We start from the raw sequence: 72,089 nt of genomic DNA, 5'->3' as shown, positions 1-72,089 counted from the left end.
CCATTGCACTCCATCCTAGGTGACAGGGAAAGACTCCATCTCAAAAAAAAAAAAAAAAAAGAAAAGAAAAGAAGAAATACATAGGACTAAAGTAACTTTCTTTCAGAGATTGATTATAAAATGACCAACTGACAGACAAGCCTCAAAATTCAATGCCTAATGTATATTATTTATTATTTGTAGAAGTAATTCACCCAAGGATATTTTCTGCATATACGTGGCTGACAATATGCTGAAATCTAATCAAGACAACTGCTAAGTAATCTTTAAACTTGGCAAAAATTAAGGGAAGTTTAATGTATATAACGTTATGAATCGTAGAATTAGTTGAATGAAGTGAGTTTTTGTTTAGAGTAACTATTTATTGATGTGTCTTGAGCTCTCTCCAGATGACCTTGTGCCAACACAAAGGTGAGTGTTTTGACATGGCAAATATGTCTTTATAGCAGTGATGGTAGTTATAGGTTCCAGAGCTTGTTCCTATGAAGAGTCTTCAGGTAACTTTATTTATTCGGATTCTGTATAGAGGAAAAGAAATCCTAGTTTATACATCAGGTTTTGTTTGTTTGTTTGTTTATTGTGTTTTGTTTTGTTTTTTCTTGTTAGCGTCTGTATTAGCCAGGGTTCTCTAGAGGGACAGGAGGAATAGCAAAGATGTATGGATGAAAGGGAGTTTATTAAGGAATTTTAAGGAGTATTGACTCACACGATCAAATGTGAAGTCCCACAAGAGGCCATCTGCAAGCCAAGGAGCAAGGAAGCCAGTTCCCAAAACCTTGAAAGTGGGGAAGCCAATAGTGCAGCCTTCATTCTGTGACCAAAGGCTGGAGAACTCCTGGTAAACCACTGGTGTAGGTCCCCAAGAGTCCAAAAGCTGAAGAACTTAGAGTCCGATGTTCAAGGGCAGGAAGCATCCGGCACGGGAGAAAGATGGAAGTCAGAAAACTCAGGCTGTCTAGTTCTTCCACATTCTTCTGCCTGCTTTTATTCTAGCCGTGCTGGCAGCTGTTTGGATTGTACTTTTCCAGATTGAGGGTGGGTCTGCCTCTTCCAGTCCACTGACTCACATGTTAAACTCCTTTGGCAACGCCCTCACAGACACACCCAGGAACAATACTTTGCATCCTTCAGTACGATAAAGTTGACACTCAATATTAACCATCACAGGATCTCACTCTGTCATCCAGCCTGTATTGCAGTGGCACAGTCATAGCTCACTGCAGCCTCCAACTCCTGGGCTCTAGTGATCCTCCCTCCTCAGACTCCCAAATTGCTGAGATGTCCAATGCACATGGCTAATTTTTTTGTTCATTTGTTTTTTGTAGAGATGGGGTCCCTCCATCTTGCCTAGGCTAGTCTCAAACTCCTGGGCTCAAGCTATCCTCCGACTTCAACCTCCCAAAGTATTGGGATTATAAAATAAATGTGAGCCACTGTGCCTGGCATATCTAATTATTTTTGGAAAATTTAGGGAAAATAAACATGAAAAATATCGTATGTTTAAAACTACAGATTAGATTTTAATCTTCCATTTCTATTTGTGAAGCCCTGTCTTAGCAAGCAGCCTTTCTCTTTTTTTTATGATTTCTACCCAGTCACCTTCAACATTTATGCAAAAATGAGTTTCAAAGTATAATGTACAAAATTAAAGAAACATATGAAAGCACTAGGCTTATTATCTATAGCATTTGTAGGCGTAGATAAGGTCAAATCTGTAAATTGTTTAAAAAAAAAACACTTCGGATATTAATACTAAGCTGAGTGATAGATTGCAGGATGGTGATTTACATGTTGGCAGGATCAAAGTGTGCTGAGCGTGATGTGCGTGGAAGTGGCTTCGTTTCTCCTTTTCATACCACTGTGGTGCTGTAAACCACAGCCTCGTCCATGAGATGAGATCCAGGCATGCTTTGGAAGCCCTCCTTTCTGCCTTGCACATATGCCGTATAAGCATAATGGGCCCCAAGGTACGCTCCCTGTGTGCAGGCCCAGCTGTCTGCTATGTTTTCCCTGGTCCCATCTGACAGCCAGCAGGAGACTAACCAGCAGTAGTCTAGCAACCTGAGCCAGATTATCACCAGGCACATGAGACAAGTGATAAGTTCTGGGTTTTTTTGTTGTCTTTCTCTCATTGAAGATACTTTCCTGCAATTGTTAAGTGTATGGTTTGGTGTGAAGTTGTTTACTCCAAATTAGCTTATCAAAATCACATTGCTGCCTGTAATTCAGTTCAGCTTCTCCAAACTGTAGGTTTGGGCATCAATATAGATTTTTAAAAATATGTTCCTTTGTTTTCATTTCTTGTTGCCCTCTGTGGCTATATCATCTTCAGATACCTTGACTGAATGTCTCTGAGTTCAGATGAGTTTGTGGCAGAGGCAATGTTCAAAATCTTTAACAATTGGTGTAGCACCAATTCTTCAACATACATGCCAGTCTTACAGCTAGAGCAGGATCCTAGATAAACCAGTTAGGCCAGTAATTCTTATTTAATTGCTGGATCAAAGAGATTTCTTTGATATCCAGCTGGGTAGCTGAGTGGTAGCAGCTTTCAGGTAGGCTGACTGTGGCAGAATTCTACCTACAACCAGTATAGCATTTCAATACAGTGTTTTCCAGGTAACTAAAAACACCGATTTAGTGAAGATTATTCTTGTATTACATTCAATGGCATCAAGCTATTTTAATGGTATAAATAACCCATGATTATGTCTAACAACATTCAAAATATTGTGTTGACTATTTTAGGAAATAACAATGTGCCTCAAAATCTATTTGTTTGATTGGTTGGATTGGATTAAGGAAATTAGTAGCGAGTGCACTTAGGTTAACGACGACACAGTAGTCAGAGTTGGTAGTAACAATTTTTCTGCATTTGGTTTTGTTCTTTAATCAATTTAACTACATACACTTGACTGTCTGTTATTTCTGGATCAAAGAGCATCTTAGTAAATTTTTATTTAGGTGTGAATTCTGAACCAAGTCATTAAAAAATGTTCGTTGTGTTTCAGTCCACATTTTTGTGCATAGAAAAGGCCACTATAACACTTTACAGTATAATCTCACATCTCACTCCTCCATTTAAAAAGGGACATGTCAGGGATCTTTCATATATTGAAAATATCCAGAGATCTGAAGCAGCTTGAACAAATTTAATTCTCAGTGCCTTACCTTCTATGTTTTAGTAAGCCTACTACCAAAACACACAATAATACATGGAATTGTAGACTATGCTCATGTAATACTCTACATATACACACTTACATTCTTTCCCTCTTTGTCTCTCCCTCCCTCTCTTCCTCACTGACATACACACAGACACACACACACACACAGAAGCAAAAATATGAGGAGGCTTTTGATTGGGGTCTAGTGTAGTCTGAAATTCTGCAACACAGTTAATTCAAATCCCTCTTTGCAATTTTAACTCTATTTGAATGAGATCGATTAACTAATTGTTTCAGCCTATTCTTTGTTTTCTATCTGGAGAACTCCAATATTGAGGAATCAAAACATGAAGAATGAAAGAAAAGCTCTCAAAAGCTGGCATTTCTATTTAAAACACACCTTTCATTGCACACTATTCAATGACTTTGAGGTCCCTAGGTTTATGATTTATATTATTTCCTCTTTGGTTAAATGCTTTATAAATACATGTTCTCCTCTGTTGCACAAGTCAAACCATCTCGTGCTTCCTTTATGCAAAACTGCTTCCACATTGGATGCACTTCCTTCCACACAAGAGACAACTGAAAACGGAAGATCATGCTAATACCTATGGGTGCTTCATTTAAAAGTTAAATGGATCTGCCTCTGAATTCCTGAATTTCTGTAACTCTTCCAGATGAAGTCATGGCTGTCAAACTCTTGAAGTTCAGTTTTACATGTTCCTGATCTCATTCTGTATAAGAAAGGAATCATATAATGAACTCCCTCACAGAAGTAAATGAAGTAAGGAAATAACTCTAGCTTTTGTCTGGTGGTATTCAGAATGCCTTGATATTGGTCCTTCCTGGGCTCATGATGACAGCTCTTCCCAGGCTTTCCCTGTTTCTTGCCATGTTCCAGAAGTGAAAATGTCTCAATGTGCTTCTTCCTAAATATTTGCCTCACTTCCTTTAAATAAAAGCTAAATACTATGTCAGAATTTTTATTTTACCAATTGACTCCCTGATGGTAAGGATGGGTAGTGATGATAGCATGAAAAAGGTGAATTAAAGTATTTTAAATGTTCTGGCATATTCAACATTCCTATATATCAAAGATCGGTGACATTAATAATAAATCTGTCAAGGCTATTTGATTGAGGCATATGGAAAGAATCAGTGGCTGCGCTATAGAACTCAGCATTGCATTTGAGGTTTTACCATTGATCTGTGATTCATTGGTTCCTAACTTTCACTATGTATACATGGATTGTTTACTCCAGCTTTCACCTGATTCAGACTAGCAAATATCAGCAAGGAAGCTCATACTTGTTGCAATGTATACTTATTTGATGACTTAAGGAAATAATACTTCATTTTATTTTCTCTCTTCATTCCAATATTTTTCATCAATATCTAAGGTTTTAAAATTCTACTCTCACTATCTTTTAATTCCCAAACTCCAGTTAACTTCACTTCAGCTTCTGCCATATCCTTAGTGATCACAATTATTATTACAGATTTTTCAACTGTTGTTTAGAATCATCTGGGTCTATGTAAACAATAATGCCCCCCAGGCAGCACCCTCAGAGGTTTCTTAGTTCTGGAACAGGGCCCTAGAACCTCCATAGTCATAAAAACCCCAAGCAATTCTGATTCTGGTTGTACTCCTGCTTACACTTTGAGAAACACTGACCTAGATATTCTAACCCACAAAGTTACTTCACCAAGTAAATATTAAAATTCAATACTATCTTTGGACACAACCTCATAATTTGTTATCTCTTTCTCACTCCCATTCATAAATTCTAGACCTCATAGAGTTATGCTTTCATGATAGGCAGTGTTTCTTAGATTATGCATCAGCTAAGCTAACTTACCTTCTGCATCCTATTATTTACATTTAAATATTCTCTTGCCAGCATCTGAATTCCCTTTCATGTCTTACTCTAGTTACATAGCCCCTCCCCCTGAAAAGAGAAAAATAAACAGAAAAATGGGGAAAATTTTAAATAACTCTAATAGTCCTATATCTGCATTCCTGTGTGCAATTGGAGAAAATCATTGAACTAGTTGGTCACCAATAACAATTCTGAGTTTTAAACTAAAATGTCCTCAGTACCATTTATCAATCACTTAATTTTACCTCTATACCCTACTTCACCCATTTTAAAAAACAGTATTCCAAATACAAAGACCAATAATAGAAATCCCAGCTGTACTTTCAAAAAAATTGTGCTGCTTTCTTCCATAATTTCCCCTTAAATTATTGTCTCTTTCACAAACTTAGAAACATCAGCATACAGGTCTTGCTTATCTAGTCTCGTTTGTTGAAACGATTAGTCCTTCTTCTCCTAATCTGGGCCATTTTTGTTCTCCTTGACGACATAACTTAAGAACTTTCCTCATTGAACATATCCTTTCTCTTTTGTGTATTCACTCTGTTGGACAGTTAGTGCCTTGTCCTTAGCCAATAATATGTATTTATTGTTCCCATTTTATAAAAATATATTTTGAACTTTATTTTTCTCTAGCTACTGCAGTATTTTAAAACTTTTTAAAAATTGTAGAAAGAGTTCTTTTTTGCTAACTTATGTTGATTATGACCCAGATGCTATTCAACCGTTATTATCTACTTTCTATTCCCATGTCTTCTCTTATCTCCTTGACATAATGTTGGTTGGATAATTTTCTCTAACTGCTAAGTAGCTTCACCTTGTTCTCTTGAAATACATATTATCTTTCTTTGAATTTGCAATCATTTAGTCAAAAACCTAAGCTAAGTCTTTTGCTGCTATTTTCAATAAACTAATGCAATTCATTTCTTGCTATGCTTTCCATGATTTAGATTTTTATCTCATAGAACTCACAATACACAGTAGCTAGATATATTGAATTTATCCTTTATTGCCTTTTTATTTTTACTTTATAATTTTTATTTCTTTACATATTTGCATTTTGCTCTGGTACAGAGTCACAACATATTGCTTTAAATTTTAGGATATTCTTTTGTTTTGTCCCAAATACTTTTATAAATAAGCAATAATTTGATTAAAAGTTTTAAATAATTATTAAATTTCATCATAATAAGTTTTATCAATTTGCTTTGTTTTGTTTCTCTTTCTCTAATTTTCTATCTTTCTGATAATATTTAGCATCCTAAATAATTATAAATAAGTATTTACATGGCTCAAAATGTACTTGATGTTAGGAGTGGAGAATCACTTTCATTTCTTTTGAATTAAGCAACTTTATTTTTAAGATGGCTTTAAGTTTACAGAAAATTGAGTAAATAGTGCAGAGAGTCCCCAAAATATTCTCCTTCTTTCCTGTTCACAGTCTCCCCTATTATTAACATCTTGTATTAGTGTGTCACATATATTTTAGTTGATAAACTTATATTGATACATTATTATGAACTAAATTTTATAGTTTGTGTTAGGGTTCCTGGTTTGTGTTATATAATTCTACGAGTTTTGACAAATGCATAATATCATGTTTCTACAGTTACAATATCATAGAGAATAGTTTCACTTCCTAAAGAATATCCAGTGCTCCATGTATTCATCCCTCCTCCTTCTCCCAAAGCCCTGGTAACCATTGAACATTTTCACTGTCTCTACATCTTTGAGATGTGCCTTTGACAGATGTCATATGGTTAGATCATATAGCATGCACTTTTTTTAGACTGGATTCTTTCCCTAAGCAATATGCATTTAATAGTCCTCCACATCTATTTGTGATTCAATAGCTCGTTTCTTTTTATGAATGAACACTATTCCATTGTATGGATGTGCCACAGTTTGCTTATTCATTCACCCTTTGAAGAACATTGAGTTGCTTCATGTTTTTGGAGATTACGAATAAAGCTGCTATAACTATTTGCATGGAGATTTTTTGTGTAGACATGACTTTTTAACTCATATGGTTAGATAAGTACAGGCATAATTGCTAGATAATATATAAAGATTATGCTTAGCTTTGTAAGAAACTGATAGACTGTCTTTCAAAGCTGCTGTATCAGTTTATCCATCAAGTAGTCTTTAAATTTTTGATATGATAAACAATGATATGGCATATACCATTTTAATGACAAATTTGCTCACAAGCTTAAATATGTTCTTATGACATTGACATGTTTTCGGACATGAACTACTAGTCAAAGATTACACACATCTTAAGGCTATATATATGCATTTAAGAATCATCATATAATAAGCTTACACCAGCTTTTATTTGTGCTCATATTTATAGCTTAGAAAAAAATAGCTTTTGATTGAGGAATTTTGAAGGATTTCATGATAATAGCTTTGAAATAATGAAATTAGAATAAAAGTAATCAATCAGCTTCTATAGCATGAGAATGAATATTGCCCAAAAGCTCAAACATGTACTGATGGGATAAATGAAGTGGGTTATTATGGAACATTTCTTATTTAAGATGACTGCCAATTCATAAGGTAAAGTAGAATGCCTAATATCAACAATAAAAAAATCTGGAAGCTGAGGTAAACAGAACATTTCTCAGAGATATGATGTACTTCTATCCTATTTTGTCATGGTCATGAAATAAGAATGGCCTTGAGGTCATGGTTATAAGATAAATATGAACACATTGATATGTTCTGAACTGTGCCTAACAGACAAGCCATGTTTTACCATAATCTTCTGTGCTTTAGAGACACTTGTGGAATAGTATGGCATTAAGAGGTTGATTTGCTGTGAGATTGATTGTTTCCATGGAAAGCACACATTCACACACCTACACCAAGATGAAGTTAAGTTCATTTCCTGGTGCCGTGGAGAGCAGCTCTTATTAAAACAGCAAATCTAAGGGTTGAGAACTGGCACTGATAATGTCCAGGTCTCAGATAAACCTTCTCATGTGGCATAAGGCTGTGCCTCTTAGTGCATTCCATAAAATGATCAGACTTTCAAAGGAGCAATTCTGAGGTTCAGTAACATCAAACAGGACTTTCTTATGTTACAGATGAACACTAGAGCATAGTAAAGTTATGCTGGGTTTTGCCTCCAATTGTTTGGAGCTAGATAGTCCCAGAGTCTTAGTTCATTAAAAGAATGACTTAGAATTGGTTTTTTTTTTTTTTTTTTTTTTTTTTTTAATGTGTGTGTGTGTGTGTGACATATGTACGTTAATGAACATACATATTTAACACATTTAAAGTGTCTGAGACTCCCATAACATATAACTCATTACTCTATGAAACTCAATGATAAAAAAGAATATCTAACTTTCTGCATAAAATTTAAAGTTCAAAACCAAGACTAAAATAATGGCCATTATGTATTGAAATAAAATAAATGAGATAATATAAAAAGTAGTGTTAAATACTAACTGCTTTAATTTCAGCTATTCTTCTAGGAGAGTGATAAAGAAGGAGGAACATAGGCAATAATCATAAAGTCTTCACAAAGTAACCTTTGTTTTTTGTGCTATTTCACATATTTCACACACTTGAAAATGCCTCTGGGAATTAATTCTGATTCTTCAACATTTCATCTGAATATATAAAATTAGAAAAAGCCAGAGTTGGCAATTTGTGAATTAGGTAGCATCTCTCGTTGTCTATTGAATATCTAAACAGAAAGAGATAAGATACATGTTTTTAAAGCATATGTAATATTGAAAATACATACTCTAAGTGAAGTCCAGGTGAAGTATCTGCTAGATATTCTGGACAAGACATAGATGAATTGAATTCTATTAAAATGCAGGTTAAAAAATGTGGAAGGTTAACTTGAATTGGAAAATGATAAATAAAAGGTATAATGAGGGTTACATTAGTTGTTTTCATAAACAATTTTAAATAGAGCATTGGTACGGACTAAATTGTGCTCCCTTAAAATTCATGCTGAAGCCCTGTTCGCCAACGTGATCATATCTGGGGGGGTGCTTGGGAGTTAATTAGGTTTAGATGAGGTCATGAAGGTGTGGTTTTAATGATGATATTAGTACCCTTACAAAAAAAAGATACCAGAATGCTTGCTCTCTCTCACTCTCTCTCTCTCACTCTTTCCCTTTCTCTCTTTCTGCATATGAGGACACAGTGAGAGGGCATCTGTGTACAAGGCAGAAAGCAAGCCCTCACCAGAAACCACCCATGCTAGCACCTTGATCTTGAACTTCTAGCCCCCAGAGCTGTGAGAAAATAAATTCCTCTTGCTTAAGACACCTGATCTATGGTGATTTGTTATGGCAGCCTGAGCTGAGTAAGACTGTATGCTATACATAATTGCAATACACGAGAAAGTTGAGGTGTGTATGTATGTTTGTGTGAGCACATGTACAAATAGGTTGAGACAGAGATAGCAGGCAATGAGAGAGAGAGAGAGAGAGAGAGACAGAGAGAGAGAGAGAGTAGCAAGCAAGCCACGAAAATAATTTTTTCCCAGTATTTCCTGAAGTAGCGCCTCTGATATCTGTATGTTTTAAAGTGAAATGAAAATAGAATTTTAGTCAACAACCACAAATCTATTGTTCTGGTCTGCTCTGTGGAAGAGTTTGGTGCTTGGCCTAGTAAATTCACTACATTGTGTCAAGAAGGAAGCACAAAATGAAGATTCCCTGTCCTGTATAGCAAAAGAATCTTGTGTTATATCATTTATCACACTGTTATATGTGCAAAATGCTATTTAGAAGCCTACCTTTTTTTCAGCTTTTATTTTAGATTCAGGAGATACATGTGCATTTTCGTAATCTGTGTATATTGTGTGATGCTGAGGTTTGGAATATGAATAATCCCATAACCAAGGTACTGAGCATATACCCAATAGTTTTTCAACTGTTTCTCCCCTCACTTCCCCCCCGTAGTCTCCAGTTTGAATTGTTGCCATATTTATATCCATAAGTACTCAATGTTTAGCTTTCACTTATAAGTGGGAAGATGTGATATTTGGTTTTCTGTTCCTACATTAATTTGCTTAGGATCATGGCCTCCAGCTGCATCCATGCTGCTGCAAAGGACATTATTTCATCTTTTATGACTGCATAGTATTCCATGGTATATATGTACCACATTTTCTTTATCCAGTCCACCACTGATGAACATCAGGATGGTTCCCTGTTTTGCTATTTTGAATAGTGCTGCAATGAACATGTGAGTGCATACATCTTTTTGGTAGAATGATTTGGGTTTTTTTGATATATGTCCTGTAATGAGATTGCTGGGTCTAATGGTATTGCTGCTTTAAGTTCTTTCAGAAATCTCCACATTGCTTTCCAGAGTGAAGAAGCCAGTCTTTTAGATAATTTTGATTTTTCCCTACTTTAGTATCTTGATTGATATCTGTATTTGGTTTTAGATAGGTAATCTGATTTAAAACCAACAAACAAGAGTATGCCTTTTCCATGTGCATGTTCTATCATGCCAGAACGAGGTCTTTTAAAATACCACTTTTCAAAAGGCCATAGTTTTGAAGGATCATGGAAGAAATGTTCTGTGCTGTTGACCTCTAACATGTATCTATTTTAGATCTCAACCACTTACTATTTTTATGCTCAGCTTACATTATTACAAGGTGCCAAAACTAAAAACAAAATTCCTTCATATAAATTAGTGACTAAATACCATAGTTCCAAGTTTAGCATGTACTAAGGTGACAAATTGTTGAAGTATTGTAGAATAAATGATAAAGAATTATACCTTTGGAGGTGAATATATCCACATTTGAATGCTGTCTCTGTACCATCTGCTCATGTGATCTTCACAAGTTTAATGAAAAATGTACATAGGTACTTAGCCCAATGACTGGCATTTAGTCACTGACCACTTAATGTTAGCAGATGTAGAAGTCTTCTAGCTTTAGAGTTTGGAAGGATATTTATTGTTTCTATTTGCTGCAATGCACTTTTTTCCCTCAACATGTACAGAAATTTATTTCCAAAATGAAGGGAGATAAGGAGGGAAGGTGAAGGTAGTGGTACTAACCAAAGTCATCAAACCCAAGATGCAACAAGAACAAGTCACTTTGGTTCCTGGAGCCAAACCTGAAGAGGGAATAGGCAGGAAGGAAAACACAATTGTAAAAATATATAGTCAGTGAGATTCTTTTTCTATCTCAATGATTTAGTTATAATTATAGATGTCTTCCCTCTATGCATGTAACCAATACAAAATTCACTACCGTGAAATTTTAAAAATGAACTATTTCACGTTTGTTAAAAAAGTAAAAATCACATACTTTTCTTCCCTTCAGGTTCTGAACTATTCCATGGAATAATAGCTAGTCCTAACTTCTATATGCAGTTAAGCTATATTAAACTCCTTTGACAATATAAGGAGCTACATAATTTCTATCACACTTGCCTTGAATTTAGGCATGAGAAAAATTTACTGAAGCAACTAAAAAGGAGCAAGTCAAGAAAAAGGAAAGCTATAAAGGAGACAAAAAGAAGACTAACAAATGAAACAATTACCCTGAAAAACTCGTATGTTTTATTCAAGTAATGCAAATACCCTACAAATGGCAATAAATGCAATCTATTATAACAAAGTCAGCAAAATAAAGTGCACATCTCAAGCATGATAAATGGCCCTAATAGGCTATCTGCTGAAAGATGTAAGGCTTGTGATTAAGTCCACCCAAAGGTCCAAATTCCTTCTGGACCTTAAAGAAAAGGTTCTGCAATGCACTTTTATTTTTATTATTTTAGTCTTTAAATTGTTGCATTGCCCTTTTAATATACAAACGTATGTATATGATATTTCCCATGTCTGCATTTAAGAAATATTTATTGTGAACCTACTATTCCAGGTACTGTTACAGGCCTTAAATTCACACACACACACACACACACACACACACACACACACACACACACATCATCATCATCATCATCAAATTTTCAGAAACATTCTGGGCGGCACCCACTGGATTGATTACCAATGCTTCCTACATGCTATTTGAAGGGTCCTTGTTTTCCATAAAATAAAGAGAAATGTATAGCTCAAAACATATCTTTACAATAATAAACTTCAAGATTTTCCAGGATACTTGAAAATTTGAATATTATGTGTGATCAGACCATAATTGATATATTGCATTGTCAATTTATATCTTATGGTTACCATTATTTTATAGTACAAACACAATTTAAACTTGAAATAATTCCTTTGTTAAAAAATAAAAACTTCAAACAAAATTTAATTATGTAAAAGCAAAAACTGCAGTGATTCCGATAGCAATATTCTATTATAAATATTAGAAATCACATTCTTCTATTGGTTAGGGTGTCCCGAGTATTTTTTTCCTCCGCATTTAGTGTCAAATAATCTTATTGGTCTGGTATAGGGCATACATGTGTATTTATATCTGTGTGTATTTGGACACGTACATAAATATGTGTATATGTTAATCATTATTCACATACACACACACACGCACATATATATGCATTTAAGATGAGGACATTGAGGCTTGAGGTGATAGGTGTTATGGTAATAGCTGAATGGTATGCCCTTTGTTAAATAATCATCTTTCAGCTCCAATCCCTTTACTTTCCACTCTGTTTGGCAACGAGTGTTTGGAACTTTGCAAATCACACTTCAACATCACCAGCTGCTCAGATTCTTCTGAGACCAGAAGGGAAACTGGGAAGCTGGAGGAGAAGGGGAGAGGGCCAGGCTTTCCCTGTGTGTTTCCTGTTGCTGTTAGCAGCATCTCAGTTTGTGTGTGTGTGTGTGTGTGTGTGTTTTGTGGCAGTTTATTTCCATCGCATTCATTGCAGTGTATTTTCTAAAAGTCTCCTGCAGCTTTTTGTAGCTGGGGTCTGGAGAGGGTTAGATGGAAGAGCTAGGAATAAAAATGTATGGAGTACTAAGTCAGAGTGGAGAGAAGGGTCCTCAAAGTCCCCCTGTCTCTTCTTCTACCCCCATAAGGAAGTGTTTGCAGAGGTGCCTGAGGAAGACCTCAGATAAGGGGGCCTCCAAATGAAGGCACCTGGGATAAGAATGCAGATATTTGTCGAGGCACAGCTGACCATATGGGTCTGAGTTTTTTGGTGCAATGCATTGGCTATATGCTAAATTTGATGTCGGTTATGTAGCTTTGCCCCATGAGACCTGCCAGACCAAGCCTTTGTGATTGACTATGGTCAGGCCTGAAAGATCACCCACGGGATTTCAGCTGTACTACTAGTTCCCTTATGCCATTTTTGAATCTATTTATAGACCAAAACTCTCCCAAAATCCTGCAACCAGTGTGCATATTTTTCTTCACTGTAGATTAGCTTTGTCTTTCCTAGAACTTGATCTGAATATAATACTAATGTCGATAGATATGGATAAATTGTAATTACAGGATAGGAGAGTAGAAATAAAATGAGCAAAGTTCATGAGAAAGCAAAAAGAGAAGGCATCTAGAGCTCATATGGAAGGATTAGAATAGTTATTTTATTAACAGCAAAATTGGAAGAGAAGACGAATGAAGTTGAAGATAATTTCTAAAAAGAAACTTTATATCACCTGAGATTATCGTTTGTATAATCCCTTTGATGTTCAATATATTGTATTTTATTAATGATTTTCTGATTACAATCCATCCTGTTATACTCTACTTAGTAACTAGGTACTATTATTTTATCATTCATCTTTAAATGATAACTGTTGATGCAGAAATGCTTATCTGAAACATATGGTAGAGGAAAACATTAAATCTTCAATGAATTAAAAGCATGTAAAAATTATGAGGAAAGAAAAATACCCTAGGAAAAAACTAATCACATGAGAAAGGCTGGAAGCATTTACAAATAATTAGTTAATACATATAATTTAGACGCCTGAGTAGTTAATAATGGTAGAGATGTTGAAAATGTCACCCACTTTCATATGGGTGAAAATCACCATGTTTACTAGCAACCTATGGATGTGCAAATTGAATGAGTGAATGTATACAAATGAGTATTTTATATATATGTGTGTGTGTGTGTGTGTGTGTGTGTCCCTTTTGGTAAAGCCACTTCACATTTAGGAATTTATCATACAGGAGTTGCAAAGAGTCTGCTCAGGTTTTCACCTGCAAGAATGTTGATTCACATGCATATTTAAATTAGTAACACAACTAAAAAACTCTCCTGAGTTCAACAATGGAAACATAGTTAATAGTATAATAATACAGATAACTAAGTGATTGTGATGAATAGATCTTTGCAGCCTATTGTTAAGTGAAAGAACTCTAAAAATTATGTATAATATAAACCCATTTGTATCAACATAAATATAGAAAGATTTTGAAATGTTATAGCCAAATATTTACAATCGTCGTCTCTTAATTGGTGAGATTACATGTGAGTTTTAGATTTTTCTTCTTGTTTTATTTTGGATAAGGTTATTTAAATTTTCTTCAGTAAGCATATATTACCCTTGCAATAAAGATAATTTGCATTTCTAATAGATTACAGTTTGTTTCTACCCATGTTTCAGTTGTTATTTTGTGTTGTAACTATCACTCAGAGCCCTTTGAGACTCCGGTTCTAGCAGAACAATTTTGCAACCGCTTTTCACAGTGTTAAAGTCTCTCTGGATATTCTGCTTTATTGCTCTAATAGTTTAATGTCAACTCTTTTTCATAAGAAAGATCTATCTTGGGTATTTCAATCATCTTGCAAAAAAGGAAAAGCATATTTTTTTCATGAAGGATTGAAAATAAATAAATGCTTGGCTTTATATGAGATCATAAACTTATTATCTTTTACTTTTTTTCTTTTGTGTGTGGGAAAATGTCAGAAAATTGCAATAGTAGGACTAAAGTAATAAATTAAATTATAACTAGTAGAATAATATAAAATGTTAACTATATTACTTAAAGCAGAATAACATAGTGAGAGCTACTATATAAGAAAAACTTGGATTTAATTTCTTAATTTCTTACTTTTTCATCTGATAATCATCTGATCTTAAAGTGATTACTTAACATATGAGTACACCACAATAACCTCTTAAATATACAAATTTTCATGCCTTTTCTTGCAGGATGAGAATCAGGCTTAAATGAGTGATGTGTAAGGACTGATATATTGTGAGGATGCAATTACTATTATCTATACTTAATTTTTTTATTGTTCAACCAGCAAATACATATCAGATGGTAGTATGTTCTATGAAGAAAATAAACAGGACAACCTAATAGATAGTGAATGAAAATTAGCCTTGGAAGAGATTTGAAGAGGCTGACTTAGATTACTTGAGTTTATTAGAATTTAAATATGCTCATACCTACTATCAAGTGTGATCCCACCAAGTGTCAAATATTTCCACATTGTAACAAGCAGTATTAATAACAAAAGCCAATATATTACAAAGGTTTTCTATGTGGCAAACTGTTTGTAAGATTATTTGCTTTAATCCTATATTAGCACTAAAATTGAAGTATAATATTGACACCACAGACATCTGGACAAAACCAAATGGAAAAGTCGATTTCATGGAAACAAAGAGTAGAAAGGTGGCCACCAGAGGCTGAAAGGGAGGCAGAGAGATGAGAAAAGGGGGAATGTTGATCAAAGATGTTAAATTACATTGAGCCTAAAGCTGCTTCCATAGGTATTTTAAATTTGACCTGTAGTTTCTCTGTACATAGCGAACTGTAACCTAATTGAATATAGAAACAGATTGTTACTTACTCTTGTGCCTATTACCACATTTCAGCCAATCAAAGGCAGCCAGCTGTTCAAACCATATTTAAATAAAGCAAATGCTATGCTGTAACCATTCCAGCTGTTTCTCTACCTCACTTCTATTTACTGTACATCTCTTTCCTCTTTCTATGCCTAAATCCTCTTGGACCACAGGGCAATACAGAGTGGCTTTGAGCCTCCCCTGGTTCTGGTCTGCTCAATTCACAAATCAGACTTTCAGTTTCAGTTAAGCTGGAGGACAAAGTTTTAGTGATCCTTTGCACTGCATCATGACCAAATTTAACAATAAAGTATTGTATATTTCAAAATTGCAAAAGAATATATTTTTAATGCCTTCATCACACAAAAAATAACAGACTGATGAGGTGAGGAATATGTTAATTAGCTTTATTAACTCTTTGGACAATGAATACATAGGTCAAAATTGTATACCCCATAAATATACACAACCATTTTTTGTCAATTGAAAATAAGTTCATAAATATATTTCAGTTCCTACTGCTTCATTTTCATCACATTTGACATGAAATTACAAAGTGGCAAAATTTATTTTGTGGCAATGGACTATAAGTAAGCTCTCTACCTATACCCAATTAAGCCATGGTTAAGTAAAGAGAAAGTACACAAACAGTTGGCCTGAAGTTTAAGACATATGAAAGAAATCTAACAATGTTTAAACCAGCACTGACGGAATATGAGAACATAGATTTTTAAAATTTGAATTCCATTTAATTTTTTAATTTAAATTTTAATTTAATTAAAATTTTTTTATTACAAAAAAAATTATGTATACATAAATATCTTCCCGATCTATATTTTCTAAAATTTAAGGTTTATTTTCCACTAGATGATGACAGAATTCTTGTCTCAAATTTAAGATGTGGGTCAGGTTGGTGGGCATGGTTCTTGGTCTAATTTTTTAATTTCTCAGAAAGTTTTCCAGTGCAAGACTACTGCACTAAACTGTGACGTCTAACTTTAAAACTTGGTTTTATAATACACTATACTAATGTAAAAATAAAAGGTAAAGGTTCCACCATAAATGGCGCGCAGGAGAACTCTTGCTGTAGTTACTTCTGCTTAGAATAGTATATTTATGGTCAAACTCTCCCATAGAAAAATGTGACATATGAAACTTACTGATTCTTCCAGTCCCTTTCTTTCTTCACTTTTCTTCTCTGGAAGTTGCTATGTTTGAGTAGTTTATATAGTTTAAGGGTTGAGGGTAAAACAGGTGATTGGACTTCACCTCTAAAAGAAATATCCAGTGCAGTGCAGGATAGCTATCCCATTATCTCAGTGTAGTTTCTACACTGAGGGACCTATAGTGCAGGAGGGGCTTTATTTCCTCTATGGGATCTATTTTATGTATCAAGGTGTAACTTTGGCTTGAGGTGAAAACAAATTTCACGTAATATAACTCCATTAGCATTATTAGTAGCCTATTACCTCCACAGCCCCTCACACACTTTTAGTAGGTTGACTAGCAGTTTGAATTTCTTGGTAGGGTTGTGTTTTCATTGTGTTGTACTTATCACTATTTTAAAGGACACTTTGCAATAGCGGCATATGGGTGTGGTGGTCATTCTGCAAGTAAATCTGGAATCCTTTTGGAGATTATAATATAATATACTTAAAGTACTATTTTTTTTTTCAAATTACAAAGAGACAAAAGACAAAGCCTTTTGCTTCTACTATAAATAGGACACTTGAGTCAATTATGTCCCTGTTCCAGTGATGGAACTCAGCATATTTCTAAGGAGCAGAGAATTCAGAAACTCCCATGGGCCTCCCACAGCTGGAATCTAAGTAAGAAAATGAATTCCATCCCTCACATGTTTTAAAAATGCAAAAGGCTGCTGACATTCTAGTTATAAAAGTTATCCGGGCTGTCAATTTTGTGACTTTAATGTATTCAATATTCCAAGAAAACGCTTCTTGGAGTCTGGCACCTGCAAATACTGATTTCTTAAATTTATGTTTTGCTGCTGTGTTACAGAAATTGTAATTACAACAATTTCAAACAAGTAGTTGTACTGAGTGATATGTTCACTACCCTTTACGTTTAGAAAGAAAATATTTTTTAATAGGTAAATATTGCTGTTCAATCCTGTTGACAGTTTGCTTTATGAATTTGAGGTGGCTTATGAAAATTTCCCTGAATTTTGAAAGCTCTTTTATAGCCTCTGGATAACTTTTACTTTCACAGAGCTTTCTACCTAAACTGCTAAGTCCATGATACAACATGTTAAAAATAAACATTAGTGACATATTGCATTTCAAAATTATTATATATAGTCACTAAAATATTATCATTTTAAAATACAATTCTTATGCACAACTTTTGCATTAGTTACTATATTTTGCTTTTATTATTTATAGCTCCTAGCCATATAAAGCTTTCTTCACACTGGTTTTTCACACTTAAGAATTTTCTTCATTTATATTTGTTTGATGTTCATAAGTGACACCTTTTTGTTTTTTTGTTTTTTTTTTTTAATTTCAAATGTTATTACTTACTGTTATATACTTATTTGTCTTCAAACTTTCACTTCTGGGTCAAATAATGGACTGTAATTTGGTTTTTATATTCATCACTAATTTTTGGATTTTGTCTATCCATCTATTTATATATGTGGTTTAATCAATAAAATGCAAAAGACTGGTCATTATTCATCTTTCTAGTAGATAAGGTGAAGAAGTAAAAACTTAGAATCTCAGAAGTTTACTTGAGCAAATTTTTTTCAGGTTCAAGAGAACCTCTAATTAGAAGTTCATGACTCACCGTATCAATGTTTTTTCACTAGAACAACCACAGAAGTCTCAGAAAAGAGAATATAAAAGCATACAACAAAATAAAGGAGTCATAAGAGTACAGGAATCCCATACATGAAGTTGAACAATGTTCGGTTTTAATTATTCACAATTATCATTTGTATAATTGTAGGTAAGTTTATCTTTCTAATACTGGCTTTGTCTTTTTTAAAAAATGCAGATAAGTGGCCGGGTGTGGTAGCTCACGCCTGTAATCCCAGCACTTTGGGAGGCCGAGGCGGGCGAATCACAAGGTCAGGAGATAGAGACCATCCTGGCTAACACGGTGAAACCCCGTCTCTACTAAAAATAAAAAAAAAATACAAAAAACTAGCCGGGCGTGGTGGCGGGCGCCTGTAGTCCCAGCTACTTGAGAGGCTGAGGCAGGAGAATGGCGTGAACCCAGGGGGCGGAGCTTGCAGTGAGCCGAGATTACGCCACTGCACTCCAGCCTGGGCGACAGAGCAAGACTCCGTCTCAAAAAAAAAAACAAAAGAAAAGTAAATAAGTAAATATCAGCTACATTAGGCATTGTGAAGAACAAATCAAATATTATGTAAAACTTTTTTTGAAACAGTGCCTAACATGTATATAGCACATCAATAAATAGGGATTTTATTGATTATTTTAAATTAATCTTGCAACAATAAAAACGAAGAGATTAAAAGACAAACTTCTATTCGAATCTGGGGGTAAATTTCCTTACTTACTTAACCACTATAATTAAAATTGAATTTACAATTGAAAATTGATATTGCTAAATTCTGTCTTACATGTGAAAAAGCAAGTCTAACATGCTAAAGAGTGGTAAATGGTTGCCTCTTCTGGTACCTACATTATGTCTCGCTGATCCCAGTCTTACAGTTTTTATAACCCCAAATCTGAGGTGCCTTTTATTTATCTACATCTATATGTATATCTATCTACCTATATCTATAGTTTTTTTTTTTTTTTTTTTGAGGTCACTATACTACAGTTTTTCTATCTAGCGTATCTCTTTCTGTTTATATGCAAGACAACAGATTACGTGTGGGAGATGCTTGAAGCGGAGAAGTGTGTCTCTAAAAGTGTGATATCTACAATAAATCATTTGGAAAGAGTCCTCAACCGGCTGTGGTGTCTTAATGCCTGTAATACCAGCAGTTTGGGAGGTCGATGTGAGTGGGTCGCTTGAGCCCAGGAATTCAAGATCACCCTGGCTGAAATGGTGAAACCCCATTTCTACAAAAAATACAAAAATTAGCTGGGCATGGTGGCGCATACCTGTAGTCCCATCTCCTGGAGAGAGGCTGAGGTAAGAGGATCACTTGAACCTGGAGGTCGAGGCTGCCTGCCGTGAACCATGATTGCACCACTGCACTCCAGCGTGGGGGACAGAGCATGACCCTATCTCAAAAAAAAAAAAAAAAAAAAAAAAAAAGAGTCTTGATGCAACACTGCTGGTGCTTTAAGCTTTGGATTTTGGATTCTCATGTACCTATTGATTTATCATAGCAATCAAATTAGCTGTGGAGTCAGGAGAACATTAGCCTCAATTTGGCAGACATAGTATAGATAAATAACTTAAAGTCATCATCAATTGTACTAGGCAACAAAGTATAACTATCCTTTGGTATTAGGGCTAACAAAGAGATTCTCACACACACACTATATATATATATACACACACACACACACATATATAGTGTATACAATATATAGTTGTATATATAATATATAACAATCCCTTTATTAGCCCTGAAAATGCCCTTTGTTAGCCCATATATATACAAAATGCTCAACGCACTAATCGTCAGGGGAATGAAAATCAAAATGAGTTATCACCACACCCCGCTTAGAATAGCTATTATTAAAAAGACAAAAGATATCAAATGCTGGTGATGATGAAAAAAAAGAGAACTCGTCCCGGCACGGTGGCTGGTGCCTGTAATCCCAGCACTTTGGGAGGCCGAGGCGGGCGGATCACGAGGTCAGGAAGTCGAGACCATCCTGGTTAACAAGGTGAAGCACCCTCTCTAATAAAAATGCAAAAATTAGCTGGGCATGATGGCATGCACCTATAATCCCAGCCACTTGGGAGGCTGAGGCAGGAGAATTGCTCGAACCTGGGAGACAGAGGTTGCAGTGAGCGGAGATGGTGCCACCTCACTCCAGCCTGGGCGACACAATCAGACTAAATCTCCAAAACAAAACAAAACAAAACAAAATAAAACAACACACACACACACACACACACACACACACACACAAAACTACTCATCAATAAAAGGAAAATGCTTCTAATTTATTAAATACAACAGTCAAAATTAAATATATAGTAAAGGCAACATAAATGACAGAGCATTTTTAATCAAGCTTACATTGTAGTTGTTTAAATATTTTTAAATAATCTAATCATACAATTTTGAAGCCCATGCCCCTGCATGTAGTGTACTGTAGATCTTATGTACATATTTCATATATCAACATAATGATATATACAACATAGAATATAGAATAATGCCTAGTGCTTTTACATACATAGACATGTAGTTTGCATGTAATATATAAAAATTATTTATGTAAGCTACAAATGAAAATTAGTGGCATTATTTTTTTAACATGTCCTACAAAAAATAGTTATTTTTATGTTTTGTTTTAATTTAAAAGCAGAGTAATGCCAAACCAAAAAGGTATGTTTTCAAATTAACAAGTATTTGCTATACAAGGACAAAGAAGAATATTTATTAATTACAATTAATTATTAATTACACAGTCAGGTTAAACATAAATGTCCTTAGTATAATAAAAATCAAACATTCCAAAATTTTACCCACATTTAAATATAGCTGTGGTGAATGGAAAAAGACACAAGATATAAACAAGATTTTTAGAGCGAGGAAGAAAACATCTAAGCTTACAGGTTGCACCCCAATAGCAAAAGGATTCTTTTTTGCCAGGGTTAACTGACACAAGCAAAAAGCAATGCAATAGCCATAAATTTGCCTTGAACAAGATCTATTGTCTCTTTTGGTTGTTATATTTTAGTAGACTTTTTCAAGACTGAATTTTTCAGGAAACCTGAACATACATTTTAAATTTACATATTTTCCTCCTTGTTGTTTTCATATGTTAAAAGACTTTGACTAAGACCCCAAAAACAATTTTTCAAAATCCCTGGCTAATTTTCACTTATTTTGCAAAAACGGAAATTTTCTATCATCTTTACCGAAAATTTTCTTCCAAGACAAAGGGTTTCACTAAGTGAATGAATCTAACATATATCATTTAACATTTTTATTATATCATGCCACCCAACCTCACTCATTATGTTCTTTGCATATATGCTTTTGCATGATCTAAACATTCAGTTCACCAAAATTAAAGCCACTACCTGCAAAATAGTGTCTTTTGAGAAGTACAATTAATGAAATGCTTTTTAAATGAATACATATCCATTTATGGAAATGGGCCTTTTCTTAGAAATACTTTGTTGCTTGAGAAGTATCCAGCATTCTTTTGCGAATGAATTGTGCACATAGATGGAATGTGAAAAATAATGATAGCTGTTGATAATCATTTATATTATAACCTGACTGCCTGAAACAATGAAGTGAATTAAGAAAATAAATTGTCTTCAGAATGTACAAAATATAAAATTAAAGAAGTATAAATACCCTCCATGTGTCTCTACCACTGTCAAATATAGAGGGCACCATTCCTGAAAAATTAGCCTTAATATTCTGGTAAATTTGGGATGTGTGTCCTTCGAAAGCAGATGGGGGAGGTGGGGGTGGGGTGGCCTATTGGCTTGATTACTGAGGTCACTTTACTCCCTACCTCTGATCTGAAGAGGTGCAAACAACTTTCTAAACATAAAATGACCAAGTATTTGGATTTTCTGCAGAGGAGACAATTCAACTGAAATTCAATGAATGTCTTTTTATTTCCATGATAGGTAAAGTGAAAAGTGCTAAGTTTTTAAAGATAAATTGGTTCCATTACTGGCCTTAAAAAATGTTCACAAATTGTTGCTGGCTAAGGGCAATCTGGAATGTAGCTAAAAATGTGATAAGTGCTTGTGAATAGGTGCTGTGGGATCACAGAAGCAGCAGCGATTAATTCTGCTTAAAGTAAAGAGAAATACTTTAGAAATAAAGTGGTAAGTCAACTGGGACCTAGCTAAAGAGAAGAATCTTGCCAGGAAGGTAAGGGGAAGCTTTCTAAATAAGAGAAAGACAATACAGTATCATCTTTAATCATCACATCTCTGTTAGGTATGTATTATCCCCACTTTGCAGGCCAATTTATTGAGACTCAAAGACCTTGTTCAAGTTCCCTTTTTAAGTTACGATGAAAAATGAGGCTGTAATGAAATGCTGTTGATCACAAATATAATTTTCTCAGCACTTCTTTCTGCTGTTTCAGTTAATAATACCAAACAGACAAATGACAATAGGTATGAAAATTAAAAGACAGATTAATATACATTTTTTTTCATGGAAGTGGAATGGCTCCAGAAGAGCAAAGTCACAATAGAAAACTCTGCTCTGGGTAAAACAGCAAAACATTTCTGAGTTCAGGAGATAAAACTGGGATCAAAATGAAGTGGTAGAGAAAACATGGAACCTGGTTTGGAGACTATGCAGGAAGCAAAAAATGCCATGATCAGTGTAGTGTTGAATGTACAAAGAAAAGGCAGTAAACCTACATTTCTGTAACTGCTAGAACTTACTACTAGGACAATAGGAACTCAAGGGGCAACTTGCTAAGGAAATGAGAACAGCCAATAGATGCCACTAATACTTAACATAGCCCTTGTAAAATTCCATAATAAAATTGATAAAGAATTGTAAACACCGAAAAAGAGAAAAATTATCATTTCTCTCCGTAACACAAGGGTGCCTTTCTAGAATGGCAACAAAGTGATATTGTAGCTTATAAATGAATAAATAGGAGTCTATAATACATAAAATCACATCTGTCTGCCTCTAAGTGTATTTTTCATTTTCTCGGTATCCCTCCTTCTATAAGCCAATAAAGTTCTTTCTTTCTTTCTCTCTCTCTCTCTCTTTAATTTTTTCCCTGGTGATCTTACTCTAACACCCTTGATACTATATATTTGTTTACTAAGAATAGCTTTTATAAGAATAAATGTGCATAAATATTTCTGGCTATATCAGTATCTGTAAAGTATGCTTACAAAGATAAAAACTATAATTGAATAATACAACTAATATTATTTTCTTGAACTTAAATTCAATTCATAAACATAATAATTATTTTATACCTTTTAGTTGATAACTATATGTTATGAAATATATGGTGTAACTAAATTATAGCAGTCTCTCCGAATGGAGTTCTTTTTGAGATGTCACATAGTTTGAATCTACTCTTAACTTTGACAGTACCACAAAGGCCAAAAGTTCTTTATCCCCAGATGTAAGATTAAACTGGAGATTTGTCTTCATGCACAAATCTCTCTCTTACTTACAACTTCTATTTTGACATTTCCTGACAATAAGAAAATATCTTTACCAGTATTCTGGGCTTAGTAGGTGTGCATTATGTGTTAGCTTCTTTATTTTTTCACTTCTCTTTCTTTCACACATATTTACTACCTTCTATTCTATACACAGAACACCTCTTCATGTGATCACATGCATTTGAGGATGTGAACTGTAGACTTTAGTTTATAATAATGTATCAGTATTGGTGCATCAATAGTTAAAAAAAAAAAGTACCACAGTGATGCAAGATGTTAATAGATGAAACTGGCTGAGAGTTAGAGGGCATAAGGGAACTCTGTAATCTCCACACAAATTTTCTGTAAACCTAAAGTTGCTTTAAAAAGTATGTGTGTGTGGGCTGGGCACAGTGGCTCACGCCTGTAACGCAGCACTTTGGGAGACCGAGGTGGGCGGATCACAAGGTCAGGAGATGGAGACCATCCTGGCTAACACGGTGAAACCCTGTCTCTACTAAAAAAAAAAAAAAAATTTGCCGGTCGTGGTGGTGGGTGCCTATAGTCCCAGCTACTCGGGAGGCTGAGGCAGGAGAATGGCGTGAACCTGGGAGGCAGAGCTTGCAGTGAGTCGAGATTGTGCCACTGCACTCCAGCTAGGGCTACAGAGCGAGACTCCGTCTCAAAAAAAAAAAAAAAAAAAAGTGTGTGTGTGTGTGTGTGCATACACACACACTTTATTGTATATGTAATATATACTTTATTTTCTATATGTACTTTTATATATACTGATTTATATATACTAATTTGTATGTAATATATTTGTGGTGTATATAATATATAATTATATATGTAAATATAATGATTTTAACCCATTCTGTCAATCTACATTTAGTGTGTGTGTGTGTGTGTGTGTGTGTGTATGTGTGTGTTTGTGGAAATGAGAATAGAATTAAAATGGTTGCTACACAATATCAACTAAACAAAAGAAAGAAAATAATGGAGGGAAGGAGGAAATAGTTGACAAAAAGGTAAAAGACATAGAGAAAGCAAAGCAAAATTGAAGTTTTGTCTTTCATTATCAGTAATTATTCTAAATGCAAATGGTTTGAACTCCAATCAAAAGGGTGAAATTGCCTAAGTGAAAAATGAAAAGCATATATGATTACACTGTGTGCTATCTACAAGACTCATTTCAAATATAAAGACATATATGGATTGCAAGTGAATGGATGGGAAAAGATCCCATGCACGTGGTAAAAAAATAAGAGTTTGGGGTCACTCTACTGTTATCAGACATAAAAGACTTTAAGTCAAAAACTGTTATAAAATACATAGAAAGACATGCTGAAAATAATGCCAATTAATTAAGACAATCTGATGATGATTTTTCAGGTTTATTGCAGTGTAATTGCCAAAGAAACTGTACATATTTATGATGTTTTGATATTTACAAACACTCTGAAATGATTAAATCAAGCTAATTAACCTATCAATCACTTCACATATTTATCAGGTTTTTGTATTAAAAATATTTAAGGTCTACTATCTGAGAAGTTTTCAATTATGCAATATGTATTATTAAATATAATCACAGTGCTGTTCAAACTTATTCCTCCTCACGGGAAACCTTTATTCTTTGACAAACATCTCTCCCTTTCTCCCCCACTACCCACACAATTTTCTTTCAACCACCTTTCTATTCCCCTTCTGTGAGACTGATGTTCTTTAAGATGTTTTAATACATAAACATTCCCTAGGATAGACCATATGTTTCCAGAATAGATCATATGTTAGACACCAAAAAAGTCTCAATAAACTTATTAATAAAAAAACTGAAATCCTATAAGTATCTTTTCAGACTATAAGAAAATGAAACAGGAAAACAATAACAGAAGGAAAACTTGAACGTTAACAAATACATGGAAATGAACAACGCTCTAAAACAACCAACATGTCAAAAAAGAAATAATGATGGGAACTAGAAAATAAGATGAATACACAAAATGCAATGTGCCAAAATTTAATAAATGTAGAGAAGACAGTGCCCAGAAGAAAATTTATGGATTCAAATAACTACATTAAAAAAGAAGAAAAATTTGAATTAATTAACAAATTTTATACCTTGAGGAACTAGAAATAAACAGAAAATTATACCCAAAGGTGACCAAAAAACAAATAAATAAACAAAAATAAGAATACAGTGGAGATAAAAAGAAAAAACGTAAATACAAAAAAAGAAACCAAAGTTGGTTCTTTGAAAATACTTTTAAAAAAATTAACAAGGCTTTAGCCAGACTGACAAATCAAAAAAGACAAAAATAACTAAAATCAGAAATGAAAGTGGGGTACAATTATTGACTTTATAATAATAAAAAGGATTATAAGAATATATTATGAATAAATGTATCTCAAACAATAGGCAATCTAGATGAAATAGAAACTTCTCACAAGCACACAAATTGTCCAAACTGACTCAGAATAAATAGAGAACTACAGATCTACAATAAGAGACTGAATCAGTTATCAAAAACCTCCCAATAAAGTCCAGGATCAAAAGATTTTACTGTGACCTTTATTAAACATTTTTAAAGTAACACTAATATTCCTGAAATGCTTACACAAAATAGAAGAAGAGAAAACACAAGCTGACTCATTCCATGAGTCCCGTGTTATTCTGATACCACTGCAGAGTACGAAATACTGCAGATGCAAAGATATTTTATGTTCATTGGTAGGAAGACAATATTTTTGTGTCAATACCACCCTAAGCAAGCTCTGGCCTGAATGCACTCTCTATCAAAAATTTAACAGTCATTTAGGGCTAAACGAAAAAGCTTGTTCTCAAATTCATACGGAACTCCAAAGAGCTTAAAAAAGCCACAACAATTTTGAAAAAGAAAAAAAAAAAAGGAGGATTCATCTTTCTCAATTTCAAAACTTATTACAGTAATCAAAGCAGTGTGATACTGGCACAAAGATTAGAAATAATATATAACTCAATAGAATTAAAAGTCTTGAAATAAACCCTCAGATATATGGACAATTGATTTTTTTTTTAAATATAGTTATCTTTCCCAGTGGGAAGGAGAACTATCCTCAACAAATAATACTGAGATAACTGCATTTCCACAAGAAAAAGATTTAAGTTGAACCGCACTTTACACCTTATACAAAAATCAACAAATGTATGAGCTAAACCCATAAAATCCTCAGAAGAAAACCTAGGCATAAAACTTTATGTCCCTGGATAAAACAACAGATTTGTTGATATATCGCCAGAAAACAAGCAACATAAGTGAAAACAGATGAATTAAGATTCATAAAAATTGAAAACTTTAGTGCATCAAACAAAATTATCAAGAAAGTGAAAATAAAACTTATTAAGGATTTAAAGTATTTATACATTGTATATTTTTTGAGAGCTTAATATATTGAATAAAGTACTCTTACAGCTCAAGAACAAAATGACAAAAACCCAAAGAAAATTAGGCAAAAGACTTGTATAGACATTTTTCCATACAAGACAAACAAATGCTTAATAAGAACATGAAAATATTTTCAACATCTCTAGTCATTACAGAAATGCAAATTAAAACCTCAATGAGAAACCACTCACACTTCATCTCCTAAGATGGTTATTGACATCAATACAGGCAGGAGGTAGACAAATCCTAGGCAGAGAGGAGTGGGTCCCAGTGAAACCCAACCTTCAAGTTGAAGGCAGTTTGAAGCCTAACTACAAGTCCTGGGTAAATCCACAGACCAGATTGAGTGCCTCTATCCCCATTTGGTGCACTTTTCTTAGATTGATCCCCACCCTTCACCTATTTTACATATACCTATCCTTCTCTAATTGCTTTTTTACACTGTCATGTGCACCTTTGAATGATGCCTTTGTTTTAGCCTCTTTGCATACTCATAAACCAATCAGCACAGCACTCTCACATTCTGGGCCCATAAAAGCCCCAGACCCAGCCACACTGAGGGAGAGACCACCTGACCACATTCCCTCTTCACTAAGAGCTTTTTCATCGCTCAGTGAAACTTTTATCCTCTCTCCTCACCCTTTGATTGTCAGCATAAGCTCATTCTTCTTGGACTCCGAACAAGAACTTGGCACCTGGCTGAGCACAGGTACAAAGAAAGCAGTAACACTGTGGCCCTCCAACCTCTGCAAGCAGAAGGGAACTGCCCCACTCCATGGAAAGCAGTGCTGGGGCTGAGCCAATCCAGGTGCCTCAGGCCAGAGCAGTGTGACGGGACTGAGTTGTTAACTTGCCACTGTGCCTTGGGCTGTGGACAGTGGGACTAAAAGAGTTATTATTCACACTGTAACACCCAATCTGGGACTTCTGGGTCATGGGCTTCCCTGCTTGAGTGCCTTCATGTTCCCCTTGTCTAGATGCTAGAGTCCACCATGGAAGTCACTTGCAACATGCTTGGTCAAGCTGTAAGCCCTGCATGGAGCCCACTCCTGTGCCAATACTTGAAGCAGCTGGCCAGACCCTTCACTCACTTGCCTATACACCCTCTTCATCTGGGGGCTGAGCTCATAATCATGGTGGCTGCAGGATTCATGCCAGAGTGAAAGCCAGGTGTGGCCCAGTGGCTGAGTGGTTGGGGCACCTCCTGTGGAGAATGTGGGTCAAGCAGGGGCACTGCTGGCTGGAAATCTCCAGCCGGAGGTCTCAAGCTGGCAAAATGGCTGAGAAAAATTCTGCATCATTTCAACAACTTAAAAAAATTTAAAAAACATAAAATGAAAGTATCAAGTTTGGGCAAGTCCTTGAAGATACTGTTTTAGTGGTAATGTAAAATGGAGAAGCCCCTATGTGGAATAGTTTAGAAGTTTTTTTAAAAACCTAAACACAGAATTACTGTATGACTAAGCAATTCCACTCCTAGTATATACCCAAAGAATATGAAAACAGTCACTCATGCAGTTACTTGTATGTCAGTGTTGATGAGGATATAGAGAAATTGGAAACTTTGTGCACTGTGGTTGAGAATGTAAAATGGTTGCAGCCACTACAGAAAACAGTGTGTTAGTCCTCAAAACAAACAAACAAAAATTAACACATGATACAGCAATTCTACTTCTAGGTATATATCTAAAATAATTTAAAGTAGGTTCTCAAAGAGATTTCTGACACTGATGTTCATAGCCGCATTATTTACAATAGCCACAAAATTGAAATAACCCAAGTATTCATCAACAGATGAATATATAAATATAAGGTGGTGTATATAAATGATGTGTTATTTAGCCTTAAAATAGTGAAACATCCTATAATATGTACGATCCTTGAAAATACTATGCTAAGTAAAATAAGCCAAACACAACAGGAAAAATATCATATGATGCCACTCATCAAATATCTAAAACAGGAAAATTCGTAAAGACAGAAAGTAGATGAGAGGTTACCAAGCGCCATGGGATTGAAGATTGAGGGTTTTGCTCAATGGTTATGAAGTTTCTGTTTGGGATAATGAAAACATTTTATAAACAGATAGTGGTGGTGGTTGTATAAGATTCTAAGTGCAGCTAATACCAAGGAATTGTATACTTAAAATGGTTGCAATGCTAATTTCATGTTATATATATTTTGCCACACAAAAAAAATCAAAATACATAAAGGGACTATGAGTAGATTAACATGCTATTGTTAAAAAGAGAATGAGCATTAAGCATCTGTAGTTTCAAATAATAAAAAGAAATTTTTTCCTTAGATGAAATGTTTATGGGTAAGTAATAGGCAGATTAGTCTGAAAATATAAACATGGACCTGAGGGTGAAAGGCCTTGAAGATTAAATATGGTCTTCAGGGTTCAGTCAGTGAGAAGACAATGAAGGTTCTCAGGATGGAGTGTGCCAGGTTCTGAGTGGGCAAGTGGCAGGTAGCTGGAAAAACACTCAAGGAATCATAGACAGTTTTGACATGGATTTACTCTCTCTCTCTGAGCACAAGCAAACCATATGTATGGTGTTATCAGGATAATTATACCTTTTCCAGACAATAATAGTTCCAAGCCAAGCAAGAGCTAACATGGGTGATCACCTAATGTGCCTCACATAGCATGGCTACATAATGTGTGGGAGTGTATGCCTGAACTCCAAACTTGCTGAGTTATGCTGCACTGGAAGGCTGCTTCAGCCTACTCCTGACTAAAGCACAGCCATTCCCTTACACCCCACTCTCTAGGCTGAGGTTGTCCTATGGGCAGGGACACGAGCCATTAGGGCGAAGCCCTGAATCCATAACCCACAACAGCAATACAGAGAGCAACAGCTCACTACTAGGATCCAAGCTATGCAACTTATGACTATTAAGGCCCAATGTAGGCCAGAGCCTAGGGATTCCCACCATCTCTGCAGGGAGTTGTCAGTAAAGCTCTTGAGCACCTTACTGTCCCGTGAGACCCTTTGCAGGGCTGCTGTTATGTTCTGCCAATTGTCAGGGATAAAGGTACAACATTGTGTTCCTAAAAAGGCACAGGTGCCTTCTTGGGCAGCAGTTATTATGTCTAAGGCCATTTGGTTTTGTAATATCACCTTTCTGACCTGATCAACCTCATCTTTTAACAGGAGGAGGACCACTCAGGTGTAATTTAGAATCTGAGCAGTGTGCTCTGCAAGAACAGTAACTTGTGCTTCTACTGTTATAGCACCTGCTCCAGATAGTCATTGCCAAGGGATATAACCACGAGGGGGCTCATCACACTCACAAAAACCAAGTGTGTTGTACCTCCTCCCAGTTATGTGGGCATCTGGGCAACATGGGGAGGACAGTGGCAGGTACATAAGGCCACCCTCAGGTACACCATCCAGTTCAATCCACTGGTAAGTAAGTAAGCCACCCTTTGTCCCCAGAGACCCATAAACTCCCAGGGGGCACAAAATCCATCGGGGCCTGACCTTGGAGGGGCCACTTGTTCCACCGTACCTTCAGTGTGGCAATGTGTGTTATGTTTACACAGGCTGTGATGGGTACCCGCCCTACAGTGGTGTTGCCCGTGTTGCTCTATGCACTGTGGTTCCTCGGCTGGGGCTACCACATATTTCCCCACTAGCCAGCCCCAGACATCATAAATGCTATGGGCCAGTCAGGGGGCAAGTATACCATGGGTCTTGTGGATCCTTTGTTCAAAGCTTGTCACATTGCATTCCAGGCATTGGCCATGGAACCCCAAGTCTCCAGCCATGTCCAGTTCTCTGCAGGCACTGAATATATGTGCTAAGGCAAGCCATCTGCAGCTGCTGCTGGAAGGGAGGCACAGATCCAACAGTTAGAAACCTTGGTCACCTCCGCATAGGTGTGGTGCCAGTCCACAATGCAGTTGGAGCATGTTAACCTATGGTTGAAATGACAGAGAAGACACAGGTACTGATGGAGGTAAATCACATCCCTCAGACAAAATACAGGCTAACCTTTCATCCCTGGATAACAATGCAGCCTCCAAGGGCTTCTGCCCTGGGCAATGGTACCATAGCTTCTCAGCTCCCCATGGTTCCTTTAGGTCCTGTATCTATGCCAAAGTCATGGGGGAGATCATAATAAGCCACATAGACTGTCATACATATGTCCTCTGGAGGAGGGTTCCTTCCCTGGCTATTCCCTATGAACAGTCAACCATGGGGGCCATGCATTGAACACCCAAGGAGTGACATGAAAGTCATACTATAGGTCCTCCCCTCAGGGAGCTATGATGGCCAGCCACTGGCAGTGAGGGCTTGGAAGGTCCATGGTCACGGCCAGGTTTTCTGTTCCCCTACCTGTAGGGGCACTGGGGCAGGCAACAACAGGTTACCACTCATCCCCATACCTGGTTGGAGGAGGCCATACTTGGTATGCATCTGAAACTAAATGTGGATAGCAGCCTGGTGTAACAAAGCCTCCACCGGGGAAGGGTCACCTTTCCATGGCCATTCATTCAAGGTTTGGAGCACCGGGTCCAGCCTGGAACTCCAGCCCCACAAAGACAGAATGTGACATGCAAGTGTAACCCATTCTTCAAGAGCCTGTTACATCACTTAACCCTACCTGCAGCTTGCGGGTTGTATAACACATAGAATCCCTACTTTTTGACCATGTAGTGTGCTCATTGTTTTACCTATTTTCCAGTGAAATGTGTTCCCCTATCACTCTCAACAGCCAGAGGGTGACCACACAGGGCACATAAGTGTTTCAGGGCCTGGATGGCGTGCTGTTGGTTGGCCACCCCTGCATTTGGCAGGGGCCCAGTGTAGTCTACTTGCCACCTGGTCAAGGCCACTCACCCTATTGTTACTTATTGTGTAACAATGGGCACCTGCCTCCGTGTAGGGTATGCCTGAGCACATGCCAGGCATGTGCAAGCTTCTCAAATGTCTTGTGTGGGCAGAGACCGACCCCAGGGCTTAGTGACCTGTTGCATCAGTTTACCCCCCTCATGTCCCAGTTTCTGGTGTAGCCACAAGGCCACATCATGTCTAGGTACTGACTCTAACCACCGAAACTTGGCCAAGGCATCTGCCTCATCATTGCCAGGGTGGCCAAAGGCATATGGCATGACACATGATAAATAGTTGCCTCTTTCTGATGTCCAGTTTCCCGGAAGTCTTGCCACATGGCTTGGCCCCAAATGTGTTGGTGACTAACTAGCCACTTCTGTGTTTTCCAGGTAGTTAATCACAAGGCTAAGCCTCAGTAGACCACCCAGCTATTGGTACAGATTACCATAGGTGTCACCTCCTGGGTGATTACCATCCATACGTCTCTAAGTTCAATCCATTGGCTACTTTGTCCACACCTGATTTCAAACCATATGGTGTCAGTACTAGGTTGGGCTACAACAGTGATACAGGCAACAGTAGCACCTCAGCTAGACACATCTGTGTACCATGCCCCATCAGGAATGAGGGGGATGCCTTTCCTTAAATGGTGAAGGCTCAGGGTCTAGGGGTGCCTCAAGCCCAGTGAACTTATCTTGCATTAGGACTACTGGTCCCAAGATCTCTTGCAGCTCTGCTACTAAGGGACTTGTACTCAGCATACTCCACTACTCCAAGTAGGCGCCCCACTTTGCCAAAGTAGATGTCTGTGCCATTCCAGTCCAGGGTCTGTTACCCATGAACTCACTCATCCTGCTATCTAATAAGTCATCCACATGATGATGGCAGCCCATCCTGTCACACTCTCACAAGCCTGAAGGGTGCCAAACACAGCTGTTACTCTATCAGGGAATAGTGGAGGTCAGCTCTCTTCCATAGTTTCAAAAGCCTGCTGGCATTCTCAAGTGCTCTGTGAGCTACCGCAGGCCTCAGCCAAAACCATCTGTGCTCACATGCACGCCCAGCTCAAATGGGCACCTCTGGTAAACTACCCAAAGACCTTGTGCCTTCTGAATAGCCTGACTGCCTGCCAGGAAGGTGGTCTCAGCTGCATCATCCCAATCACAGGTAGCTCCCTTCTTTGTTAACATATGAAACAATTTTATCATTTGAACTAAATGGGACACAAATGCCTGCCAATATCCCAGGAGGCACACAAAAGTTTGCAGCTGCTTCACCATGGTGGGCTGGGGATACGCCTGAATCTTATCAGTGATAGCCTCTGGGATGGCTTCTGTTTTACTCAACCAGATAACTCCTAAGAATCTGGCAGATAATCCAGGCCCCTGGACCTTGAATTTGTTGATGGCCCAACCACATGCTGCCAAATGTTGCCGTAAGAGGGGTGCTACCACTTTTAAATCCGCAAGAGAAACAGAGGTTAACATAATATCATCAATATGATGGAATAGGCAGACCCCTTCTGGACATAGCCAAGTGGCTAAATCCATGACAACTAGACCATGACATTTCGTGGGGCTATGCACATAGCCCTGCAGCAACACTGTAAAAGTCCATCGTTACCCATCCCACGTGAAGGCGAACTGTTCCTGACTCTCTGGGGCGATGTCTGTGGAGAAAAATGCGTTGGCCAAGTCCACTACATAGTGGTACTCTCCCAGTTCCCTTGTCAAATGGTCCATTGAATCCATGGTCGAGAGTGGAGCTGCATGCAAAGGGGGTGTTACTTTATTCAGTTCCTGATAGTCCACCGCCATCCACCAGTTTTCATCAGACTTTCTAACTGGCCACACTGGACAACTGTAGGGGCTGTGGGTGCCACACACTATTTGTACATCCTTCAGCTTTTTAAATTATCTCAGTTATCTCCATACGCCTACCCAGCAAATGATATTGACTTGGGTTTTGGTAGAACCTAAGGCTGGTGATGCATATGCCCACACAGCACCAGCTTCACCACATGCACTCAGAGTCTGAATTCCCTGGCCATGGTTTGTAACATCAGGTCATGCAAGATATCCACCCGCGGAATGTATTCCAGTATGACAGAGACATACACAGCATATAAATGGAGAGCCAAATGGACGATGCCAAGGAGCAGAGATACAGGTTTCACTTTCACTGACTGGCCTCCATAATCATCAATGTAAGTAGGTTTGCCAGGAAACTTATCCGGGTTCTTATAAAGAAGGCTGCAATCTGCCCCAGTATCAACCAGTGCCTGTACTCACCGTACGCTGGTGGGAGAACCAGTGGATCGCTAATTCCATACATGGCCTTCAGTCAGCTGGTGTTCCCCCAAGCCGGGCCCCTCGGCCAGCTCCCTAATCAAACAAAAAAGGCGTTATATTTCTGCCTGTCTGCAGCAAGTAGTCTTTGAGCTACATCCCCCGGTGGGACTGGATCACACAGCAATGTCCTTCTCCCCCTTAGGCATTTTCTGGGACTGCTGCTCCAGAGACAAACGTCTCCTCAAAGTTAGGAGTACTTTATTGGGCTGTGTATCAATTTGCTTATGGTCAACCCTGGCCAAAATCAAATCTATCCACACATGTGAGTGTGCCACTCACTGGGGGTCTTTTTCTTCCATTGTGGGACCCCTGCAGGTGGGATATCCTCCCCTTCTTTACAGCGTGGACCCCTCTGTTTCACTGACAGCTTCCCCAAGAGCCATCATAGCAGTGGTCACTTTATGTATGCAGCACTGTACGTATGGGATGAGGACAGTAGCTAGGGAGCCAAAGGTACTTGGGGGTGCAGAACCCAACACAATATTCCTCATGTGGGAGGTGAAACGTTCATCATCTGGTCCCTGGGTATTCAGGTCAAACATAGCCTGCCACATACTCATCTCTCGGATGACTTGCACCAAATCGGCATACAACTGCCATTTACTCACGGTTTTGCATATTTCACTGGTGTCGTTCCACAGTCTGTATGGCTGCCCATAGTCACTCAGTCAGGGTGTGGCTACCTTGCCCTTGCCCAACCACCTGCTCATCTGCAACTGCTGATGGAGGGAGGGGTGAGTGGTGATAGAGGCCAGCTTTTCCATCTCAGAGGCAGAACAGGAGATACTATCTGCTTCTTCTTCCCACAAATGAAGCACTCAGGCAGGCAGAGGTTCCCCTGGATGCTGACAGCAATGCTTGCCTAATTCCCGCAACTCAGTTGGGGTATAGGCAATATATGAGGTATGTTGCCTTACCTTGGAGAGTCCCCGAGTTTGCCTTTGGGGCCCCAATGGCTGTTCATGATCTGCCTTCTGATGGACCACTGGACAAGCGCACAACGGGGGTTCTTCCTCCTTGGTGTCAGATGAGTGGGGGTGTCCAACTGAGATGAGGGACCCAGGCCTGCATTCACAGCAGCCTCTAATTCCTTTTCCAAGCTCTGTAGCCAGGCCTGCAGGGGCCCTGCCTGCACCTGGAGGTCTCTATTCATGGCAGCTTCTATCTATTTTTCTGAGCTGTGTAGCAGGGCCTCCAGGTGCCCTGCCTGTGTCTGGAGGCGTCCATTCACGGCAGTATCTATCTCTTTTTCTAAGCTGTGTAGCTAGGCCTCTAGGTGCCCTGCCTGCACCTGGAGGGCCCTGACCTGCACTGCATCTCTCAGGGACTGGGTATGTACTTCTTGTAGCACAGTCAAAAGTGTCTATTCAACTCTTCTGGCAAAAGATCACTCCCTCTCCATGCTGTACTTCCAGCTGCTTCAGCGCCCTCTCCATGCTTGCGGGGAACCATCTACCTCCACTCAGGTTTCCACTGAGGCCCATCCGAGCAGCACAGCTGCCACCGGGTACCACAACCCATGTTGCAGCCACCTGGGTGCAGACCCAGAACTAACAGGGTATGAAGGCTCACTCACCTCGGGACCCTGTTCGTGATGCCAATTGTCAGGTTCTAACTGAGGTCCGAGGGGAGTTGGTCGGCAAGTGGCAGGTAACTTGGAAAACACTTGAGGAATCGTAGACAGTTTTCACATGGCTTTACTCTCTCTCTGGGCATGAGTGAGCCTATGTACAGCTTTTATTATACCTTTTACAGACAATAGTGGCTCAGGGCCAATCACAAGCTCATGTGGGTGACCACCTAATGCTCCTCACATGGCATGGTTACATAATGTGCAGGGTTATGTGCCTGCACTCGAAACCCACTGAGTCGTGCTGCTCCAGGAGGCCGCCACGGCCTACTCCTTACTAAAGCACAGTCATTTTCCTTACAGAAGGTGACATAAGCAATACTATATTACAAATATTTAGCCTATTAGTAGATGGGCCATAATGGAGAAATATTGCTGGGCAGAGTTAGCTGGTTGGTATGTTCACAATCATCCACATAAGATATGCAATATTTCAGAGCCAACTACAGAATAGGAAGAAAATGATAAGTCCACCATATGTTAAATTCTTTGATAAGAAACTTAAGTTTGGGTTCATCTATATATACCCTAAGTAGCATAGTGATTGGGATATTTGACGTACTCTTAAAATATTAAATATTTTAAAATGTTGTATACATGTGAGTACATATCAAATAGCTTAGATGAGTAATTTTGAGTTGGGGACATGGAAGTATTAAAGATCCCTTTTGAGAATCTGAGCTGGAGTGGAAGGACGTCATTTACCATGGAAAGATCCTACTGCAATTTGTCAGATTTTTCTATTGGACTGATATAAGTAAATATTTCCAACCCATGCTTACATACGTAATAAGTTTGAATAAGTAAAGAAATATTCTTTTCCTATGCAGCTATAATTCTGGCTCTAAAGGAACAATAAAAATGACAAACAACTATAATGTGGCTGAATTAAATTGGTGAAACCATGGGGAACCATGCTCTTCAGTGGGTCTTTTGGTAGAAGCTAATGAGACCTTAAACAAACAGCTGTAGCTAATGCTGCAGCCTGAGGAAATGTCCCCCATTACATCCATGTGTTCATTTCACATCTGGGTTTTGAATTGCATTCTAGGTTTTCGTATCATTTTCTCATGTTTGGATCTTCCTCCCCATGAGTCCTTTATAGTTGATTCTTCAATCAAGTTGTACTTTTGAATTACTTTAAATTCTACCTCTGTCCAATGTCTTATTAATTCTCTATGGATTAGTGCTCTTAATATCAGTCCTGCTTATCCTGCTCCCATCTTCAGCACCCAGGAGCCCCCTTTCTTATGTGACTAGTACCTCTGAGTGAAATGAGTCCAGATTTTCCACCTGGAAGTGCATTGCTCTTTATTAGAACAGGTGGTTCTTATGATATTATACATCTTTCCCCTGTGCTTTATTGATATTTAAAGTTTAAGAAGTATCATCTATTTTATACATATTCTGAGATTATTACCTTTTGGTATATGCTTTTAAGTAAAAGCAATCAATTTTTTTTAAAAACCATCTTTATCAAGGATTAAACTGTACTAAAAAAACTTTTTGTCCTGAAATTAGGCTAGAAATTCTACTAAATATTTTAAATTGCCTATTCTAAATGTATTTCTAATGTTTTATGTTATTCAAAACTCAGACTGAGAATAAATGTTTAAGTCAATTTATGGAATTAAGTAATTATCCTGACATAATTCATTGTAACATTCAGAATATTTTTCTTGCATTATCTCTTAGAGTTCTTATGAAAGAATAATGCAATTATTTATATTTATACAGAAACTTGTGATTATACTCTATCACTAAGTAATTACTCAACAGTTATCACTTCAATGCTTAGAACATCAAAGAAACTTTGAAATGAAGATAATACTTATGAGATCAAGTTCACAAAGTAGTTGTGACATTTATAAGAGGGATAATTAAACACACTTTATGAATTGGGGATGGGATCTAGGTTGGGCCAAATCTGCATCCTTTGCAGAGTTGAAAATTGATCATTTATGTCTAATGAGAAAATGATGAGGTTCTTTCACTTAGTAAGAACAAATCCTAAAGGAAGTTGCTGTTAGACAGAACAAATTTGTCCATATACACTTTGCCATTGGAACAGTGGCTTCTAGCTTTCATCACAGGAAAATATTTTTACTCAGTTTTCAATTACTGGTCAGCTTCAGTTTCTTGTTGTGATAGGTTGTAAAAGGGAAGTATTTACATTGTAAAAATTACTTTCTTAAAGCCACGAGACACTGAAGTATAACAGAGCATTCCCAAAATAGGAAAGAGGCATTTCTCCTGAACTCATCAATCAATAGGCTTTAGTCATGACATCTCCTTAGCTGTAGGGCCAAACATGTGTAAGTGGTATGCAGCAAACATAGTAATACTCACCAAATGAGTACCTGTACCCAGAGGAAGATAGTGGGGCCCGCCAGCAATGGTCTTTCTGGCAGAAACAGTAGTAAAACAGAAATGGCAGTGCTTTTACACAAAGATGGTGATACCCAGAGGTACTCATGACCCCTAACAGATTAGGCAGAGGTGTGCTTTCGAAGTAGAAATGTGTGGGGTCAGAATACATAGCTGTCCTCTACATCTGGTGCTGAGGAATAGAAGGGATGGACAACAGTCACTTGATAAGCAGGAAACAAGTTATATTTATGAATCTATCTGACATTCTACACCTGGCAATATGTTTAATTCACATAGCAATTTCTGTATCAGTAGGCGAGAGTAAACACCAGGGTGATATATTCACTTCTCTCAAAGTGACCTTGTCAGCTGAAGAAAAGAATTGTGTATTATTATATATTTCTGGAAAAAAATTGGCACTTGATACCACCTAAATTGATTACTTTTTAGCATTTCCTCAGTAGCACTTACGTATTTAGTCAGCACTATATTATTTTTACCTCTGCTAACCTGCACTTTGAAATTGGTTCCACCAATTCACTTTATAAATATCTACTGAGTTCAAGGAATGTGGCCCAGTATGGTAGTGGAGACACGAAAATGAATAAGATAGCTCTTTCTCTCAGAGAGTTTGCAATTAGGCAAAAATACAAAATAAAAATAATGATCATATCATTAGCAATATATGTAGTAGTCTCTGATGTGATACAGAAGAAATGTACTTTTATAATTAGAATATTATACAAAATAAGTTCCACTAATTTATAAATATTAAATAATCTACTATATATTGAATACTACGTACTTAGTATATGGCAGTGAAGCATACAGACAAAATCCCTTGCTGTTATGCAGCTTATAGTCTAGTGAGAAGACAAAGAAAACAAATAAATAAATGAATAAGAAAGGAACAATTGAATGAATGAATGAATGGTAAAGAGAAAATGTGCTATGAAATAGACTTAAGCTATAATTATACATGGGATTTCTGGGCTTGGAGAGGTTAGTTTCAATTGCAATTCAATAACACGATTAGTTAAACATCTTTGAGTAACTGAGTAAGAACCTGAAAGTGATGAGTCATACATGTACTTGGAGGAGACAAATAGTGATAGAATAGTGTTTAAATGAAAAACCTTGAGGCAGGAACATCCCTTTCCAATGGAAAGAACAGGATACAATTCAGTTTAGCTGAAGCAGAAAATCTAAAGGAGACTAACAAGGGATGACTCAAGAAAGGTGTCAGGAGCCTGGAACATGTAGAACTTTGTAAGTCATTGTGAAGACTTTAGTATTTTTCGCTGAGAGAGACAGGAAGCCACTGGAGAGTTTGAGTAGATGAGTGACCAGATTTGATTTACAGCTTAAGAGAATTATTCTGGCTGCTGTGTCCAAAATAGACACCAGGAAAGCAAGTGCAGAAGAAAAGATACTAGGTAGGCAGTTGCTCCAGATAAGACATGATCATGGCTTGACGCACAGTGGGATAAAGACACACTCTCAGAAGTTTGAAATACTTTGCAGATATAGCTTACAGTACTAACTGATGTATTGGTTATGAGATTTGAGAAAAAGAAAGTAAACGCAATCTCCAAGATACCTGCCTTGAGTAGAAAGAGATTGGTGTTTCCACTTATACATGTAGGAAAGACTGTTGAAAGAGACAATTTAGAGAGAAAATTGGTACATTTTTTCTATGTGTGAATCTTGAAACGTCAATTACATATTTGTGTGGAATTTAATACAAAAACGTTTACAGAGCAGTGGAAAGGTCTGTAATGGAGAGGTCAAAGGTATCAGAAACTCTAATACTGGATGATTATACAGAAAGAGAGGTATAAATAGAAGAAGAAATTAGGAAGAGAAACAGTAACAAAGAGAGAAATAAGAGAAGAAAATAAGGCATGACAGCATTTGGAGACAGAGAAAGTGAGCTAAAATAGTGAAATATACTAAACAAAGAAATTAATGAGGTGAAAAAACTAGAATTTTCTTTCTTTTTTTTTCTGTTTTTAGACAGAGTCTCACTCTGTTGCCCATGCTGGAGTGCAGTGATGCGATCTCGGCTCACTGCAAGCTCCGCTTCCCGGGTTCATGCCATTCTCCCGCCTCACCCTCCTGTGTAGCTGGGACTACAGGCACCCGCCACCACGCCGGGCTATTTTTTTTTTTTAGTAGAGACGGGATTTCACCGTGTTTGCCAGGATGGTCTCCATCTGCTGACCTCGTGATCTGCCCACCTTGGCCTCCCAAAGTGCTGGGATTACAGGCATGAGCCACCACCCCCGCCCTTGAATTTTCTTTTTTAAGTGAAGCCAAATGAAGAAAATATTTTGATGAGAAAATAGGGAATCCATAAATTTCCATCAATAAATTGAATAACTGGAAAAATCCATAGATTATGAGTACAGAGTCATGAATTATTACATGTATTAGATAAACTGTAACGTGTTGCATACAGAGTGTGCAAAGTGGTAGGAATTTGAATGCTACAATATAGCTAGACTAATACCATATTTTATTTTTTATTATTCATAAATTATCTACAATATTATCTTTCTTCTTTAATGGAAATATAATATTTTAACATTTTACAGGTCACAATACATTCATTTAAATATATTTAAATTATAAATTTTTAATGAACAACTGTAATAAATACCACAAAATGTTTTAATAAACATTCAACGTCTAACTTTTCTTTTTCTGTAGAGTTCTACTATATACAAATTAATGAGTGATGGTGAGATCTATTCCCTGTGGAGAAATAGCTATGTACCAAATTTGAGTCATATTCTGTTATTGAACACACAAATGTGTATAGGTAAATGAAGAAAATCTACATTTTCTTGGTTTTATTAACCCATCTTTGCTGTACATATTTAACTTAAACTTGCAAGAAACAGAAATAACATCTTTTCCTTAAGGTTATAATGATAGTCTACATCTGCTAGAAAGTATCATGCAGACAAGAAATTGTCAGAAATATATTTATGCAATGACATCAATGTGAATGTAGTTATAATATTTATTGCTGCAAATAAAATACAATAAAGTATACAAAGAACACATAAATGTTAAATAATCTGGTATTTACAAGTTATTTTATAAGATTAAAAACTTGAATCGTAAAAAAATTTTGTAAATTAAAAACCAAATAAAATGTAAAAATGTGTTTGTCCAAAGGATTATATGTATATTTCTATTAATTGTGTAAATTATCTGTATAGATTTCCTTATAAACTTTTGAGAAAAAAATATAACCTTACATGTCATAGAATATACTAAAATAAACTCACAAGATGATGTATTATGTGGTACTCAAATAATCCTAACAAGTAAAATTACTTATATTTCTTAAGTTTCTGAAATTATGCCTGAGAAATTTTATAAATAAAAATGTGAAAATCCATCCTTATGAAAAAACTCCAATGACATAAATAACATTCCATGATTAAATTAAATAGACTGAAAACTGATGTAGAAAATTTTTTCCATCATGATGTTGCTGTTTGGTGGATAAAATTCTTTATTGTAATTCATAAGTAAAACGACTTTAGGAAATAGATATATTTCCTGTCTCATCGACAAACACATGCTTTTCATATTCACATTTCAAACTAACAGAAGAGTGTATTTGACAAAGAGAGCTAGCAGGAAAATGAACTCGCCCTTAGTCATACCAACTGTTGCCAATCTTAAGTAATTCTCGGAGAGGTTTAGTCTCACACAGGCAACAGCTGCAGGACTCTGATGAGCCTCCAGGGTGGTCTTGTGTGCCCAACATTTTTTGTTTTCTACTTAAAAATCAACTGACCAGGATGTGCCTGAGTACACACTGTTCTAACCAAATGCCTAATGCTATTTTATGTTGCCTTGAATTTTATTACCGAGCATCCTTTGAAATACGACGCATGCCATTTTTCTTTAATATCTAATTCTAAAAGCAAAGGAAGATAGCTTACTTCCTTGTACGTTTCATGAGTAAAGCAAAGAATCATGTCAGAAGCATAAAGCAATGCACTCCTCAGTAACAAGGTATCACTTCACAAATTATCATGAAAAGAAATGCCAAATTGGCTTAAGGTAAAACAAAACCAGCAAGAGAAAATTAAATTAAAAATCATGGTCAATTCATTTTCTATTAGAAAAGACACAATGTCATTATACAATTCTATTTTCATACTTAATCTTTGTGGAAAACATAATTAGAATAAACAATGATGAGAGAGAAGGTATAATAGGTATTTTTAAAAAATTCTATCCCTCCTGCCACCCTTCACCCTCAAGTAGACCACTGTGTCTATTGTTCCCTTCTTTGTGCCCATGTGTTCTCCTTTTATAGACCCCACTAATAAATGACAATGTACAATATTTGGTTTTCTGTTCTTGTGTTAGTTTGCTTAGGATGATGGTCTTTAGTTGTGTTCATGTTGCTGCGAAGCATTTTTTTTTTTTTTTTTTTTTGAGACAGAGTCTCACTCAGTCGCCCAGGCTGGAGTGCAGTGGCGTGATCTCGGCTCACTGCAAGCTCCGCCTCCCGGCTTCACGCCATTCTCCTGCCTCAGCCTCCGGAGTAGCTGGGACTACAGGTGGCCGCCACCACGCCCAGCTTTTTTATTTTTATTTTTTTATTTTTTAGTTTTAGTAGAGACGGGGTTTCACCGTGTTAGGCAGGATGGTCTCGATCTCCTGACCTTGTGATCCTCCCGTCTCAGCCTCCCATAGTGCTGGGATTACAGGCGTGAGCCACCGCACCCAGCTCAAAGGATATTATCTTATTCTTTTCTTGTGGGGGATGTATAGTATTCCATAGTGTATATGTACCACTTTTTTTTTTTATGTCCAGTCTAATGTTTGATGAGTGTTTAGGTTGATTCCCTGTCTTGGCTATTGTGAATAGTGCTACAATACACATATATGTACATTAGACTTTATGGTAGAATGAATTATATTCCTTTGGGTATATACCCGGTAATAGGATTGCTGCATCAAATCATAATTCTATTGTAAGTTCTTAGAGAAATCGCCATACTGTTTGCCACAATGGCTGAACCTAATCTGCATTCTCACCAGCTGTGTGTTAGCATTCCCTTTTATCCACAACCTCGTCAGTATCTGTTATTTTTTGACTTTTTAATAGTAGCCATTCTGACTGGTGTGAGAAGGTATCTCATTGTGGTTTTAATTTGTATTTATCTAATAATTAGTGAAGTTGAGCATTTTCTCATATGCTTGTTGGCTGCATATGTCTTCTTTGAAAAAGTGTCTCTTCATGTCCTTTACCTGTATTTTAATAGGATTGCTTCCTTTTCTTGTAAATTAGTTTAAGCTCCGGCTGGGGGCGGTGGCTCACACCTGTAATCCCAGCACTTTGGGAGGCTGAGGTGGGCGGGACCATGAGATCAGGAGATCGAGACCGTCCTGGCTAACACGGTGAAACCCCGTCTCTACTAAAAATACAAAAAACGAGCCCGATGTGGTGGCAGGTGCCTGTCATCCCAGCTACTCAGGAGGTTGAGGTAGGAGAATGGAATGCACCCAGGAGGAGCAGCTGGCAGTGAGCCAAGATCACGCCACTGCACTCCAGCCTTCCAGCCTGGGTGACAGAGCAAGACTCCATCTTAAAAATAAATAAATAAATAAATAAATAAATAAATAAATAAATAAATAAATTGTTTAACCTCCTTGCAGATTCTAGATAATAAATCTTTATCAGACTCACAGTTGGCAAATATTTTCTCCTATTCTGTAGGTTGTCTGTTACTCTATTAATAGTTTCTTTTGCTATGCAAAAGCACTTTAGGTTAATTACTTCTCATTTATAGTTTTTTATTTCATTGCAATTTTTTTTGCACCTTCATCATTAAATCTTTGCCATGTCCTATGTCCAGAATTGTATATTCTGGATTTTCTTCCATAGTTTTTATACTTTTGGGCTTTAAAATTAAATTTTTAATCTATCTTGAGGTGATTTTTGTATATGGTATAAGGAAGTGGTCCAGTTTCATTCTTCTCAATGTGGCTAGTCAGTTATCCCACCACCATTTCTGGAATAAGGAGTGCTTTCCCCATCGCTTGTTTTTGTCACCTTTCAAATTTCAGATGGTTGTAGTTCTGCAGCATTATATCGGGGCTCTCCATTCTGTTCCATTGGTCAATGTGTCTGTTTTTCTACCATTACCATGCTGTTTTGGTTACTGTCACTTTGTAATATAGTTTGAAGTTGGGAAACACTATGCCTCTAGCTTTGTTATTTTGCTTAGGATGTCTTGGCTATTTGGCCTATGTTTTTGGTTTCATGAATTTTAAAACATTTTTTTTTTTTTCTAATTACATGAAGAACATCATTGTTAGTTTGATAGGAATCACATTGAATCTGTAAATTGCTTTGGTCAGCATAGCCGTTTTAAAGATATTGATTTTTCCTTATCCACGAGCATGAGATGATTTTCCACTTGTTTTTGTCTTCTCTGATTTTTTTGTGCAGTGTTTATTAATTCTCATGGTAGAGATCATTAACCTCCCTGGTTAGCTGTATTCTTAGGCATTTTATTCTTTCTGTGGTAACTGCAAATGAGATTGCATTTCAGATTTGGCTCTTAGCTTGGATGTTGTTGATAAATAGTGTATGTTGATTTTACAATCGACATAATTTGAAACCATTGTTTAACAAAATGAAACTTTGCTGAAGTTTTTTATAAGATCAAGTAGCTTTTTGGGCCAAGACTATAGGATTTTCTAGGTATAGCATTGTCATCCGCAAGCAGAGATAGTTTGACTTCCTCTCTTCCTATTTGGATACCTTTATTTATTTCTCTAGCCTGAGTGCTCTGGACAGGAATTTCAGTACTATGTTGAATAGGAGTGGTGAGAGAGAGCATCCTTGTCTTGTTCTGGTTTCCCAAGGGAATGCTTCCAGCTTTTGCGCATTCAGTATGATGATGACTGTAGGTTTGTCATAGATGGCTTTTATTAGTGTGAAGTATGCTCCTTAAATGCCCAGCTTACTGAGTGGTTTTAACATGAAGGATGTTACATTTTGTGAAGAGTTCTTTCTGCATCTATTGAGATAATCAGGTGGTTTTTGTTCTGTTTATGTGATTAATCACATTTATTGATTTGTGGATGTTGATCCAACCTTGCATCCTGGGGTTGAAGCCTAATTGACTGTAGTGGACTGGCTTTTGATGTACTGCTGGATTTGGTTTCCAAGTGTTTTGTTAAGGATTTTAGTGTCTATGTTCATCAAAAATATTGACCTAAAGATTTTTGTTGTTATTGTTATGTCTCTGCTAGCTTTTGGTATCAGGATGATATTGACTTCATCCTGATGACTGAGTTAGGAAGGAGTCCTTTTCTCCCCAATTTTTTGGAATAGTTAAAATAGAATGGGTACCAGCTCTTCTTTATGCATCTGGTAAAATTTGGCTGTAAATCCATCTAGTCCTGTGCTATTTTTGCTTAGTAGGCTTTTTATAAAGAATTTAATTTCAGAGCTCATTATTGGTCTGTTTTGGAATTTAATTTCTTCCTGGTTCAGTCTTGGGAGGCTGTATGTGTCCAGGAATTTATCCATTTCCCCTGGGCTTCAAGTTTGTGTACCTAGATGCATTTGTAGTAGTATCTGGGTTTTTTTCTCCCACTGTGGGGTTGGTGGTAATGTCTCCTTTGTCATTTCTGATTGTTTGTTAATCTCTTATATAATTTTTCACATCTCAATTTTTCTTTAGCTCAGTTCTAATATTAATTATTTCTTGACTTCTGCTAGTCTTGGGTTGGTTTGCTCTTGTTTCTTTAGCTCCTCTGGGTATGATGTTAGGTTGCTAATTTGAGTCTTAAAAAATTAGTTTATAATAGAAAAAAAATGTATTGTTTGCAGTGGTGAGGGATTCATATATACTTAACCAACAGCATGGGAGGGTCTATGCTATGTGCTAACCGAGGGCAGATATCAACTGCAACCAACTAACTGATGTGCTTCTTCAGGTAACCAAGTAAATATCAGCAAGTATTATAATGCTATAAATATATATTAATATATTCCAGCCACATTTGATGTTTTAAAATTGTTTTAATGTTGAAAAGAATGTAGATAGACATTTCAGATGATCAGTTTACCACTATTGAGACACAGATATTGAGTATAGATAGGACCAATTGATATAACTTAAACATACTTAATGTTTAATTTTGTGTTTCTATTCATTTTATTTGTAAAATATAGCTAGTAGTGCAAACACCACAGGAATCTTATAAGAAATGAGGTAGTTTCATATGTGATCCTTGTGCTGACATTATACTTAATAATGACAAACTAGGTGTTTTCCTCCTAACATGGAGGACATATCAAGAATGGCTTTTTCAAATTATGAGGAAGTCGTAGTCAATACAGTAACACAAGAAAATGAAATAAAACGTATACAATTTTAGAAGGAAGAAATAATTGTCTTTGAAATGACATGATTGTCTCTAAAGAAAATCTAAAAGAATCAACAACTTAACTTTTTAAAGATAGAAACATTGCGGGATATAAGTTCAACATGTATAAAAACCATTTTCTATTACCAGAAATAAGTTATTATAATTTAGTTATTGAAATTATCAAAGGCTATGTCTTGTTTTTAAATATTTTGGAACACATCCAACCACTAAAGAAATATATTATTTAAATAATTGGTAAACGTTAACTGTGAAACTCTAGAAATTGAGTTTTTTGAAGGGAAATGAATGGCATTCTTCAATTTTTTTTTCTTATAGTAAGTGACTTGTATTCTATATATACTGATCTTACTGAATATATCTTTTTTCTTTTTACAGGGTTGAGGATAAAATTTCCTGTAACGTAAAACTAACCATTTTAGAATGTACAAGTCAGTGGCATTTAGTAAATTTGCTGTGTTCTGCAACCAATACCTCTGTTTAGTGACAAGACATTTTCATCAACCACAAAAATAACTCATACCCATTAAGCAATGAATTCTCATTCCTCCCAGCCAAGCTTCTGGTATCTACTAATCTGTTTTCTGTCGCTATAGATTTACCCATTCAATACATATAATAACATGAAATAATGCAATATGTAACTTTTTGTGTCACTCTTCTTTCTCTTAGCCTAATGCTTCTGAGATTCATCCAAGTTGTACCACGTTTTGGGACATTGTTCTTTTTTATGGCTAAACAATACTGTGTTGTATATATATACACCAAAATCTGATTATTCATTCGTCTATTAATGGACATTTGAGTGGATTGCCATTTTGAGCTATTGTGAATAGTATTATTATGAACATTTGTGTACACATATTTGTCTAAATGTCTCTTCTCAATTATTTTGAGTATGTGTCATGAGATAATTCCATGTTAAGCTGGTTGAAGAATCACTATTTTCCATAGTAGATGCAGCATTTTATATTCCCACTATCAAGGCATGAGAGTTCCAATTTGTCCACATTCTTATCAACATTTGGTATTTTTCTTTAAAAGAAAAATCACCATCCTAGTGATTGTGAAGTAGTATCTCAATATGATTTTGATATGTGTTTTCCTAATGACTAATTGTGCTGAGCAGCATTTTGTGTGTTGGTTGGCCATTTTAATACCTTCTTTGAAGAAATGTCTATTTAAGTATTTTGCCCATTTCTAAATTGGGCTTTTTTGTGTGTGTGGTTATTGTTGAATTATAAGTGTTTCTTATATATTCTGGATATTAGATACTTATTAGCATATGACTTACCAAAATTTTCTCCCACCCTGTTGGTTGTCTTTTCACTTTTTTATATTTTCCTTTAATACACATTTTCATTTTTAATAAAGTCAAATTTAGCTTTTTAAAAATTATTTTGTTGTTCATGCTTTTCGTTTCTGATCTAAAAATCCATTGCATGAACAAGATCAATAAAATGTAACTTACCCCTGTGTTTTACTCTGAAAGCTTTACTGTTTAGATATAATCCACTTTAAGTTACTTTTTGTGTATGGTGTAAAGTAGGGGTCCAACTTTACTCTTTTGCATTTGAATATCATTTTCTGAGCAGTATTTGTTGAAGAGATTATTTTTTGTCTATTATTTTTTGCTTATTGATTAATCTTGGCACCCTTGCCAAAAATTAATTTGTCAAAAATATGTGGGTTTATTTCTGGGCTCTATATGCTAGTACAACACTGTTGTGGTAGATTTGTAGTGTATTTTAAAATTGGGAAGTGAGTCCTCAAACTTTACTGCTCTTTCTCAAGATTTTTTTGACTACATGAGGTACCTGGTGTTCTGTATGAGTTTCAGGATCAGTTTTTCCATTTCTGAAAAGAAAAACAAAAAAAGAAAAAATGTCTGTTGGGATTTTGATAGGGATTTCCTTGAATGTATAGATTAGTTTGAGTATTAACATATTCACCATAGTAAGCCTTCCAATCCATGAATGCAAGGCATCTTTTTATTTACTTAGGTTTTCCTTAATTTATTTAAGGAATGTTTCATAGCTTTCAGTGTACAGGTCTTACACTTCCTTAGGTATTTTATTTTTTAGATTTTATTGTAAATAAAATTGATCTTAACTTCTGTTTTGATTAATTGCTGCTATACAAAAGCACAATGAATTTTTTGTGTTAACTTTGTGCCTTGCAAGTTTGCTGAATTAATTTTTCTGGCACTAGCAGTTGTGTGTACTTGTGTGTATGTATGGGAGTTCTTTAGGATTTTACATATATATGTATGGATATACACACCTATGTGTATATATATGTATGTATGTATACATCCATGTGTGTATATATGTACGTATATATACATCCGTGTGTATATGTACATATCTGTACATCCATGTGTATATGTATGTATATATACATCCATGTATATATGTATGCATAATCATTTTCCATTAAAATAAATATAGTTTCACTTCTTTCTTTACAATTTGGATGACTTTTATTTTGTTTTCTTGCCTAATTGTTCTGGCTAGCATTTCTGGTATAAAGTTGAGTAGCAATGGTGAAAGTGGCTATCATTCTCTTGTTCCTGATTTTAAGAGATAATAATCCTTTAGTCTTTCACCATCTAGTGTGATGTTAGCTGTGGGTTTTTTATATTGCTCTTTGGTAGGTTGAAGAAATTTATTGCACTCTTTTTTGCTAAGTATTTGTAATATAAAAACATGTTGAATTGTGTCAAATAGCTTTCTACATTGAGATGGTCATTTTTTTATTCCTTCATGTCAATAATATATTATTATTAGTTTTTATGTGTATTTGTTTTTATATGTATTTTTTTATATAACATATTAGTTTTTATATGTTGAAATACCCTTATGCTTCTGGGATAAATAGCTCATAGTAATGGTGTATAATTTATTTGAGTCTACTAGTTCCATTTTTATTCATACATTAAAATTATACATATATATAGGGAATGTACGATATTTTGATACATGCATACAATGTGTGATAATTGAATCAGGACACTTAGAATATCCATCTATTCAAGAATTTATCGTTGTTGGGGATTGAAGACATTCTAAATTTTCTTTTCTAACTATTTTGAAACACACCATAAATTATCGATGACTATAATCACCCTACTGTGCTATCACACATTAGAACTTGTTTTTTCTATCTAACTATAATTTTGTACTCATTCAACTTCTCTTCATTCTCACTTTCTTCCGTACCCTTTCCAGCCTCCGGCAACCACCATTCTACTTTCTTCCTCCATAGTTCAACTTTTTAAGCTCCTGTATATCAGTGAGAACCTACAATATTTGTCCTTCTGTGCCAGCCTTATTTTGTTTAACACAATTTCCTCCAGGCTCATCTATGTTTCTCCAAATGACAGGATTTTATTCTTTTTCTGGTTGAATATTGAATATTTCATGTGGAGTGCAGTGGTGCAATCTTGGTTCACAGAAGCCTCTGCGTCCAGGGTTCAAGTGATTCTCCTGCCCTACCCTCCTGGGTAGCTCAGAATATAGGTGTGCACCATCACCCCAGCAAATTTTTGTATTTTTAGTAGAGAAGGGGTTTTGCCATGTTGCCCAGGCTGATCTTGGGTTCAAACAATCCTAAGACCTTAGCCTCCCTAAATGCTGGGATTAAGGCTTGAGCCACCGCACCTGGCGATCTCTATTTCATTTAGCTCTTTACTTCGTTCCTTCTACTTACTTTGCGTTTTGTTTGTTCTTGCTTTTCTAATTCCTTGACATGCATAATTAGGTTGTCCATTGGAAATATTTCTACTTTTTTGATGTAAGGATTTATTGCTATAAACTTTCCTCTTAGTACTGCTTTTGCTGTATTTCATGGGTTTGGGTATTTTGCATTTCCATTTTTATTTGTTTCAAGAAATCTTTTGATTTTTCTGCTTAATTTTCTCCTTAATTTTTTTCTTGACCCCGTGGTAATTAGGGAACATTTTATTTAATTTTCATGCATGTGTACAGCTTTGAAACTCCTTATTTTATTGATTTCTAGTTTTATTCTATTGTGGTCTGAGGAGATATGTGATATAATTTTGATTTTTAAATATTCATTGATAGTTGCTTTGTAGCCTAACAAGTGGTCTATTTTGGAGAATTTTCTATGTGCTGATACAAATGTCTGTTCTGGAGCTTCTGGATGAAGTGTTCTCCAAACGTCTCTTAGGTCCATTTGATCTATAGTGCAGTTTAAATTAGATTCCCCTGTGTGAATTTGCTGTCACAATGATCTGTCTAATGTTGAGAGTATGGTGTTGAAGTCCATTACTTTAGTGTTTTGGAGTCTATCACTCACTCCCTTCATCTCTAATAATATTTGCTTTATGTATCCGGGTGCTCTAGTTTTGAATACATATATATTTATATTATTATATTCTTTTTAATTGACTGCTTTATCATTACATAACTTTCTTTGCTTTTTTCTATATTTTTTTACTTAAAGTTTATTTTGTGTAATGTAAATATAGTTACTTTTTTACATCACTGGTTTTCATTTGTGTGGATTGTCATTGTCCATTTATATTTTCAGTCTATGTGTGTCTTCTTAGGTGACATTAGTTTCTCATAGGGAAGTGTACAATATGGTCTTCTTCTTCTTCTTCTTCTTTTTTTTTTTTTTTTTAACTCAGCTAGTCTATAGCATTTTTTGGGGGAATTTAAACTGTTTACCTACAAGGTTGTTATTGATTGGTGAGGATACACTTCCTTCATTTTATTAATTGTTATCTGATTGTTTTGTGTATTTTTTGTTTGTTTCTTTCTTTCTCATTGCTTGTTTTTCTATTTGGTGCCTTTTTGTATCGATAACATTGGTTTTATTTCCCTTTCTTATGTAAATACCTGCTTTTCCAGTAAGTTTTACTGTATGCCTCTCTCTATTTTAAAACTGAATGTTACTTTGGAGGTTGGCATGATTATGTTCTCCTATAATTGATTTGATTTTTTTTTTTTATATTTGCTTTAAGGATTCTATTCTTTTATTTATTTTTTTTTTTGTTTTGAGACAGAGTCTTGTTCTGTCACCAGAGTAGAGTGCAGTGGCACAATCTCGGCTCACTGCAACCTCTGCCTCCCAGGTTCAAACAATTCTCCCGCCTCAGCCTCCTGAGTAGCTGGGACTACCAGCGCATGCCATCATGCACAGCTAATTTTTGTATTTTCGGTAGAGACAGGGTTTCACCATGTTGGCCAGGATGGTCTTGATCTCTTGACCTCATGATCCACCCGCCTCGGCCTCCCAAGGTGCTGGGATTACAGGCTTGAGCCACCACACCCGGCTGCCTCAAGGACTCTTTCTGTATCTCTGAATTTCATTAACTTGACAAGCATATGTTTCTTCTACATACTACTTATGTATTTTTAAAATTGTGGTAAATGCACATAATAAAAAATTTCCCAACTTAACCATTTTTTAGTGTGTGGTACAAAAGTGTCACTGCATGCACATTGTGGGGTATCAGATTTCTAAAACTTTTCTTATTGCACTCCATTGAACAACTCCCATCCCCCACTTCCCCCCAGACTCTGACAATTTTCATTTTACTTCCTATTTGTAAAAAATTAACTAGTTTAGAATCCACATGTAAGTAGAATCATGCAATATTTTTCTCTTTGTAACTGACTTATTTCACTTACCATAATGTCTTCAAGGTTTATCCACTTTGCAGAATATGAAAGGATTTCTTTTTTAAGGCTGAATAATATTTCATTACATGTATATGTACCACATTTTCCTTATCCATTCCTCAGTCTATGGACATTTAGGTGACATCAACCTCTTGGCTGTTGTGAGTAAGGCTTCAATGAACATTGACAGACATATGTCTTCAAAATCCTGTTTTTAAGTTTTTGGATATATACTCAGAGATGGGATTGCTAGATCATATAGTATTTCTATTTTTAATTTTTTGAGGAACTTCTATACTATTTTCCCTAGTGGCTATGCCATTTTACATTCCCACCAGTAGTTTATAAGAATTTCAATTTCTCCACATACTAGGCAACACTTCTTATTTTGTTTTCTTGTTATTATTGTTTCAGACTTACCATCCTAAGAGTACGAATGATATCTCATTGTGGTTTTCATTTGCATTTCCATGATAATCAGTGATATTGATGATCTTTTCATATACCAATTGGTGATTTGTATATTTTCTTTGGAGAAAAGTCTAGTCTATCCAAGTCCTTTGCCTATTTATAATTTAGATTACTAGCGTTTTGTTTTTGAGTTGTAAAACTTTTTAACACAAGTGTCAGCTCTAATTCAAAAATACAAAATTTGAAATACTCCAACTGAAACTTATTGAGCACCAACATAATGCTCAAAGGAAATGCTCACTAAAACTTTTTGTATTTCAGAATTTTGGATAAGGGATGCTAAAACTGTATATTCTATACATTAACTCCTCTTCAGATATGTGGTTTGCAAATATTTTTCCCTTTCTGTAGAATGCATTTTCATTCTGTTATTGTTTCCTATGTTGTGCAGAACTTTTAAAGTTTGATGTACTTTCATATTTTTAATGCCTTTCTGTGAGAATGCATTTTTTTTTTTTTTTTTTTTTTTATTGTTTCTGTCCCCAGGCTACGTTGTGCAGAACTTTTAAAGTTTGATGTACTTTCATTTATCTATTAATGCTTTACTTTCCTGTGATTTTGGGGTCATATCCAAAAAGTGTTGTCACATTCAATGTCATGAAGTTTTCCCCATTTATTTAGGCCTAGAAATTGTATAGTTTCAGGTCTTACATTTGGATTCTTAATTGATTTTTAGTTAATTTTTACAAGTGGCATAAAAATAGGATCAAATTTTACTGTTTCGTGGGTGAATATCTAGTGTTCCCAGCACAATGTGTTGAGAAGACCATTCTTTTTTCATCGTGTGGTTTGACACCCTTGAAAAATTATTTGACCATGTATGCAAGAATTTACTTCTGGACTCTATTTTCTATTCCATTGGTCTATTTGTCTTTATGACAATACTATACTATTTTGGTTACTACAGTTTTACAATGTATTTTGATATCATGAAGTGTGAAACCTCTGGCTTTTCCTTTTTCAAAATTGCTTTTGTTATTGAGACTACTTTGAGGTTCCATAGAATTTTAGTTTTCTTTTCCTATTTCTGCAAACAGAAAAATGCCATTTGAATTTTGATGGGCATTACATTGAATCTGTAGATCAATCTGGATAGTATAGATACTTTAACAAGACCATTTTCAAATCCATGGAAAATCCAGGGACATGTACTGTCTTCCAATTTACTTGTGTCTTCTTTAATTTTCCTCAACAATATTTTGAAATTTTTGGTGCATAAGTCTTTTGTCTCCTTGGTTAAATTTATTCCTTAGTATTTTGTTCTATTGATGCTATTATAAATGACATTGCTTTCTTAATTTCTTTTTGGATAGTTTACAGTTAGTGTATAGAAATGCGGCTATTTGTATTGATTTTTGTATCATCCAACATTTCTGAATTCATTTATTAGTTCTAACTGGTTTGTGTGTGTGAGTGTGTGTGTGTATGTTCTTTAGAATTTTCTGTGAATAACATCATGTCTTTTGAAGATACCATTTTATGTTTTTTTTTTTTCCGTTGGTTGCATTTTATTTATTTTTTTTTAATCTAATTGCTCTGGCTAGGACTTTCATTACTATATTAAATAGAAGTGCTGATTTCTGTGTTGATCTTCTGTCTGGTTGTTCTTGATTTATGCATTTTTAGTGGTGCTTGATGTCATCTTTGAGTCAACCACTTCAATTTTATTTTTACCCAGGAATCTTTTACTTAATAATGTGTTTATAAATGCTTTCAGTTTTATTCTTTTGGTTCATTTAAAACACACACACACACACACACACACACACACACACACACACACGCAATCATGGCAAAGGAAAAGACCTCTTTTCTCCTTCTGTCCTCAGCATTTTCTCTCCCCAATTCCCTCTTTACTGTATTCAACCAAAAAACTGTTTATGTCTGATTCTGTCAGGAGTAAGTAGGTGACCTCTGGTCAAATTCAGTCATATGGGGTAAAAAACAATCACTGGCAGATACAAGGCAAGAGATTCAAATTAGAAATTATACGTGAAACTCTAGTTGAGTAACAAAGACATTTTTAAAGGTTTTATAAAAAGTTGCAGTATTTTTAAAATCCTGTTTATTATTAGGCTGTCTTTGTGTCTGTCAGTTCCTTCAAACATCCTTTATCCACTCCTCTATGATAAGGAATTTTGATCCTTATAGCCACACCAAATGCAGCTCCCTGACATCAACATTAGTTTGAAAACTGGTTGGCAGTAGGCCTGGGGCTTCTGTCTTCTTATCGTTTATGGATCTGGTTTCTCTTTCACATTACGAGAGGCATTTGTTTTTCTTTTTGAAAAAAGTATATGTATTTTAGATATTTTAAAAATATCTCTCCCACGTTTTACTATGAACCACGTGAAGGAGATATTCTGTGATAATACCTAAAATGTGAAACTATCTTAATTGGTAACTCTGATTAATGTTTCTTATCAAGTACACATGTATTGTACATTTATCTATGGTAAGATAAATTGCTTGGACTTTGGTGTCTGATTTCTTTATTGCAAGATTTTCAAATGCCAAAAATATTTCATAAAGAAATGATTATGATTCACTCAGATTTTTATGCTTTACTGCATATACAGTTAAGTAATGCAAAATATTGATGGCAAAGAAGAATATTAACAGTCATTTTATGCTTTTTGTGTATTTTGTTTACCTATGGTTACATATCTAGAATTGTATTATAGATCATATTCTTAAGTGTCTTAGACAATGGATTATCACAGTTGATAAATTATCCCATTAAAATAAACTATTTGAATCTTTCATCGTTATACATCACAGCCACCAACTAAATAATTTTAATCTAATTTTGTAGGTTACATATTTTTAAGATTTAAGATAATTCCAACCCCCCCACCCCAGGATTTTATAGCACAGTAAAAACATGTTCTTTAAGATAAGCTTAATCTGTATTTTTAATCTTCAACTATACTATTTAATGTGTGGCTTTGTAAAAGTAACTTATAAATGTCTTTTCCAGTTTCTCCCCTATACCTACCTCAGGGTTGTGATGAACTTGTTAGTATGTTTCAAGAAAGTATCAGGCACATTCTAAGTGTTCAATAGGTATTTTTATTTGTTTATTTTTAGTTATTCTCAGGGTCAACTTTAATCCTAATGAAAAAAAAATAAGTTATGCCTACTTGATATAAGAGTTTTAAAATTTTATATTTATTAAATTTTCTTTTCTTAACCTGCCTTTCATATGATTACTTCCACTTTCTGACTTATTTTAAAAAGAGCTCATGAACTTGAGAAATCCTCAGAATGTCATAAAAATAACTACACCTAAAGATATTGCTACATTTTGATTTATTTGAGAGGGATTTGCTTACATAAGGGAAATAAACAAGATAGCTGAAGATCATGCATTAAACATTTTGGTATTCCCTTACAGTATACAGCGTATAAAAGAGACAATTAAAATGTAACAGAAAGACAATTACAAGTGAAAAATATGTGACGGAAACATTGCTTTTAAAGCATATAAAATGCAATGCTATTATGAATTAACTATCTCCAAAAATCTTGTTTTGCATTCAATTATAATTTAAGCATTTAAAATTATTTAAATTATTGTTCATACTGTTTTTATTGTTAACTACCAGAGTAACTTAAAATTATTGATCTTTTATCTAATACTTTTACATCCATTCATTATTTCATTGAGAATTTATGTTTGTTCTTTAACCATTATGAAGTTCCCATTTTTTCTAAAGGAGAAATGGAAGGTAATATTGCTGCAATGTCAAGTGATTATCTCATTAAAGAATGTGGTTGCAACAAGCTGAGTGAATATTTTGAGTGTTGACTTTTCTACATTAGAATAAACTGGTTTTTTTTTTAAAAATGCATATGTATGGAGTTATTCCAATATGTGTTGAATTAGAATTTGGGAGTAGAGCCCATGAATTGGAATCTTATGTCAGCCTCCCAGGTGCCTTTTCTGCACAATCACATTGAGAAGCACTAGGTCTATTCCAATCCATAAATGGAACAATAGATTGCTTCTGAGACATGGCATTACTATTACTATTATATTATTATTTTCCTAAAATATCCCACCACAGGACTATAGCTATTCTTGAGTTTTCACTATTTTGGAGTGGGTTTTAATACATGCACAATCATTTAACACAAAATCAGAAGTTTAAATTGGAACCCATAACCCCACATTATTTTCAATAGATACTTATGCTAACGAAGAATATAAAAAGTTCACACTTCTTTTAGAATATTATTATCTGCCTCATGAGAGTCTGTACTTTGAAACATCACATTAATTGATAGTTCACTAATTATTTGGCATTTAAGATATAGAGGGGCAGGATTGCATAGTGTCTCATCTCTATTTCAATTGGGAAATTAAATACCCGTAGTTCTTAAAATAGTAACTGTGTCATTCAATGTATGTGTGATTTTCTAAAAGATACAAAACTTCTTTAAATCTCACTTTACACATCTAGAAAAAGAGGAAAGTGATAATACTCTTATTTTAAGAAAGAGTGATTGATGTAATGCATGTAACCTAACAACAGAGCTTAAATAAGTAACTGCTGAAAAAGGACTCACATATAAATTTACATAGAAAGTGGTAGGTATTATGGAAAATACATGATTAAAAATAAACCTTACTATTTCTAAGGACTTCACAAAATATTTGGGTAAAAATATGTAACAAAGTTTAAAGACAAAAGTAAAACACTGGGCCAGGCGTGGTGGCTCACGCCTGTAATCCCAGCACTTTGGGAGGCCAAGGGGGGCGAATCACGAGGTCAGGAGATAGAGACGATCCTGGCTAACACGGTGAAACCTCGTCTCTACTAAAAATACACAAAACGAGCACAGCGTGGTGGCAGAACAAAACTTCTGTGACTTTGTGTTAGACTAAAATTTCTATGATGTAACTACAAAAATACAATCCATAAAATGACATATTGGTAAATTGGATTTCAAATTAAAATATTTTCCTCTTCAAATCAGACTGTAAAAGAATTAAAACCCACAGATTGGTTGAAAATATTTGCAAGTTATATTATATCTCATAACAGCATATGAAGAATTGTCAAAACCCAGTAAGAAAACAATCCTACTAAAAATAGTACACTGGGCCGGGCATGGTGGCTCAGGCCTATAATCCCAGCACTTTGGGAGGCTGAGGCGGGTGGATCACAAGGTCAGGAGATCAAAACCATACTGGCTAACATTGTGAAACCCCCTCTCTACTAAAAAAATACGAAAAAAATTAGCCAAGCGTGGTGGCCGGCGCCTGTAGTCCCAGGTACTCAGGAGGCTGAGGCAGGAGAATGGTGTGAACCCAGGAGGTGGAGCTTACAGTGAGCCCACATTGCGCCACTGCTCTCTAGCCTGGGCAACATAGCGAGACTCCATCTCTGGGGGCCTGCGGGGAACAACACTATTTGATATAAGTAGTTATTGATCATGTGATCCACAGAGAAACACTGTGAGGGATTCCATGTGCAACTGAATCAAGGCCAGGCCAGGGAGGTGGACACAGAAACCTAAGATCATTTTAGTATCATTCTAAGAATGTTCCTTTTCAGATCCAGGAAGCTTTCTATTTTACCATGGGCTTACAAATAATTGTAGCAAATAAGCATGACCATGATTCTGTTGTTTAAAAATTTCAAAGCTGTTAGGGAGCTGAATGTTTTTTAATGGGATATAGTGTTATAAGATTTCAGGACTTTTGTCAGCAACTCTTCAGCCATTGAGTATTTCTTAATGAACTAACCATTAGGAACACAAAAATGTTTTCTTCTTACTTTAAGGGTTGCATTCTGCAACTAGGCAGGCATAATCATGTTTGGGCACATTGATTATGCATTTTTGTAGTGAAGCTTGAGTCAATTAAAGACCAGAATTTTATAGCAAGCAATGATAATCTCTCTTTTAAAGCATGTTTTCTGAAAATCTGAAGGAAGAGGAGGGAGAGAATAAGGAGGAAGGAGAGGGAGAGAAAGAGAGAGAGAGGGTAAATTAAAATTAAAATAAGTTATGCTAGCAATATTAGCCACTATGCGATATCCTTTAGGTCTTGCCCTCTCTAAACCAAACAATTAACACAATTAAAACCATCATACATATTTCTCTCTAAATATATACTATAATTAGAAAGAAATATAACTATAGTATGGAACATAACATTTAAATTCTGGTTAAAACATAATTTACTTCTGGAAAGTCTACAGCAGCCTATTAAAATGGAGAAGGAAGTTTTAGGGGTACCCACTCCTTTGCTAATGCTCTATTTCACCGTATATTGATTATGAGGGTCAAAATAGTGAGTTATATCTTCAGGTTGCATGTGGCTTTTCTGGATCTTTTTGTTTCATCTTACGCTTCCTCTACTTTATTTATTTTCCACTCTTGGCATTAGGCATTCCCTAGATACTCATTATGCCACTAAGAAAAATGAATATAATTGAGAAATGAAGTTAGAATCTGCAGCTGCTTCCTTCTCATCTATCAACTCTACCCTCTACTTCTGTACATGGCCAAAGAGCTTAATTTGTCATGATTCTCGAGTTCTCCAGCAACCCAATGAACCTTACATAATATACTAATCTAACTAAATATATTTATGACATCTTTGTCTTTTAAGTAACACGTTGGATTATAAAGTTACATAGGAACATAAACTCATGATACAACAGGAGAAATAGAAAAAAAAAAAAAACCCTGCAACAAAGATTCCTGTATATTATCTCTTCACATCATTTTTGCTCTCAATATAGTTTTAAAAAATTACTCAAATGCCAAGCTTCTGAGTGACAATTCATAGTATAAATGAGTAGTTACATGATTTTTTTTGTGAAATTAATCACATTTTTCCTAAATAGTGTTGACAGATAAAATGCAGAGTGCCTAGGTAAATTTGAACTTCAGATAAAACAATGAATAATTGTTTTCATATAAGAATATCCCAGTTATTATACGGAACATAAGTCTCAAACATATTTCTTATCTATCTGATATTCAAATTTTACGGGGTGTCCAATGTTTGTTTATGTTCTGGAATCCCTTAATAGGGGTTAGCTAAAATAATGTGTTTTCTCTACTTTAGGGAAATGAAATTAGTTCTCTCTCTCCTACCAGGTGTTGTTTCTGGACCATTTTCCTCCTCTCCAAAATCAATAAATAAGAGAGAGAGAAGAAAAATCACTTTAAATACATTTCCTTTAGGCACACCTATTTTCTTCCCCCTAGTAAAATATAATCTTCTGACCTCTGACAATCGTTTTAAATTCAAAACCTTATAATCTTACCACATTTCATTCTTCAGTCTGGTCGCTTGCCGTACAACCTCAGTTTTCTGATGAGTTCAAGGAAATTTATTATTTGCAGAGTGGTTTCGAGTTATGTCTTTCAAAATGAGGGTTTTGAAACTGGGGTTGTATTATTTTTAGTTTACAACAGCAATTTTGCAAGTAACTATATTCTCATAGGATTTTCAAGAGAGTATGTCATCAAACTTTTGGATATTGCCCATTTGATAAGTGAAAAATATCCCTTAGTATTTTTGTTAGCATTACATTAAATTTGTAAATGAACAAAGACAGAAATTAGATATTTTGGCCTTTTGTCTTCTATTTTGAAATAAAGATTTTCTACCTATGTAATCCTGTGAAAAAATATTCCCTTCCTCTCTCTCTCTATGTATATATACACACATTCACACATATACACATATATATCAATAATTTTTCTCTATGAAGGTTTTTAAAAAATTTTTTCTTTTACCTTTGTACTATTATCTCAAGGATAATATAAGTGTTTTATCTTTTACTTTTGATGAGAAATCCATTTTCCATTGCTATTCCATTAAGAGTAATATTAAAATTAACTAGTAGCCTCTTATTCCCTTTCCCTGCCCTTACCTCCAACAACTCATTTAAGATCTTGTTATTTTTAGTTAATACTTCTTTAAGGCTCTTAGAGGGCTCACTTAACTTTGTATGTGTGATTTTCATACCTCACACCATTTTTGATACATACATTAGGAAAGAATATATCCATTATATACTGCTCTGTCTCCCTGTTGGCCATTACATTGCCTTGATTCTATAGGTAAAATGTATTTAACGTGCACCACCATTATTTTAATCTCTCATCATTATTGTGTTTGTCCGAAGGTTCTAGCTGATTCTTAAGAAAAGTTTCACTTTTATGTTATCTGAGTTATCTTATGTTAGTAACAGTTCTTCCCAGCCTTTATATTTGAAGTCATGTTTTACCGAGTATAAATCTTTGTACAGTTATAACCCTTGACTATATCACATATTTATATTTTCTGTTGTTCACTGAAATTGGACATTTCTGTCAAAATTGTCTGTGGAATCCTCAATTTTCTTTTTCTTATAAGTGACATTGTCTTTATTTGAACACTCATAATTTTTTTTTTTTCATTCTCTTTCAATCACAAATGTGATTACTAGAATATATTTCAAGGCTGGCTAATCTGCTTTGATTTTGCAGGTAAGCGGTGTGCCCTCTCAGTATGTAGCTTTAAGTGTGGTTAAATTTATTTTAGGAATAATAAGACAGTAGTAATAAACTCATTTACAATAACACTGATTTTATTACATTATACTGATATTTATACTGTTTCATTGCTTTGATTTTTTTTATTTGATGAATCAGAGTATACACCTAGATTTCCTAAAGTTCTTTGAACTTATTTTGTAAAATTAGAAACTATTTTTACTAGTTTGCAGAGTTGTATTTGAGCATGCTTTCATTTACTGTTGGATCATTATGTTGATTCTTACAATAATGCAGAGTAAACGTATGAGAGATTTAAACACAGTCCTTTATGGTCGCACAATTTTTATACGTAAGTTTTGTACCTTTAGCAGGGAAAGACATATCAGAGTAGTCTTTCTGTGTGCATAATTTGACAATTCTTTCTTCTCTTCTTTTTGTAAAATGACAAAATGTTCCCTCCTACTCTCTGAAATTTGCCTCCACTGTTTTCTTGTTGCACTTTAACTGCACTTCCCCTTTTCTTTGTCCTTGTTCTGATATATTTCTTTATTGTAGAAAGGATATTTAAATGATTGGTTTTGAAAGTTTCTTAGACTCAGATTTCTTGAGCATTTTCAAACCGTATCATAGTCAACCTCATATCCTCTGATGTGAATTTAAAGATCTGTGGTTTTACTGCTGTTCCCAGACAGACCCTCCATGTTTTGTGGTAAGTACCTGCTAATAACTCCAGGTATTATGATTCTTCTCATTGTCTTCAACTTCTGCCACATGTTTTTCTTACAGTAAGCAGGTCTTACAGCTATTTTTATTCTATGCTTGTGTTTTGTAACATGGAATGTCTTCATATATATTTTGAAATTATTATCACAATCAAGGTAATTAACATATCTATCACATCACATACTTTGTTTACTTTTTGTAAACATATACTTGTTAAGATCTACTCTGTCAGCAAATTTCAAGTACATGATACATATTAACTATGGTCACCATGTTACATGGTAAACCCCAAAAACTTATTTCTTTTGTCTATCTGAAAGTTTGTACCACCTGGCCAACATCTCCCCATTTCACTCCCTTGCCCCCAATCCCTGGAAACTACCATTGCCTTCTGTTTCTATGAGTTTCTCTCTGCTAGAATTTACATATGAGTGAAATAATGCAGTATGAGATTTATCTTTTGGTGTGTGGCTTATTTAATTAACATAATGTTCTCTAGGTGTATTCATGTTGTTGCAAATACAGACACACACACACACACATACACACACACATACATTTTCTTTATCTATGTTTCCTTTGATGGACCCTTAGGTTGATTGGACAAGAGTGGGCATCCTTGTCTTGTTTCTGATCTTGGAGAAAATCCTTTCAACTTTTCATCATTGAGTGTAATGTTATCTATGGATTTGTCATATATGGTCTTTATTGTGTTGAGGTATATTCCTTTTACTCCTAATTTGTTGAGTTTTATAATAAAAAGATATGAAGTTTTAAAATGCTTTTTCTGCATCCACTGAGATAATCCTATTATTTTTCCCTTCATTCTCTAAATGTGATATATCACATTTATTTATTTGCATATGTCCAATCTTCCTTACCACAAGGGGATAAATCCTAGTTGATCATGGTGTTTGATCTTTCTAATGTGCTACTTAATTCAGATTTATAAAAATTTGTTGAGAATGTTTGCATCAATGATAACAGAGATGTTATCCTGTAGTTTGCTTTTCTTGTGGTGTCCTTGTTTGGCTTTTGTGACAGAGTAATGGCGATCTTCTAAAATGACTTTAGTAGTTTTTCCTCCTCTTGAGGTTTTTGGAAGTGTTTGAGAATAGGTATTACTTGTTACTTAAATGTTTAGTAGAATTCAGCATTGAAGCTATCAGGTTCTGAGGGTTTTTTTGGTAGTTGTGAGGTTTCTGATTACTGATTTAATATCCTCACTCGTTATTGAACTGTTTAGATTTTCTATGTCTTCATTGTTCAGTCTTGGCAGGGTGCATATTTCTTGAAATTTATTTCTTGCTTCTGGGTTATCCTATTTGCCCACATATAATTCTCATCAGCAGTGTCTTAAATTATTTGTATTTCTTTTACATGAGTTGTAATGTCTCTTCTTTGATTAATAATTTTATTGACTCAAGTCCTCTCTCTTTTTGTCTTGGTGTGTCAAGCTCAAATTTGTCAATTTTGTTTATCTTTTCAAAAAACCAACTGAGTTATGTTGATTATTTATATTTTTTCTACTTCCAATTTTATTTGTATTTTCCCTGATATTTGTTATTTCTTTTATTCTGCTAACTCTTGACTTAATTTTTTAAGTTGCTTCTTGGAGGTTTAAAGTTAGATTGTTTATTTGAGATCCTTCCTTTTTCTTAATGTGAGAATATATCACTCTAAAGTTCCTTCTTATAACTACTTTTGCTGCATTTGATATGTTGTGATTCCATTTTCATTTCTATCAATAATTTTTAAAATTTTGCTTTGATTTCCTCTATAACCCACTGGTTGTTCAATAATATGTTGTTTATTTTTCACATACTTATAAATTTTTAATTTTTTCACCTGTTACTGATTCTAGTTTCCTTGCACTGTGGTTGGTAGAGATATTTGATATGATTCTGATATTCTTAAGTTTATTGGGACTTGTTCTAGTGCCTAACATATGATGTATCACGGAGGTTGTTACATACTTGCTTAAGAAGAATGTGTCTTCTGCTGCTGTTGTCCCCAGGTTTTCTGTGGTAGGCCTGATGCTGCGTTTACAATGAAATCATATACTCAATTCACTCTCCTTTATTTATGCAAAGGATCTCTCTCTCCATACTGTGCTTTCCAGGCTTGTGAGAGGAATGATGTAGATAATTTGAAACTGTCCTTTCTAACATTTATAATACATCAATTTTAATTTCCATGTTAATGTTAACTACTGTAACATCTTATCTGCATCCTTTTGTTCTGTGAAAGTATTTTTGTGGATGGATAATTGTTCAAACTGATGTTTCTGTGAGGAGATAATTGCTGAAAAGTTTTAATCCACCATTTTGCTGGCATCACTCTCCTGCCAATTTTGTTTTAGATATTGTCTATTAGTATCAGTTTTTTATTCTATTTACTCAATTTTCTTTAGATACAATTTAAAAATCCAATAAAATTATTTACATTTTCCCACAGTTATAACATTTTTGTGTTCTTCATTTACTTTCATAAATTTTGATTTTTATAAGGTGTCATAATTTTCTGCCAGATGAAGTGCCTTTAACAATACTTATAGTATATACCTTCTGTCAGTAAATACCCACTTTTTGTTTATATAAAAATGAATTATTTGTCTTTATGTTTAAAAGTTATTTCACTGGGAATGTAATTCTAGGTTGAGACTTATTTTTTCCCCCCGTACTTTAGAGATTATCCAGGATTTACTTCTCTGACTTGCATAGTTTCTGAGGAAAAGTCTGCTCTCATTTTAATCCTAGTTAGATAATATGTGATATTTTGTTTTTCTCTAGCTGCCTTCAAGTTTTCTTTATATCTTCAGTCTTCAGAAATTAGACTATAACACAGTAGGTTATTATTATCATTTTATCCGACTGGTGTTTCTCTGAGCTTCAGGCACACTTAGGTTTTTTACTTTCATGAAACCTGCAAAATTATAATTCTTTCAAATTGATTATGTATTTCTCTCTCTTTTACTCACTTTGCACTGCTTTCAGTATTTCAATTACGTGTATGTATCATACAGACCATTTATATTCTTAAATATTGTACAGAGCATTTATATTCTTACATAGGTGCTGGATACTTTGTTCTTTTTTCACTTGTGCTACAATTTGGAGAATTTATATTTGTTTATCTTCACGTCAACTGGTATACTAGTCTTCTTTGTCAGTTCTGGTAATAATCCCATCAAAGGAATTCTTCACCTTTGATAATTGTGTTTTTCATTTCTGCCATTTCAGTTTTACTCTGTTTTATAGTTCTGAAATTCCTAGTGTCTTCCAAATATGTTGTCTTATTTATCAAGATTATTTAACACATTTTTCATAGTTATTTTTGTTTTCATTCTGATAGAACATCTGATAGACATCTCTGTGTCTCTTTTTGTTCTATGATATCTGTTAATAATAGGTTGTAGTTCTTTTGCATTTGTGAATAGCCTTATTTCCATTTTAATTCTAAACATTGTGTGCAAAAGAACAGATACTGGAAATAATATTTCTGTTTAACATGTGTTTTCTTCTGTCTGAATATCAGTGTTGGGGTGGAATCTTGTAAATCTGTAGCTGATTTGGAATTGGTTTATTTTGTATAGTCACTAATCATTATCTGTGGTAGTTATGTTCTGAAATGTTTCCAGACACTGAACCATTGCTTCTAGGAAAAATACAGATCTAAGTTCCTGAGAGCTTCTAGTTACAATACTTTTATTAACCAATCAATATATAACTTTGTTTTGTTTGTTTCCCTGTGTAAAGACAACTTGTTTAATATAACAAAGAGAATCTAACATAGGCATTTTCCCTGTAAGGCACATCCTAGCCTTCTTGTGCTTCCAAACACTAAACACTTTAGCACAATACTTACGGGCCAAAATAAAAATAAGAATAAAAAAACTGTGTTATTAAGTAATCCTTGGAAAGGATGCATTTACAATATAAGGTCTGCAACAAGAAAGCAGAATAGTTCCCTCTTCGACCTCATCTGGGAATGTGTGCATCAAAAAACTTAAATTTTTCACTCCTCTGTGCATTCACAAATAACTATAAAAGTGCTACAAGCATGGACTTTGAAATGACAAATAAATTTTAGCTGCAGGTGAATTTGCAAATAATCCACAAATAGTGAGGATTGACTATGTTTGTGTAGTGACTTTCAATGTACCATATGCTTCAAGGTCATGAATTTGCAAACAAAGAAGCCACAAATAGTGAGGATTGACTATGTTAGTGTGATGACTTTCAATGTACCATTTGCTTCAAGGTCATTGTGTGAAGAGTAGTAACTTCAATAAAAAGGGGTTAGGTTGCTTACTTGCGCTCGATATGAGGCCTAGAGGGCTTGAAGAGTTCTTCTCAGTATCCCAATTCATCCTCAGATCAGCGGACTACGCACACCTGTATCACAAAAGACATCTCTCTTCCCCATTGGTGCATGTTACTTGATTCAATATTCATAGTGAGTTCATAGGAGTTTCTCAGTTCTCTTTTCTTTAGACTCAGTCTTAGGTAGGCACTGTGTAACCATAACTTGGAAACAACACTTATATAACACTCCTGCCTATTTCTCAGGGGAAAAAAATGCTTATTATTAATTATAAGCTGTAAATCAAGGCTATAAAAGATTTTCTATAAATAATCAGATCGTAAGTATTTTAAGCTTTTAGTCACATATGCTAATTTAACAATTATAAAATGTAAAAAAGCATTCTTAGCTCACAGACTTGCCAAAAATAGACTGAGAGATGGAATGAGCTCCAGACTCTAGCCAGCATACTGCTACTTAGCACAGGTTGTTTTCCTGTGCTTCCTACCTGTGGCAGGATAACTCTGCCTTGAATCAGCAGGGATTTGGAGATACGAGCAAGCATGTTTCTGCTACACAAGCAGCAGAGTCTTATAATCTAGTGTCAATAAAACGTTCTGATGGAGTGAGTACATTTTCTACCCTTCCTCAAAGGCAGCACACAATTAATTGGTATCAGGTAGGGGGCAAGGGCACAGGCAGGTTTTATGCCTATAAACCAGTTATTTCTTCATCTTACCTACAATCTTCACCTTACATACAAGCGAATTATGGATGTATGTTTTGAAGTATATTGCCTCTACCCTCAAACATTGGAAAGTCCTGAATATCAGTACCATGAAGGGAGTCTTAGATCTCTTTTCTTGCACCTGTGTCTTTCAGGAGGATGCTACAAAAGCCTATGGAAATTTCTGGCAGGTAGATGCATGCTGTCCTGTGTCTGGGACACATAGAAATTCTAAATTGCGATGTTGGACTTTGCCCAGTTTTTGAAAAGTTTTTTTTAACATTTCTGTTCCTTTTTCTTACCTACTTTTAAGGCTTCCACTTGTTTTCTCCCATGCTTTACCCAAGTTAAAAATAAATACTATGATTTGTCTCTCCTTAGAGTAACTTCCATTGTTGTATATTCACATAGATGTTATTGGCTTTTTCCCTACAAACATATTGAACATTATGAAGGTATGATTTCTGGAATGCTAACTGTGTTGGATTCAGTAACATTCTCTCCAGAATAAGCACACTTCTTTTGTCACACCAAGAATTAAAGAGGTTGTGGACACTATTCTACTTCTATGCCTGTAAGAATAACAATCAAACCTATTTTATATCTTTACTATATGTTACAAGAGGGATGTATCCATGAACCCTCACCATGACATAGTCTTTAAAGCAGGGCCTCACCACTTTATTCATCACCCAAATATCTTTTCTTTTTGTACCACTTATTCTGTTTTACTTCTTTCTTTTAAAAATTCAGTTATTAAAAATTCATTTATGTTAATCTATTTTACACATTTTATTTTTTTATTATATTTATTGTTTATTTTATTTAAAATTCATTTTTCACTTCTTATTTTTCTTTCTGTACCAATTTTCTGTAATGTGTCTTCTTGGCCCACCCCAGGATTAAAAGGAGTAGTTAATCTAATGGAGGTATGCGAACACATTTGGCATATGCAGCCCAGTAGTAGAGTGTCGGAAGTTTATCAGAACTCACAATTAGTTGAGTCTTCAGTTTTTTACTGATACCAGAAACATATGAGTTAAGCTAGCCTAACAAAGGGGTGAAACATAATTGCGCTAAATTAGCCCATAACTAAAGCTTACATTTCAGTTACTATTTCTTCTCTTTCTTTCAGTTGGCTTGGAATTACAATCAGGAGAAAGGAAGTTCTTTTGCTAATGAATGAAGAGAAATTGACAATGTTCCAATCCCGAGTCTAGACCTTGGGAGGCTTGCACTTTACCAAATTATGATCCCCTTCTCAGCTTCTGCTCCTTCAGCATGGATACTATCATGAACACACGGAAAATGGCCTTCCCTAGTTAATCCCAGCCAAACCAAACCCAGGTGCAAAGTAGAGTCACACAGCCAAACCCACCCTACACCAACAATTCCCAACTGATCTGTATCCATGAGAATAAATGACTGTGCTTTTCAGCCATGTTGCAGTATGTAGCATTTTTGTAGTAACAGCTAGTTGGTAGGAGGGATGTCATTTAATAGCCCTTTTAAACTCCAATATCTGAAGCATGGGCCAGTATTCATGAAATACAGATGAAGGCTGTTATTAGGCATTAAATGCTGAAATCAGGTTACAGAACATCAGCTTTAGCATAGAAAGACACAAATAATATATTGAGATTTTTTCTTTTTTAATATTAGATAAATGCAAAAAAATGCACAAACTATAAGTATATAGCTCAAAAATTATCACCATATAAACAAATTACTAGTGTCCCACAAACCCATTCTCTCCCAGAATTGCATGAAGAGGAAGAACTGTGAGTTGTGATATCTTAGTAATTAAAATGGCTTCGGGTTCAGATTTGAACACCTGCAGATTTAAACAGAAAGGCAAAAGTAAGCTAAGAAATGAAGTACTATCTTTGTAAGCAACATTCCTAAAATGACATTCATCTTAATGTTTTTAATTCGCTGTTATAAAATAGGAAAAGAGAGTGCCAATTAAGGACTGTTTGCTAGGTTCACTATCCTACGCCCTGTATGACAGATTGTCTTTCTGTATTTAAAAAACTAAGCAAACTGTTGTAAGAATCCACAGATTTTAATGGTATTGGTACAGATCAAGTGAATAATACATTTAGATTAATAAATATAACACACAATGGAAAAGAACACAACGTGAAATTTTGTTTCAAAGAGTCAAGCTGCCGTTGTTAAAATAATTAAATTTCAACTTATGTGACATTTTTCAAAATCAAGCAAAAATGAAGCGTTTAAATGTCAGCATAATTTTTGTATTCAGTTAAATCTTTTTCAAACTAATTCAGGTTTTTTTACTTCCATTTTAAATATCAGCTAACTAATATGCTCTTACTGGAATTCAGAGTAAAATAAATTTGGGAACTCACACAATGAATGTGTAGATAAGTAACTTGGAAAACAAAGTCAATAAAATTCTTTGTTACAATGTTACCACATTAAATTTATAGCAGCTGGTTAAACAATACACATCCTCCTCCATACTTCTAAGTTTTGCTCCAGGATATTTTTTATAAACTGTATTCTCTCATGGTAGAATTGTAGAGTCAGTTAAAATAATTTTTCTGAACATTCAGTTCACCTTCAAGAAATATTCTATTTTGAAGATTTCTCCAAATAATATCTTACTTAAATATCTCAGAAATAGTTTTACTTTAGGGCACGTGTAGGTTTTCACCATGGGTAATTCTAAAATCGAAGGTTTTTACCCAGAAAGGGAGCTTCCCACAGGGAATGTTAACCTTTTAAAGATATAATCAAGATCAAACTTTATATAGGAGAATCATGAGCTTTGACACCTGTTTTAAATTATTTCCTTTTTCATCCATCCTGCTTCCTCAAAAATTATTTTTGTTTTGGTGCTACTTTATCTTTTTTTGCCATAGGTTTTTTATGTTTTCAAGTAATAGAATACATACTATTATTTTATGAACGTGGAATGTATTAAAAGACCACTTAATAAAACCTGTCACTATTCCTAAGAAGCAATGTTGAAAAGAGGTCTCTTGTTACACTTTACGGGGCCCTCTCTAAATGGACAAAAAGAGAAAAAGATACTAAACTTTCACTTCCCGCAAAACTTGTGATTTTTCTGACCTGCCAGTTTAGTAGTTCTATTATTATCTATGTGTTTTGATGTGTAAAGAAGAATAGAATTCATGGTTCATCTCTAGCAGATATACAACAGTATATATATCCATTTCTGTTTTCTAAAATCACAATTGATTATTATTATTTACTTGCATTATTGTTCTAATTTTACATTTATTCTCACTCAAATTGTTATAAATATTTTGTTCATATATATTAAAATCACATATAACTATTTTCTCATGTGCAACTTGCATGATCAATAGAGGGTACTTAAAGAACAAAAACAATAGAAGAATGAACAATCCCATTACCTAAAGCAAGAATATACCAAGTACTGTAGCTAAATTACATGTGTTTCTAAATGTAGCTCTAGTACCCTCGATGGGCCTATAAATGCATACATAATTACATACATTGTATATGTCGCTTACAAATTCTATATTCTATGAATTGGCTCTAGATACATATATAATTATATATTATATATATTCAAACATATATGGAAAAATTTGCTTTGGCAAATGATATAATACTGTACTTATTTAAAATATCTTTTACTTTATATTTTAAAAACAAGCATTTGAAATAAATGCTTTATGGCAAGCCTATGAATTACTTAATTTACTATGGAAGTAAATTAATTTACATAAACATTTCTCAATTGCTTGATAGAACTTATACCAGTTTTTCCGTACATAGATCATTGAACACGTTTTATAACTTTCTAGATGTAGAATTTCTGAGTCAAAATATGTACAAAATTCTAAAGCATGTGATGTGACCTGTGAATAAACAAAAGTGAGCATGTAGCAAAGATTCTTACTTTGAACAGGGATAAGTCAAAGACGATGCTGAGATTTCTGGCTTATGCAATTTAATTATCAATATGATTGTCAGTGAATTAAATAATATATAATAACATAATCTTTTTATCAATGAACAATTTATACCTTATTTGGTTTGAAAACGTGTTCCCTCCAAATCTTATGTTGAATTGTAATCTCCAGTGTTGGAGGTGGGGCATGGTGGGTGTTTGGATCATGGGGCCGATCCTTCATGACTCAGTGCTGGCTTCATGACAGTGAGTTCTCATGAGAGCTGGTTGTTTAAAAGTGTGTGCACCTCCTCACCCACTCGGTATCTCCTCTGCCTCTGCCACCTGATGTGCCTGCTCCAACTTCACCTTCCACCATCAGTAAAAGCTCCCTGAGACTTACCCAAAGCTGAGCAGATGCTGGCACCATTCTTGCATAGTCTACAGAACTGTGAGCCAATGCAATCACTCCTCTTTGCCCAGTCTCAGGTATTTCTTTACAGCAAATGCAAGAACAGCCCAATACACCCCATTGTTATTCAATCTGACACAAATACGGAGAAATTTAATTATACTTAAATATTATTATATTATCTGTAAAATGACCTGTAAATAGATGAAGCAGTACATATTTTTATATATAAACTCAGAGTAGATCTGTAAAAAGA

General features: G+C 35.2%; 1 long non-coding RNA gene across 1 annotated transcript; it reads left to right on the top strand.

Annotated features, from left to right (window-relative positions):
• Nucleotides 1-12,744: 12,744 nt before the first annotated feature.
• Nucleotides 12,745-68,946, top strand: LOC126934123 (uncharacterized). The gene is made up of 6 exons (XR_007718842.1): nt 12,745-12,799; nt 17,468-17,610; nt 18,609-18,748; nt 31,232-31,443; nt 36,100-36,334; nt 68,647-68,946. It is a non-coding gene; the product is annotated as an uncharacterized LOC126934123 (long non-coding RNA).
• The last annotated feature ends 3,143 nt before the right edge of the window (nt 68,947-72,089 follow it).

This window comes from Macaca thibetana, chromosome 13 (genome assembly GCF_024542745.1).
Source record: "Macaca thibetana thibetana isolate TM-01 chromosome 13, ASM2454274v1, whole genome shotgun sequence".
NCBI lineage: Eukaryota > Metazoa > Chordata > Mammalia > Primates > Cercopithecidae > Macaca > Macaca thibetana.
Note: the sequence above shows the minus strand (reverse complement) of the source record. Positions and strands in the feature narration are given on the sequence as shown.